This window comes from Oncorhynchus gorbuscha, linkage group LG07, assembly GCF_021184085.1.
Source record: "Oncorhynchus gorbuscha isolate QuinsamMale2020 ecotype Even-year linkage group LG07, OgorEven_v1.0, whole genome shotgun sequence".
Taxonomy (NCBI): Eukaryota; Metazoa; Chordata; class Actinopteri; order Salmoniformes; family Salmonidae; genus Oncorhynchus; species Oncorhynchus gorbuscha.
In genome coordinates, this window is record NC_060179.1 from 62,201,584 (window position 1) to 62,252,696 (window position 51,113).

General features: G+C 43.2%; 4 protein-coding genes and 1 long non-coding RNA gene across 6 annotated transcripts; 3 read left to right on the top strand and 2 right to left on the bottom strand.

Moving 5' to 3' along the window:
• The first annotated feature begins 893 nt into the window (after window positions 1-893).
• Window positions 894-8,009, top strand: LOC124040173 (palmitoyltransferase ZDHHC4-like). The gene is made up of 7 exons (XM_046357097.1): window positions 894-1,186; window positions 1,524-1,657; window positions 1,782-1,855; window positions 5,843-6,021; window positions 6,244-6,369; window positions 6,587-6,831; window positions 7,562-8,009. Exons 2-7 carry the CDS (start codon window positions 1,535-1,537, stop codon window positions 7,856-7,858), a joined length of 1,044 nt encoding a protein of 347 aa, XP_046213053.1. The 5' UTR covers window positions 894-1,186; window positions 1,524-1,534; the 3' UTR covers window positions 7,859-8,009.
• A 358-nt stretch (window positions 8,010-8,367) lies between these two features.
• LOC124040177 lies at window positions 8,368-10,191 on the bottom strand. Its single transcript, XR_006839694.1, has 4 exons — window positions 9,453-10,191; window positions 8,801-9,251; window positions 8,607-8,685; window positions 8,368-8,510 (listed from the first exon to the last, which is right to left on the bottom strand). It is a non-coding gene; the product is annotated as an uncharacterized LOC124040177 (long non-coding RNA).
• Window positions 9,984-12,793, top strand: LOC124040175 (phosphoglycolate phosphatase). Its single transcript, XM_046357100.1, has 2 exons — window positions 9,984-11,008; window positions 11,320-12,793. Exons 1-2 carry the CDS (start codon window positions 10,414-10,416, stop codon window positions 11,643-11,645), a joined length of 921 nt encoding a protein of 306 aa, XP_046213056.1. The 5' UTR covers window positions 9,984-10,413; the 3' UTR covers window positions 11,646-12,793.
• A 194-nt stretch (window positions 12,794-12,987) lies between these two features.
• On the top strand, window positions 12,988-17,786 carry bricd5 (BRICHOS domain containing 5). Of its 2 annotated transcripts, XM_046357102.1 has the most exons (6): window positions 12,988-13,287; window positions 13,909-14,040; window positions 14,251-14,391; window positions 14,569-14,676; window positions 16,338-16,482; window positions 17,260-17,786. In XM_046357102.1, exons 1-6 carry the CDS (start codon window positions 13,231-13,233, stop codon window positions 17,352-17,354), a joined length of 678 nt encoding a protein of 225 aa, XP_046213058.1. In that variant the 5' UTR covers window positions 12,988-13,230; the 3' UTR covers window positions 17,355-17,786. The 2 variants fall into 2 exon arrangements, with proteins under 2 accessions (XP_046213058.1, XP_046213057.1); XM_046357101.1 differs by having other exon boundaries at window positions 16,338-17,786.
• Window positions 17,787-17,912: 126 nt separating this feature from the next.
• Window positions 17,913-25,908, bottom strand: mlst8 (MTOR associated protein, LST8 homolog (S. cerevisiae)). Its single transcript, XM_046357099.1, has 9 exons — window positions 25,774-25,908; window positions 25,133-25,289; window positions 24,796-24,847; window positions 24,545-24,707; window positions 24,331-24,406; window positions 21,460-21,612; window positions 19,170-19,294; window positions 18,891-19,054; window positions 17,913-18,465 (listed from the first exon to the last, which is right to left on the bottom strand). The coding sequence occupies exons 2-9, from the start codon at window positions 25,265-25,267 to the stop codon at window positions 18,347-18,349; spliced, it is 987 nt and encodes a 328-aa protein (XP_046213055.1). The 5' UTR covers window positions 25,268-25,289; window positions 25,774-25,908; the 3' UTR covers window positions 17,913-18,346.
• Between the last annotated feature and the right edge of the window lie 25,205 nt (window positions 25,909-51,113).

Genomic DNA, 51,113 nt, shown 5'->3' on the forward strand with positions numbered 1-51,113 from the left:
TCAGTTTCTTCCGTACAGACAGAGCAGGCGCTCTGTACCACACACACGCCTAGGGACAAGAACTGTGACTTGCTTTGATCTCTCGAGCAGGGCACTGTTGAAAGGAGTGATAACTGGGGTGGTGTTAAGGATTGAAGAGGATCAACTAAAATGGAAGACTCCGGGTGTCTGTGACTGCCCGCAGTTTGGTGTGACGCAGACCCGGTAGAGTGCGTGGTGAAACAGAGAAGACACTGTCTGTCCTGTTAAGTTTTGATGCTGAGTCTTTACCCGACAAAGTCCAGTTAGGATGTGTCAGTTATCCATTGAGAGCTTTTGTCCTGAACCCAATATGGTGTTTTAGGTGCCAAGCTTATGGTCATGTTGCAGCAGTGTGTATGAGGGAGATTCCTAGATGTGAGAAGTGTGCAGGAGGGCCTGAGACAAAAGAATGTGTAGTATCGGTGGGAAAATGTGTGTGTGTTAACTGTAGGGGACCCATAGTGTTGGAGATTAGAAGTGTCTGGTGAGAGAAAGACAGGTTGAGGTTGCCAGGATCAGCTCAGTGTCATATGCTGAGGCAGTAAAGAGAGTAGTAGAGGAAGATGGGTCCAGGGCGAGGGATCCTAAGAGGCTCCCTTGTGAGTAGGCAGAGGCTAATAGAGAGTGAGAGGAATAACATGTGCTTCAGAAAGGTTGGTTTATTAAGGTTGGTGTCCTCCCAGGCAGCTGGGCTGGTGTAGGATCAGATAGGGCCAATTAGTGGAATAGTGGTGAGGTTTTAATAGGTGTAGGGTTAGTTGACAGGGCAATTATTCTTCCCTTTTCACCGGCCTAACACTACAGTACAATAGGTGGCGGTATATGTAACTCTCGGTTGCGATCTGCCAATTCAAATTTAAAGTAGTAGAAGAACAGCTGCGCTATAAAAACAAATGTTAGAAACGTTAGCAACATGCTACGGAAGTTTTCCATTTTCTATCGGAAAGTATAATGGATTTATAGTCCAGTTGGGAGCGCTAATGCGACATATTGGATGCCAACCGCTGTTAAACTACACCGATCTGACCGATGAAGAAGAAGAATGCTACGGAAGTGAAGACACACACACCGTGCAAGAGAATGGTCCAAGGAAGTTAATGAAGTTTACTGCAACGCTAGTTAAAGGCACACATTTAAATGATGAATTGTACATCCCACAAAGAGGGTAAGTAACAAGGTGACTCGATTAAGTCACGATTAGATAAGTAGCTAACTCTCCGCTACTGTTCAACTAGGCTAGCTATGGCACTGAAATGTGGAAGGAAGCAAGCTAGCTAGTTAACCTGTCTTTGCTAACCAACCTGAGCACCTGCGTCTTTTAACATTAGCAAAGGTTTAGTGTTATTCGTTATCATCGAATAACACTAATAATTACATCTACTTACACTACGATGATACGTTAACTAGCTAACGTTAGTTATTTCTAGTCAGTGCTTGACAGCCAGTTATCTAACAGTAGGCAGTTTCCTACAATGTTCCTGACGTGTTTCCTACTCTGACAGGTTAATAACAAATGGATTTCCTCACACTATTTGCTATCTATGTGGGGGTTGTGCTGACCTGCATTGCCTTGGTTTGTAAATATTCTGGTCAGCAACAAACTCCTTTTGGTTTACTTTTCGACTCGGTGACAAAGGTAAGATGGACTGTATCGGCACTTCTCGAAACATACACAAAGTGGTGCTATAGCGCCATTGTAATTATAGCCATAACCATAGAGATGTTCATTTATGAAAGTATGCTCTTATTTTGTTTGACAGGTAATCACACCTTGGACACCACTATGGCTTCAAAGCTTTACACAGAGGACGTTGCACATGCTATTTCATCAACGGTAAGTGAACAACCTGGAAATCACAACTTTAATTTAAAAATATATTTTTTAGGGCTGTCCCGAATAAAAACAGTATTCTGACCTTTCAACCAATCGACTGGTTTTAAACGTGTAGTTTCCCATATATAGACACACCCTATGTGTTTTAATAAAATCAACAAGGCTAAATGAAGTCTACTGAGCTTGTCTGACGCTTTAAACACACTATGATTCAATAATTAAGACACACAAATGACTCAAGGGAGCCAGAGAGAGCCTAACCAGAAGAAAAAAACATGTTCCCGAACTACCACCTCCCACTACTGCTGGACTTGGCAGATTTTGCCATTACCCTCCCAAAATCGTCGGAAATGGACTACACCAGGGGTCAGCAACCTTCTACATTTGGAGTGCCAATTTATTTTACCATTTCTACTGATCTCCGTGCCAGTTATGATTTTCACATTTTCATTTGTTTTATAATAATGTATTCGTATCGCAAAATCATTGTCATGTGTGATTAATAAAAATGCTATTTAATTGAAAATGAGGCTATACAAATCTAGAAGTAACTTTTGACATTGCCAACTATGTAAAAAATAGCCTACAAATTAAAACATTGTAGCTTTCAGGTAGAACTTGTCCCGACTGATCTTTTTTATAAATCACAGACCTGGGCGGCGGTATCCTGGAAGGATATTGATCTCATCTCGTCAGAGGATGCCTGGTTATTTAAAAAAATGCCTTCCTCACCATCTTAAATGAGTATGCCCCATTCAAGAAATGTAGAACCAGGAACAGATATATCCCTTGGTTCTCTCCAGACCTGACTGCCCTTAACCAACACAAAAACATCCCATGGTGTTCTGCATTAGCATCGAACAGCCCTCGTGATATGCAACTTTTCAGGGAAGCTAGAAACCAATATATACAGGCAGTTAGAAAAGCCAAGGCTAGCTTTTTCAAGCAGAAATTTGCTTCCTGCAACACAAACTCTCAAAAGTTCTGGGACACTGTAAAGTCCATGGAGAATAAGAGCACCTCCCAGCGGCCCACTGCACTGAAGTTGGGAAACACTCACCACCGATAAATCCACTATAATTGAGAATTTCAATAAGCATTTTTCTACGGCTGGCCATGCTTTCCACCTGGCTACCCCTACCCCGGTCAACAGCACTGCACCCCCCACAGCAACTCACCCAAGCTTTCCCCATTTCTCCTTCTCCCAAATCCAGTCAGCTGATGTTCTGAAAGAGCTTCAAAATCTGGACCCCTACAAATCAGCCGGGCTAGACAATCTGGACCTTTTATAAAAATATCTGCCAAAATTGTTGCCACCACTATTACTAGCCTGTTCAACCTCTCATTCGTGTCATCTGAGATTCCCAAAGATTGGAAAGCAGCTGCGGTCATCCCCCTCTTCAAAGGGGGGGACACTCTGGACCCAAACTGCTACAGACTTATCTCTATCCTACCCTGCCTTTTCTAAGGTCTTCGTAAACCAAGTCAACAAACAGATTACCGACCATTTCAAATCCCACCATACCTTCTCCGCTATGCAATCTGGTTTCAGTGCTGGTCATGGGTGCACCTCAGCCACGCTCAAGGTCCTAAACGATATCTTAACCACCATCGATAAGAAACAATACTGTGCAGCCATATTCATTGACCTGGCCAAGGCTTTTGACTCTGTCAATCACCACATCCTCATCTGCAGACTCGACAGCCTTGGTTTCTCAAATGATTGCCTCGCCTGGTTGACCAACTACTTCTCTGATAGAGTTCAGTGTGTCAAATCGGAGGGTCTGTTGTCCGGGCCTCCGGCAGTCTCTATGGGGGTGCCACAGGGTTCAATTCTTGGACCGACTCTCTTCTCTGTATACATCAATGATGTCGCTCTTGCTGCTGGTGAGTCTCTGATCCACCTCTATGCAGACGACACCATTCTGTATACTTCTGGCCCTTCTTTGGACACTGTGTTAACAACCCTCCAGGCGAGCTTCAATGCCATACAACTGTCCTTCTGTGGCCTCCAATTGCTCTTAAATACAAGTAAAACTAAATGCATGCTCTTCAACCGATCGCCACCTGCCCGCCTGTCCAACATCACTACTCTGGACGGCTCGGACTTAGAATATGTGGACAACTACAAATACCTAGGTGTCTGGTTAGACTGTAAACTCTCCTTCCAGACTCTCATCAAACATCTCCAATCCAAAGTTAAATCAAGAATTTGCTTCCTATTTCGCAACAAAGCATCCTTCACTCATGATGCCAAACATACCCTTATAAAACTGACCATCCTACCAATCCTCGACTTCAGCGATGTCATTTACAAAATAGCCTCCCAATACCCTACTCAACAAATTGGATGCAGTCTATCACAGTGCCATCCGTTTTGTCACCAAAGCCCCATATACTACCCACCACTGCAACCTGTATGCTCTCGTTGGCTGGCCCTCGCTTCATACTTGTCGCCAAACCCACTGGCTCCAGGTCATCTACAAGACCCTGCTAGGTAAAGTCCCCCCTTATCTCAGCTCACTGGTCACCATAGCAGCACCCACCTGTAGCACGCGCTCCAGCAGGTATCTCTCTGGTCACCCCCAAAACCAATTCTTCCTTTGGCCTCCTCTCCTTCCAGTTCTCTGCTGCCAATGACTGGAACGAACTACAAAGATCTCTGAAACTGGAAACACTTATCTCCCTCACTAGCTTTAAGCACCAGCTGTCAGAGCAGCTCACAGATTACTGTACCTGTACATAGCCCATCTATAATTTAGCCCAAACAACTACCTCTTTCCCTACTGTATTTATTTATTTAGCTCTTTTGCAACCCATTATTTCTATCTCTACTTTGCACATTCTTCCACTGCAAATCTACCATTCCAGTGTTTTACTTGCTATATTGTATTTACTTTGCCACCATGGCCTTTAACTCCCTTATCTCTCCTCACTTGCTCACATTGTAGATAGACTTATTTTTCTACTGTATTATTGACTGTATGTTTGTTTTACTCCATGTGTAACTCTGTGTCGTTGTATGTGTCGAACTGCTTTGCTTTATCTTGGCCAGGTCGCAATTGTAAATGAGAACTTGTTCTCAACTTGCCTACCTGGTAAAATAAACATTGGTTATGCATGGCCTTTCTGCAAGGAACTTAAAACATTGTATCAACTTGGTCCATTAAGCCCTGCTAACAAACTTGCAACATTGTATAAAATGTTGGACCCTCAGTTTCCCACACCAGTGAGCTCTGGACAGACACAGCTGTAGGCTATTTGTACAAGGGATAATCATTTCAGGTAGGTCTATTATGACTTTTCCACCTGATAAGAGAATTACATTTTCTTTCTCTTTTACACCAAGTGGTTATCGCAAGGGAGAGAGAGAGCTGGAAAGATTGAGGAACTATTGTCATCCTCAATGGATGTAAAAAAAAATATTTAAGAAACTTTTAAAAAACTTGCTGTTTTGAGTTGAAAATATATATTTTTAGAAGCTCTACAGCTCATTAGTGGTGGTGAGTTAAGACAATCAGAAATACTATCAGATCCCCAATGGGCACATTTATAAGCCTACATTTGATAACTCGTAAATGAAATGAAACAAACCTACACTTGTTTCTCACAAGTGTAGCCTAGGTTGTGTGCTCTGCAAACAAAGTTGTCATTTGACAATAAGAATTGTCAAATAATAATATATTGACATTAACAGAAAATTACAGTAACTGAACAAACATTTGTAGATGAGAAATTATGGGAATTAAAGGGAAATGTACTACTGGTGTGCCATCCCCTCAATCTCTGCAATGGTTTAGTCCACAGGTGTCAATCGAGACATGGCAGAATTGAGTTGTTTTCTTTGCAACTTCCCGACAAAAAAAATGATCGGTTGAACAACAGCCTGTCGACTAAATGGGGTCAACCCTAGTTTTGAAAATTGTTATATTGAATAGATTTAAAAACACTCCCTCTAATTAACTGTTTGTCATTGTTTCCTCATAGGAACAGAATGTTTATCTATCTCCATATCTTACTGGAGGGGGCCGTGTACACAGAGTTCACCTATGAGGTGTTTGGATACTGCAGGGACATGGACACCACTCTCTCCAGCCTATCAGTCCCTTATGTTCTACTGGTGGTCAAATCCTGCTTCTTCTACCTCTGCATTAGAAGGGAACCTGGTAAGTCAACTATAACACAGAGTAGGGCCTATTTGGTAGACAGAAAATCACAACATAATACATTATCTGAAGTGAACGTTCTGTAAAGTTTCCTCCTGAGGAATATCATGACACCTACTGAACAGGCTCCTGCTAGTACTTTTATAAACTCTTATGGATGCACATTGTATTGTGCAATACAATCCCACCATGAATATAATTAAGTATGCTCTTTCTCTGTAGGTACAGTTACAAAGAAGCGACATGCTGGTCAGCTCCAGGTATACCCATATGACAAGAGGATGTTCCACCCAGGAGTCTGCTGTCCAACGTGTCAGCTGGTCAAACCTGCTCGCTCAAAACACTGTAGTAAGTAGTACAGATTGGCCTTTGGCTTTTAGTCGCAGGCATTAGCTCTAATACTGTATCTCAATGTCTACTATATAGGCATAGTACAGTCTATAAACTATACTTCTCAGAACAGCGTATAACATCCTAAGATGCATTGTTACATAATGTATAACTGCTACTATTATTGTCTCTAAACTGTATTTAATAGCCAATGTGTTCCCCTTGTTTTGTGCAGGAGTCTGCAATAGGTGTGTGCAGCGCTTTGACCACCACTGTGTCTGGGTCAACAACTGCATTGGCGCTCAGAACACCCGGTACTTCCTTCTCTACCTGCTGAGTGTGTGTGCCATGGCAGCAGACATGGCATTACTGACGGTGGACATGTTACTGCACGCTGTGGTGCGGTCAGGCATCCTACAAGCCCGTTACATAGATGATGATGGGCAGCAACAGCAGGCAGGGATGCTCTTTGTCATACAGGTGAAAGACTGGACATACAGACACACACACAATGATATCGGTGCCTGATGTTTACATGGAGTTAGTATTTCCTTCTGCCTGTTTAAACCCTGCAAGTCTGATTTAATTAATTTAAATGGGATTTAATTAATGACATTCATATATAGTTCCATTAATGTGCCACATAAATCACCACACACTTTGTCTCAGTTTACATATGTACTATTTTATTTATTTATTATATTTGAATGTAAATTCACTTCCCACATATAGACTGAGTGTACAAAACATTAAGAACTCTTCCCTCAAGCCCATTTTCCCCTCAGAATAACCTCAATTCGGCAGGGCTTGGACTCTTCGACACCTTGTAGTAAGCTCCAATGCTTCCCACAGGTTGGCTGGATGTCCTTTGGGTGGTGGACCATTCTTGATTCACATGGGAAACTGTTGTGTGGAAAAACACAGCAGCATTGCTGTTCTTGACACAAATCGGTGCGCCTAGCACCTACTTACATACCCCATTCAAAGGCACTTAAATATTTTGTTTAGCTGATTCACCCTCTGAATTGCACACATACACAATCCATGTCTCAAGGCTTAAAAATCCTTCTTTAAGCTGTCTCATACCCTTCATCTACACTGATTTGAAGTGGATCATAGCTTTTACCTGGATTCACCTGGTCAGTCTCATGGAAAGAGCAGTTGTTAATGTTTTGTACACTCAGTGTATATTTCCTCTGCCTCTCCCCAGCACCTGTTCCTGACCTTCCCCAGGATTGTGTTTATGCTGGGCTTCCTGGTCTTCGTCTTCCTGCTCCTGGCAGGCTACACCATGTTCCACTCCTACCTAGCTCTGGTCAACCAGACCTCCAACGAGTGGTACAAGGGACGAGGGAATGTCTGCCAGCACTGCCACCCCTCACCTGACCACTTCTGTGGTCTGCCAGCCTCTGATCAGTCCAAAAGGTGGTTCTATAGTAGAGGGGTGCTTAGAAACCTGGGGGAGATATTTTTCCCCCTCCGCCCCGTGCAGAAAAAAGATAATTGAGTTCAACAGAGGCAGTTTATAGGCCCACTAGCTACAGTACTGAATGTTTGTCATTTGTATTTATTTTTTAAATATATTGTTGTTGGTATGTGGATTTTGGGGGATCTTAAATATTTTTCTAACTGGCAATAAAGCTTCTGTATACACCTTTTCCCTGTTGTCTGTTCCTTGAGATGAATTTGCAGATGGTCTATGCCTATCAAGTTTAATTGTGTATTAGAGGAAGCAAGGATGCATATCATGCCTACAGGTAATTCATTTTCATTCCATGCTTGCTGTGTATACACATGCATTTGGGCTTTGCTCGCTGCTTGCACAACATAACCAGCCATCACCAAACATGTCTTGTGACATCTTGAGATGTTAAGACTAAAATGAAGACTTCTAAGACTGTCTTTAGACACGTCTTGGAAATATGTCTTGATGTTTTATTAGTTCTCAATACTAATCACTCACTCCAGAACTCATGCACATCCATAGCACAAATTGACCTGCACACCAAATCAAAGTAATATAGATTTATTGACAAATAAGAGGCAGAAGCAACAAAATAACTTGGTAAATGTGTTATAGGGCTCCAAACTATCTTCAAGTCTTTACAGCCAGATTGTCATCTCTTGTTTTGGGGATCTCAGAGCTTCTATTGCTTAATCTGCTGGAAAATATGTAGTTATGTATCATAAATACATCAATAACAATACTGCCTCTACCCTGCTATTTTCTTGTAACTTAATTCTGAATAGCTCACCTGAAGCAGAAAGCCCTACCATCCATGAGGGCTTAATGTTTGACACCAGATAGGACCCTAGTTGTATTCTATGTCCAGTCTGAAAATAGAGTGAGTCAGTTAAGCACTGTTCTCATGGGAAGAAATTAACATGACATGTCTTGTTCATTTTTGGATGCACTGCTCTCACTTGTATTTGCTGGGTGACCGCTTACCTTGTTGGAGTTGTTGACATGTATTCCGTCCTTATATCCTGACAAAGGAGAAATAGGCCAAGTTCATTACACAACTATTAAAGCACATGTAAAAACAAAAAGCAGATACAAGCATCCATTCATAATTTACCTCATCAGCATATCCATGCATAGAGGTTAGCACTCAGATAAATCCAGTCTACTCTGCAGCACGTGAGGTTGATCAACAAAACAAAAAAATCTAATCCACCAGTTATTTGGGCCTTTTTTCATGTAACATTTAGATGTATTCTCTATTAAATAAAACTGCACAGAAAATACAATAGCTGCTGTTAGAGTAGATCAGCTTTGACTCAACATGTCTTGAAAAATCTGGATATAATCAGATGGTGATGGCTGAGCTATCACCGAGGTTGAGACATTTGGCATGACCCCTTCTCCTTTTTCTGATCCCGCATACCTTAACGGGCAACTGAAAAAAAAGTAACAACATGCCTTTCAGAGATATAACTAGCTAGCTACATCATTTTTTTTTTTTTTTTACTATAATTGTTATGCTAGCTAATGACAGTTGTTAGCTACTAGATAGCTAACCAGAGACTGCATAATATAAAACAAGATGTCATTAACATATTTCTTCATATGGACTAAATATTGTTTGGGCTAAACATACATTACATATTAAAATACTTTTGTAACAGTTTGTAAATCCTCCAGGTCGTTTGTGAGTCTTGCATCATCTGTCAGTTGACTGAAGAATGATCCGCGAATTTGAAATGTTCAACATTCCAAAATAAAATGTCTCAAGACATAACACTATTTTGCGTCCCAGAGCTGACGGGGGAGTATGAAGTGGAACCTAGGTGGTGTGTTCGTAAATTCAGAGCCACATTGGACGCTCTGACGGAGGAGTTGGTTTGATCCGAGCGTTCTGACCTCAAGGGCAGTCAAGCACCCAGCTAACTGGCTGATGGTGGCTAGTTGGCTAGCTGCTCCCAGACACAAATGAGAGAACACCTCACTCTGACCATTTTACTCGCCCTAGCAGAGCTGGTTAGGCTGTTTTCATGTTATCCATATCGTTTGGTGACTATAACTGTGCTGCTGGTAACAATTTAATTACGTTTTTTTGCCGACGTTTACTGACAATGGTCATATTTAACGTGTTGCACGTTTGTAAATGCATCCGTTATTCAGCGCTCTTGCACACAGACGAGAGTGCTCTGAAATCGTACATAGTTAAAGTTAATTTACGAACGCACCCTTAACCTGTATATATTGAACCTAGCAAGGAACCCGGAAGAGGGCACATGGATGCTCCTGTCACTTTAAACCGGTGCGGAAGTGTGTTACAGTATGGATTTGATGCAATGATATAAGGTCAGGAAACTTCGCAATAAATCGTTATTGAAGACACCAAATGATTCAACTGCAAGATCAAACGAAATAGTACTCGTGCTTAAATTGAATGTCATATTTCTTCGGGGAGATTGTTCTCGTACATTTTTCGCTAAACGTCGTGGCTAGTCTGCAAGAAAGTGGTAGCATACAGTAGCTAGCCAGTTATTTTTGGACACTTGACTGATCGAGGAACAAGAGATACCGGTAGCTGACAGTACGCACACGTTTTCCCGATGGCTGTGTCAAAATGCACCCGGCTGAACGGTCCCTTAATAAAGCAAATGTTAGATTCTGTGGACAGTGTCCTCTTCGACTGTGATGGTGTCATTTGGCGAGGGGATCAGGCAATCCCTGGCGCCCCTGACGTTATCAACCTGCTCAAGAAGAATGGAAAGAAAGTGTTTTTCGTCACCAACAACAGCACTAAAACTAGAAAGATGTATGCAGACAAAATGGCATTAATGGGATTCAACGCAACTGAAGATGAAGTGTTTGGAACGGCGTACTGCTCTGCAATGTACCTAAAACATGTCTCCAGACTACAGGGCAAAGTGTATCTCATAGGAAGCAATGCAATGAGGCAGGAACTAGAAAAGGTTGGGATCCAGCAGACAGGTGTGGGGCCTGATCCGATATCAGGTGTCCAGATCGATTGGGCAAACGTGCCCCTGGACCCTGAGGTGAAGGCCGTGGTTGTTGGGTTTGATGAGCACTTCAGTTACATGAAACTGAACAGAGCCCTGCAGTACCTCAACAACCCTGACTGTCTACTGGTGGGAACCAACACTGACACCAGACTGCCCCTGGAAGGAGGCAAAGCTGTCCCAGGTAAGTAGGATGTTGGCTGTGCAGAGACAACAGCTGGAGTATTAACCAACACGACTGTGGTTACCGTACACATGGAGTGCACACCATCTGTGCCACAAGGGCCAGACCTCTGTGGCATAGTCCGTAGTGCTCACATACAGGGAGGCTACATGAGTGCTGTGTTAATGATCTTTAGTAGCTTACAGCGAGCCAGTGTGATGTGATAACATGAGGGGTTTTCCACTGCCCCAAGTCAGATCTTTCATCTCTTACTGTATGTTTTAAGCATGTGTCAACAACACTGAATGTCTTTCACTCTCTGTCTCCACCAGGGACGGGCTGCATCCTGAAGGCTGTGGAGACCGCAGCCCAGCGCCAGGCCCAGACAGTGGGAAAGCCCAACCACTTCATGTACGACTGTGTTGCCAGCCAGTTCGGCCTGGACCGCACCCGCTGCCTCATGGTGGGGGACCGGTTGGACACGGACATCCTGCTGGGGTCCAACTGTGGCCTGAAGACCCTGCTGACCCTGACCGGGGTGTCCACTGTGGCTGACGCTGAGGCCCATCAGGAGAGTGGCTGTCCAAAACGCCTTGGGATGGTGCCTGACTACTACGTAGAGAGTATTGCAGAGCTCCTGCCTGCTCTACAAGGATAACCAGTCAGGGTGTGGAAAAGAAAAATAGGTTTTTATCTCAATGAGACTTTAGCCTTGATAGATGATAATTAGATTAATATTGACTAATTATAAAGGACCGTTAAGGACTGTGTGCGTCTGAAAACCCAGGCTTGTTTCCGGATTACAGATGTGAAAATTCAGGAAGGTACAGAGTTAATCAACTGCTTCGATTATACTAAGACTGCAACAAATCAAACCTATATTAAAGTTATTTTAACTACAGTATGCTATGGCTGAATATGTATATTCAAGATATACAGCCGGTGTAACCGACTCCTCATGGAGAGCTACTGGGTGTGCAAGCCTTTGTTCCAGCCCTGCTGTAATGCACCACATAGATTCAGCAGCAAAAAAGGAAAGAAATAGTAGGGCTGGAACAAAAGCCTGCCCAGCACACCCAGTAGCTCTCCAGGACGAGGGTTAGCCACTCCTGATTTCCAGTGTTGATAAATGGATTTCACATTATTTTTTCAAAAGAGTTGTTCAGGAAATGGTAGTGAAGTATGTGCTGTGTGTTTGGGTGAAAAGGAAGAAGGGCTATGCAAGGCCTGTGTTCTTTGCTCAATATCCCTCTGTAGCAATGATCTCAAACACAGTCGGAGGAAATGTGTACACACTCCTTTTGGGTATTTCCCTCATCTGTGTGCATACATCTAAAATCACGTCACTCAATATTTATCTAAAGCAGAGAGCTATGCAGAAATACAGTAAACTGGAGTGCACTGACAATTCATCAGGAATTATATATCTTATGTTGTCCACTCTCATTCACTGTACAAATGCTGTGTCTATTGCCATTTACATTACCCATTCACGTGAAGAAGTATACATAAACTGGGTTATACTCTTATTGTATCCTGATGTATTCTACATGTAAAAATATAACTACCTTTTGTTCCCATTCATTTAGAAGGTTAGGGGTTTGCGCAATAATCAATGATCTTGTTAAGTGTGTTTTAATGTAACATAATGTCAGTCTTCTTGGTAACTGTCTATAATACGTTAGATTGTCTGTACTGCCAATACAATAATCAAACTACTGTATCATCCTCTGTCCATGACAACAGTATTCACCTTGACTCAAGTCAATCAAACACTGATAAAAAATAAACATACCTTTTCCAAAATTAAAGGCTTCCCTGTGGATTGTGTCAACTTCAACACAGCGGGCTGTGCTGGACCCTGGTGTTATTAACACAGAAGCTCTTAAAGTCACCTTGGCCTTTCATCAACTGGACGGTCCTTCAGTCCATTCCTCATATCACCCTGCCATGGCCGATGACCGAGCCTGTCCACAGAGGTGAGTTTGTCTCACCCCTTTGTCCATTGTCTAAGGTGAGGGTAGCCGGCCAAAGGTTTGGACTGTCACGTGTGTGTCTGTGTGAGGGGGAGGTAGGCGAGGAGAGGGGGAGACAGGTCTACAGAGAGCGAGCGAGAGAGAGAAGTTGGCCAGGTGTATCGAAGAGCGTCTCACTCGGTGCTGGTCATGACCGCAGCTCGATGCAGATAGGTGAGAGAAGAAGGGTGAAGTCGGAGTGAGAGAAGAGAAGTCACCGGACACAGGATGGTGAGGTGTTGGAAACGTTCAGAAACCACCGGGTTGGAGGATTCACAACGCATGGTAGGAGTGGGACTCATCTGTACCTTGCTCAGTGGTGGCTTAAATGATCTGTGGCAAAAGTCAGATTTTTTTTTATTAGCCTCAATGATTTTGTTGCTATTGGAAAAGTTATTTTCATACAGATAGAAAGACTAAGTTGTGGTTATGTTATTTGTGCAACACTCACAGAGCAGGGTCCCCAACTGGCGGCTTTATTTGGCACCCCAAGTTTTCTGAGCAAAAAATACCAGGAAATCAGCTCCAAGTGATTGAAATTTTGGAAATCTTTTCCCAAGTATTCCCAAGCATTATATAGAGAGAGACATGATTGTATACAAATGTAAGCAAGGTTTGAAATTATTATGTTTTAGTTTAATATATCTGTTCGGGCTTGCGGTCAATTTGAAGTCTACAAATTATTTGTCATTATGTTCCGCCCCCCTGACTATTTGCTCAAGAAAAAAATCCTCCCCCGGCTGAATCCCGTTGATCACTGTCATAGGGTATAGTGTTCCATTCTATTTCAGTTTTAACAAACTTGTTGAAGTCAACAATGTTGTTGAATCCAGAAACAGTCAGACACTCACCCAGACAAGTGGCTATGTAGATTGTGATAAGCTGTTGTTGTGTATGTCTCCTCAGGACGAGGGTCCAACAGTGTCCTGCCAGTTCCCACACAAGGCATTCTGGGTGACCCTCAGTGCCACTCTCCTCCTGGTCATCATCGCCCTCGGTGTCAGGGGGCATCTATGGGTCAGACAGCCCGACGCACAGGTGGGAGACACAACTCTCACCTGATTCACCTGTCGGGAACACGTTGCTTTGTATTTGGCATTAAAACTGTGAGGTGTTGTAGCCCAATCTAACATAGATGCACACATGACTGTGGTTGATGTACAAAATATTCGCTCACACTTGTACAATCACAATGTTGATGATTAGTTTACATTGAGTAAACCTATCCCTCTACTGTGGTCCTTACAGGTTGTCAGAATCACAGTTCCGGATCTGACTGGAACCCTGATCAAACAATCAGCATTGGTGGACAAGCACAACGACCTGGTGACCTATACTGTGACCTCACCGGCCAACCACACATCCACCGTGCTCTTTGACATCAAACATGTAAGAAGCAGACCTGTTCAAAGTGTATTGAACTGAGGCAAGCTGCAGTGCACCTTTCTGTTTCCTTGTTCCACATTGTTGCATTGTAAAAGGCTGGTTGTCTAGAAACCGATTCCCATGCTAGAACTGAGCTTCAATGGGTGCTGAACTGACATTGTGTTATGTTTGTTTGTGCAGGGTTTGATATGTTACAAACCTATGAACCAGGAGAATTGCTACCTGAGTAAGATGGAGAAATCTGACTATGAAAACATGCAGTCCCTTCTCCAGCAGTCAATGCAAACGGTAAAGATGTTTTACCTTTCCAACATATAACAGTGTATGAAATATACTATTTTGGATTTCACTTTATATGAGCCTGTTACCATGCAAAGGAAATATGTCACATAGGGACTTATTGGCATGGCAACAACTAAAGAGTACGCAGAAACACCCTACTGTGTCAGCCGGCTCTCAGTTGAGGGTGCCCTGTTACCTTACACTGTTGCTAATGTGTGAGTTGGCAGTGGGGGTGGATAATTGTAAGTGACTCACAGCTTAGTGCCATCTCTGTCTCACTCCATGGCCAGCCAGACCCTATTGGAGTTAGAAGTGTTGATTTTAGTACCCCTCTCCTCTCCCTGTCCAGAGAACGAGTGGGAGGTAATAGGCCGAACAAGGCCTTAAATGTTTATAGTGTAGTGTCTCTCCAGGACTGAATTCCTCAGGGCATCTGATCCTCCTAGACCTCTCTCTTCCCTGGATCCCCTTACAGGTTGGGACAGCAGTGAGGCTCAGATCTGCACAATGGCCACTCTGTCTGGGGACTACTGGGTTTGTTAAGGCTTCACTGGGCTGGAGAAAGTGGCGAGACTATGGTTGGTTAGCGAGGGAAGGGCCAGTCCTACAGTGGACATCTTTAATGAGGTGTGATTTTTTTGCTATGTTTGGTCAATGTCAATGGTCATTGCAGAATGGATGGATTGCTTTGCTGCTGTGGTACTGTGTATCTATAGGGCCATGTCGATATCTACCAGTGTCCTTGCTGGGTATTTGTTAGTTATTTTATTTTGAGGCCCATTAGCGTTTTACTTTATGAGTCGATTACTTGCTCATATCAGATTGAATCATGGTTATCAGGGCCTAGGATAATTCATTTATTCACAAGAGCTGGTGTATGATTACTCATGTCATTAGTTCATTACCGGTTCATTACCCCACAGTTATGGGCCATTGTGCAGCTGGACTCATTCAATCATTAAGTGGTTGTACAGACTTAAGTTGCATATAAACTCAAAAGAGAAATATGCCACGTATGCCAAAATTCCAAGTGTTTTATCCTTTTCTCATGCTATCTGATAGAAACATAGTCGTTTGTATTTGAGTTCTGACTCTCACGGTATTAAGTATCTCGTAGAACTATACTTCAGCACGAGAACCACCCACTGATTGTGGTCATTAAGTGTCTGATTTAATGGATAGACTTCATCCACATAGAAAAGGCTGGGCCTTTCTGAGAGCAAAATATCTGTTCTGCAGCATAATGCTCTTTAGAGTGGAGGGAATCGGACTGTTAGAAGGCTCGCTCAGGCATAACGGCACTTTAAGTGGTCCCTATCGGACTCATCACCAGTGTAAATGGTGCAATTACTAAATGGCCATTGTGCCAAATGAGAGAGACCAGAGTTCAGCTGAGAATGATGCAGGGTTGAGTGCATAACCTGGCATAGGCCACTGAAGTGATCGAATAGAGACACTGCTCTATAATGGCAGCTTGAGTTTCAGGTCTGCCAAAGCACACTGTTCTATCCTTATATATAATCTTAATTGACACAACTTGTATTTGTTGTTAGAAAAACCACTGAGGTGACCTCACAAGCAGTGCAATCATAATTCCTCTTTTGCTGTCCCTTTAGCTTTCTCTCATCATTCATAATCCCGAGACAAATGTGTTCCTCTTCTGCCAGGAGGTGTTGTTGGGGAATGAGACCCAGAGACAGACAGAGTTCCTGGGGGTGATGGGGGGCAGTCAGGTTGATGTGTCCACCCTGGAGGAGCCTCTACAGGCCCTGTGTCGACAGGGCTCCATCCACTGGACCAGGAGACAAGACGGTGAGAGTGTCCGTCACATTTATAGCTACATGCTAAATACACATTCACACAATGATGTACATTTATGTAACTGTGGACTGTTTTATTTTAAAGTGGGTCCAATTTTACATTAAATTCTGGGATAAATCAATAGTCATATTTCATACAAAGGAAAGACCAGGGGCTCTTTTGTAAAACAACTGAGGGAGAGCTTGCTCCCTGTGTCTTTGTGTGTTGGCAGCTCTTTCCAGAATAGGGCAGAGTGAGAAACATAATCCTAAACTACTGTGCTGTGTGACCTTTGCAGTGTCGCAGCAGTAAACTTAGACTGTTACTCAAGTAGTATTTTACTGGGTGACTTTTACTTGACATTTTCTAGTAAGTAATCTTTACTTTTACTCAAGTATGACAATTGAGAACTTTTTTTCATCACTGCAAAACCCCAAAGTATGCAAGCCAACTACCATTGTTAATGGAACCGTATTTCCAGTTTTACTCACCTGGGGATTCAGAGTAGCCATCAGTGCTCTCTGCTATTTACATTTACATTTAAGTCATTTAGCAGACGCTCTTATCTATAGTACGTGTTAGATATTACACTGGTGATCTTCCTGCTACAGTTAGTTAGCATAATGCTAAATAGAAGTGCTGTGTGACCTTTGCAGTGTGCCAGAAGTAAATAAGAAGCACAACCTTTAGGCTGAACTCACTGCTATTTTTACTTTACGCCACTTGGGTTTTTATTGGTCTTCGCTACCAAACTGCCTGTTTAGTAACAAACCCTCTCTCTCTCTGAAGGTCCAGGTAAACAGCGTCTGGTCTACTTCTGTATTGACATCTGCTTCCCTAGTAACATCTGTGTGTCTGTCTGCTTCTACTACCTGCCGGAGTGACCTGCCATCACCCCACTCTCAGGCAGCACATACCAACGCTGATCAGGGAAACAAAGTGATCCTTCTCATCCCTGCTAAGTCGCCGGCTGCAAAAAAAAACCTATTTGAATACAACCGGGGAACAGCAGCCAGCTTTGACTCAATACTGCAGCTACCTTAGTCCCTTCTAAGCTTTCGCCCCAGTCCTTTCCATTCCGAGGGACGGAAACAAGCTGTCAAGTTTATCTGCAGACTCCCCTCGTCACCCTCCCTTCATGTTTAATAACTTCCCTTGTGGCAGTTTTGGAGAGTATAAGAGTCCATTTTTTTGTGCTTGTTATTTCCTGTACTACAACCCACAGCAGATGAGTCATTGTGTGTGTAACCATTCCTGTTTATTGGATTGTGTTAAAATGACTTGATCCCTCCAATAAAGAACAGTTGTGTAAAATACAGATTGTCTTTTACTATAGAGAAGGGAAATAGAATCTTTCCAACACTTCAGACTAAAAAACAAAGCCTTTGTGGTAGTTCCAGTCATGATGTATTAAACAGAGAATCAAGACAAAAGCACCAGAGTAAATGTTACATACCAGTTAGTCTTTACTGGAATTCATCATATCCTGTACAGTCACACATTGGGACTCAGTCCACATTACAGATATCCATCAGTTTTTCAAAGACCTCACATTTGAGACTTTTCACCTTTGATTAAGCTATTGAACCCAAATACATGAATCTAGCTATGGCCCAGAGTTTTTCATGGTAAGTGAACTCCTCGCCCAAGCTATAAGACACAAACAAGTCCATAGACCTCCTTGTATCTCCAATCTGTCAATGTGGTCCTTATGAGAAATATAAAAACAGCCTCTCCCCTCTCTTATCCTGATAAATCAAAAGCTTTTGTGGAAGCAGACAGACGGGTGTGTGGATATAGATATATATATACAGTCACAGAGCTTCGCTGTAGTGTAGCTCCTTCTCATCCACTGGAGTCCACTGCTGCTGTCTCCTCAGCCCAGCACGCTGTCGTTAAAGGCCAGACACACCACAGCTTTCTGATGGCCGCTGTACTCCCTCTTGATCTCACCAGTCTCCACACACCACAGCCGTGCCAGGTTGTCAGAGGAGGCTGGAAGGAAATTCATCACATTTACTGATTGATCCGTTGGAGCACAAGTCAGAACTGCCCAAAAGTGAGTTAACTAATGAGTGAGGCTCCATGCAGTCGCGGCTCAGGATTAATCATCACAATCTAGCCACTCTAGAAAGGACGGAAGTCAGTCACTTTCCAACAGCAAAAACTATCCCTTACCCTAGATCAGGGCTCTCCAACCCTGTTCCTGGAGAGCTACCCTGCTGTAAGTTGATGCTCAAACCCCAGTTGTAACTAAACCGATCAGCTTATCAACCAGCTAATTGTTAGAATTGGGTGCGCTAGATTAGGGTTGGAGTGGAAACCTACAGGAACAGAGCTAGATAAAGTGTAAATACACATTCATCATTTAGTTGTTATCGTGCATAATAAAACACACTGGGAAGAAATATAACACTGACCTGTTACAATGTACTGTGAGTCTCCAGAGAAGGCACAGTCCCACATCCAACCTCGGGACGTCTCTCCAGGGTTATTACTCTTGATGCTCAGCTCCGTCATCAGAGAGAAGTTAGATGTTCTCCAGATCTTACACGTCTGGTCCGCCGAGCAGGTCGCCAGCAGACTGTGGAGAAAAGACACAGTAACTATACAAGACATGCAATCAAAGCCTCCTACTTCTAAATAGTTAATGTTGGATTATGCACACATTCCTTTAAAAATGTGTGTGATGTACTCACGTGGAATCAGGACTAAATTTGCAGCGGAGGGAGTAGCGCTTATGAGCGGGGATCTTGGTTTTGGGGATGAGCTGTGTCACCTCGTCACCCATCCCTCCTGCCAGGTTCCACACGTAACAGTTTCCCTGTGAGAGATGGACAGTGATCACAATTTAAACTCAAATTAGCACTTTTTTATTCTGAACAAAAATATAATATATTAATAATAATAATATAATATAAAATTATTCTGAACAAAAATATAAAACGTAACATGTAAAGTGCTGGTCCCATGTTTCATGCGCTGAAATAAAAAAACATTCCAGAAATGTTCCATGTTCCATGCGCACAAAAACCTTTTCTCTCAAATTTTGTGCACAAATTTGTTTACATCCCTGTTAGTGAGCATTTCTCGTTTGCCAAGATAATCCATCCACCTGACAGGTGTGGCATATCAAGAAGCTGATTAAAACCTCTACAGGATCTGTGTCCCCCCCGGGATGGTTGAGCTAATGTGCGCTAATGTGATTAGCATGAGGTTGTAAGTAACAAGAACATAGACCCATCTGATATGGGCAGAAAGCTAAAATTCATTTTAATCTAACTGCACTGTCCAATTTACAGTATATATTACAGTGAAAGAATACCAAGCTATTGTTTGAGTGTGCATAGTTATGAACTTGAACATGTATTAATAAACCAATTAGGCACATTTGGGCAGTCTTGATACAACATTTTGAACAGAAATACAATTGTTCATTGGATCAGTCTACAACTTTGCACATACACCGCTGCCATCTAGTGGCCAAAATCTAATTTGCACCTAGATTACTAAGTCATATATTGGCCTCTTGCATTTCAAAGATGGAAGAAAAATATGAGCTAACAGATTTAATGTGTCATATTCTCCTACATTAATTTCACATTTCTACAAACTTCAAAGTGTTCCCTTTCAAATGGTATCAAAAATATGCATATTCTTGACTTAGGTCCTGAGCTACAGGCAGTTAGATTTGGGTCCGATCCTTATTAAACAGCATGATCATTACACAGATGCACATTGTGCTGAGGACAATAAAAGGCCACTCTAAAATGTGCAGTTATGTTACACAATGCCACAAATTGGCATGCTGACTGCAGGAATATCCACCGGAGCCATTGCCAGAGAATTTAATATTAACTTCTCTACCATAAGCCGCCTACAAAGTCATTTTAGAAAATGTGGCAGTATGGCCTCACAACCTCAGACTATGTGTAACCACCTGCAGGATTGTCTGAGACCAGCCACCCAGACAAGTGATGAAACTGAGGAGTATTTGTCTGTAATAAAGCCCATATTAGGAAAAACGTATTCCGATTGGGTGGGCCTATGCCTTCCCAGGCCCATTCATGTCTGTGCCCCTGCCCAGTCAAATGAAATCCATAGATTAGGGCCCAATTTATTTATTTTAATTGACTGATTTCCTTCTATGAACTGTAACTCAGTAAAATCTTTGATAATGGTTGCATTTATATTTTTGTTCAGTATAGTTTAGCAGCCAGCTATCTAAACTTATCATGGTTGAAATGTGTAGAATTGTACAAAATTAGCTCTAAAACAGCTAATTTTCCTCTCTGGCCAATTGCACAATTAGTAGAATTGAATGAAATTAGTTAGAAAATGGCTAAATCTTCTCACAGCCCCATGGCAAAATGTGTAGAATTGCAGCAAACGTGCTTTAAAACATTTGCTCTACACCCCATGGAAAAATGTGTCGTATTAGACTAAATGAACTCTAAAACAGGGATGGGCAACCGGCCATTCTTGAAGGCCCTCAGTAGGGGTTTCAACTTACTGTTTCGAGTTAGAGTAGAGACTACAGAAAGTGACATTCCAAAAATGTGCCTCTTGTTATGTCAGTCAGGTAACTTTTTTAGATTGCCAAGCTCGCTGGGCGCTAAACTATCTAAACTTGTTATCAATGTCGAATTACCGGCTGGGGGCCCCACGTTGATTTGGTTATGGAGTCTCACTCAGATATAATATACTTTGATTTGTTTAAAAAACAATTGGTTACTACATGATTCCATGTGTTATTTCATAGTTCTGATGTCTTCACTATTATTCTACAATGTAGTAAAGATAAAGAAAAACAATTGAATGAGTAGGTGTGTCCAAACTTTTGACTGGCACTATAGTTGCACAGACCCGTGAGAAACTGTGGCACCTCATGACGAGTTCAGATGTTTTCTGGCCCCAACCCCATCAAAGTTGCCCATCCCTGTACTAGAGTGTCCAGTATAACAAAATTATATTTTTCAGCATACTGACCGAGCTATTGACTGCTGCCATGTAGCTGGCGTCTGGGTCAATGTGGACTGAGTTGATGGACACTTCTGGTTCAGGAATAAGCTGCTCGTTGTGATCGGTCTTCAGATCCCAGATATGGATCACACCGCTCTGGTCCCCCACGATCAATTCAGCCTGGAAAATACACAAGCCTGATTGAGAATCAATTAGATACAATAAGCAGAATTTTTAAAAAGGGTCAATATGCAGTTGCTACATACATTTTTGGACTTATAAATGAATTATATGTACCCATGAGCTAAGTTCAACTTCCATACCCCATCAAAACCCAAAATAAGATCGTTTTACTATGTCTGTAAACACAGTAAATGTAAAGAAACACTGTAGACCATCAGAACATGGCTAAAAATATAATTGTGTTATCATGGATAGTCAGTCTTTGCATTCATAGCTCTGTCCATGAATTTGAGAGTGGTTACATTTCTCCAGCCCAATCCCTCCGCTATTTACCAAAACAGTGGCAGGGACCAGCTGGCTGGATTATTTACGGACATATTCAATCTCTCCCTATCCCAGTCTGCTGTTCCCATTTGCTTCAAGATGTCCACCATTGTTCCTGTATTCAGGAAAGCAAAGGAAACTGAACTAAATGACTATTGCCTCATAGCACTCACTACTGTCATCATGAAGTGCTTTGAGAGGCTAGTTAAGGATCATATCACCTCTATCTTACATCCTAGACCCACTTCAATTTGCTTACCGCCCCCATAGATCCACAGACGATGCAATCGCCATCGCACTGCCCTATCCCATCTGGATAAAAGGAATACATATATAAGAATCCTGTTCATTGACTATAGCTCAGTCTTCAACACCATAGTACCCTCCAAGCTCATCAATAAGCTCGAGGCCCTAAGTCTGAACTGTGCAACTGGATCCTGGACTTCCTGATGGGCCGCCCCCAGGTGGTGAAGGTAGTAAACAACACCTGCACTTCGCAGATCCTCAACACAGGGACCCCACAAGGGTGCATGCTCAGCCCCCTCCTGTACTCCCTGTTCACCCATGACCGCGTGACCATGCACTCCAACATCAAGTTCAGATGACACAACAGTAGTAGACCTGATTACAGACAATGACAAGACAGCCTACAGGGAGGAGGTGATGGCCCTGGCGGAGTGGTACCAGGAAAAAAATATCAACATCAACAAAACGAAGGAGCTGATTGTGGACTTCAGGATACAGTAATAATAATAATAATAATAATAATAATAATATATGCCATTTAGCAGAAGGAGCACACTCATCTACATCGATGGGACCGCAGAGGAGAAGGTGAAAAGCTTCAAGTCCCTCAGCGTACACATCACTGACAAACTGAAATGGTCCACACAGACAGTGTGGGGTACAAGGCATAATAGCGCCTCTTCAAACTAAGGAGACTGAAGAAATTTTGATTGGCCCCTAAGACCCTCAAACCTCCCAACGCAACATCGGGGGCACTGTCTGCCCTCCAGGACACCTACAGCACCCAATGTCACAGGAAGGCCAAAAAGAACATCAAGTACATCAACCACCCGAGGCACAGCCTGTTCACCCCGCTATCATCCAGAAGGTGAGGTTATTGCAGGTACATCAAAGCTGGCACCGAGAGACTGAAAAACAGCTTCTATTTCAAGGCCATGAGACTGTTAAATAGCCATCACTAGCCAGCTACCACCCCGTTACTCAACCCTGCACCTTAGCGGCTGCTGTCCTATATACATAGACTTGGAATCACTGGCCACACTTTAATAATGGAACAATAGTCACTTTAATAGTGTTTACATACTGCTTTATTCTACTGTATTATAGTCTATGCCACTCAGTCATTGCTCGTCCTAATATTTATGTATGTTTTTGAATTGTACCCCCTTTTTCGTGGTATCCATTTGTTAGTAGTTACTATCTTGTCTCATCGCTACATCTCCCGCATGGGCTCGGGAGAGACGAAGGACGAGAGCCATCCGTCCTCCGAAAACCCAACCAAGCCACACTGCTTCTTAACATAGCGCGCATCCAACCCGGAAGCCAGCTGCACCAATGTGTCAGAGGAAACACTGTGCATCTAGCGACCTGGTCAGCGTGCATTGCGCCCGGCCCACCACCTTAGACCACTGCATCACCCGGGAGGCCTAATATTTATGTTTCTTAATTCCATTATTTTAGATGTGTGTATTGTTATATACTACAGCACTGTTAGAGCTAAGAACACAAGCATTTCGCTACACCCGCAATAATATCACCATGTGACCAATAACGTTTGATTTGAGTACGCTTTGTTTGTTTCAACTGCTGATTGCCGCTTTAAAGAAGGCAAGGATTAACCTAGGTGTTTATCAACAGTTACAGTACAACCACAGAATTTCTGAACTCAGAGGCGCAACATTGCAAGACTTCCGGGAACACTTGCGAAACGAACCAGGCTGGGGTTTGAGAAGTCAATGTTGTTCATCTTCTCAAAATCTAAAGGGGCAACCTAGATTTTAGCCAATGTCTTAAGTAATTGAACAGGTTACTACGCCAACCTCATGAAAGTGACAAACAGATTTTCATTTTCATCAAAATAACTTTTATATCGAAGGAGTGCCTTTGATTTGACGGCCTTCACATGCGCAGTTCGGCGCGAGACGACAGTTAGACCCAATGACGTGTTTCTACGCATGAGCCTAGCTAACCAACGTCGCTATGACTTCGCCTACAGGTGTGATCATGGATTTATTTTGGAGAAGCAGTTTTAGCCTACCTTCATACTGTATCGTCTTTGGTACAACTCAGACAGTTCTGTATCAGTCACAGTGCTCCCTCTAGTGGTGGCATATTTCATTCATCGCTTTTGAGACACTGACTTACCTGGTTGGGATGAAGGCATACACAATTGATGGGAGCATTGACCTGAAAGATCCTCTGACATTGCAGGTTCCTTGACCTAGGACCAGAGCGATATATGTAGCTTGGTGAGAATTCCATAGCAGGCAAGCAGAAACACAGCAGGAAGCGACAGTAAGTCGCTTTGGATAAAAGCGTCTGCTAAATGGCATATATTTATTTATATTATCAAGAGTACCTCAGGTCCCAGATGCGAGCCATGCAGTCCTCTCCTCCTGTGTACATCCAGCGGCCGTCCTCATGGAAACCCACTGACGTAATGTTCTTACTGACACCATCATAGTTTATGACCGGGTTTGGGTTGTTGGAATTTAGATCATACATACGAATGTGTTGATAACCTTTGGAATAGAAGAAAAGATACACAGTCAAGTACCATGTTAATGATTATGATGAGTATGGGTGTAAATATCTTATTTCTGCACAAACCTGCAGCAGCAATCATACTTCTGTCGGGAGTAACTTCGAGGGAGTTCACTTGCTGAAAGTATTGGTTAAGAAAATAATTCAAGGCAGCCAAGCTATAATGATTGTGCAATAACAGCCTTAGGATCAAAATACTATTTTTGTTTGAAAATATGTTATCAACATATTGTGCTCACTAGGGGATGTTGTTTATTTAAAAAAGATCTCTAATCAAGGAGTTGGAGGCCTTTCTAAGTTGTTACAATCAACAATGACATGGGATCTTGAAACGAAATAAAGGCAAAACCAGCAAGCAATGTCTCTCTTGAAAGATGTGTGAAGCAGGCGAAGGTAAGGATACAGAGTCCTGGTGCTGGACTGTCCTGGTGCATATGCCGCTATGGGCCTGCCAGAACCGCACTGTGTGGTCATATCCAGCGGTGGCCAGAATCACCGGGTCACTCCCCACTGTCCCCTGACCCTGGTTCACGTTCATGTTCGAGTGCTGTATGTTGTCACTGCAAAACGAGCCGTAAAACAGTGTCAAATATTAGAGGCATTGAAGAGCAATAATGCCAGTGAACAATAACTTTGTCACTGTTACTTAGCTATCAAGTTTTTCTGACAGCACGCCAACAACTTGCCAGACGTAAGCCGAGCTATCCTTTAGTAGCTCTGGTCTATGCGCATGATATGGTGTCAACCAGAGCTACATTTAGTGTTTCTCAAGCACAGTAGTAACATTTTTACTTTGGTGAGTTTCTATAATATATTAAAGTCAGTCATTTAAAAAAATATTCAAAACTCTATGAAATAATCCATTTAAGGTGCCAGAGAGCAAGGGCAACTCGTATTGTCATCGCGCGATGGACGAGTGCAAAGTTATCTAGCTATGCTAGCTAGTCGCCTTGTCTATTTAGTTTGTTAAACCATTTGGTGACATGGTTGACATCTAAACAAATCGTGTGCAAATGGCACTAGCTATGAAAAATATTATCTTACCTCCAAGATATGTAATATTTTAATGACAAAAGTGATGTAAAAGCTGTAAATAGCCTTGCTTATGTTTTTTTCCCGGAAATACTGTAGGGCGTCTGACTAATAGTTCCCTCACTACAATAAGTACTTTACGCTAGGTTCCGGGATCAAATTATATTGGTTCCGGTTAGCTTCTTCCTTACTGGCTTATTACCACCGCCTACTGGCTTCATATACGAAAATGTGTCTGATAGCTAGGTAGCTCGATATCTTTGTTTATTTAAAATTTTAAGCAACAATATAATATAGACAAAGGGTGCGTTCGTAAATTCAATCTGGAGTGCCAGAGTCCACGTTTGTAAATTCAGAGCCACATTGGACGCTCTGATGGAGGAGTTGGGTTGTTCCGAGCGTTCTGACCTCACAAGGGCAGTCAAGCACCCAGCTAACTGGCTGATGGTGGCTAGTTGGCTATCTGCTCCCAGACACAAATGAGAGAACACCGCACAGTTGGTGGCTGACTAAATACTTTCTCCCCTACCCCACTGTATATACATACATACATTGATTCTTGAAGATTCACACTCCATAAGAACCCAAAATATAAGCTTGTTTTTCTCTGTAAATGTAAACAAACACGGTGTAGCCTCATAACATGGTTAAAACAATCATGTTGATATGATGGATGTACTTGCATCCTTGTCAATTAATCTGAGAGTGGTTACATTTCTCCAGGCCCATCCCTCAGCTTTGTACCAAAACAGAGGTGGGGCAACTGTTTTGTTATTGTTTCATCTGTGGATTTGCCCTTTGAACAGCTGAATATTATCAAGATATTTAAGTGTCACTGACAAACAGTTAAACAATAGTCCTATAGCAAATGCAGCATATGGCATTCATTTTTCACATGTAAATATCACCTTTTTTTAAAATATAAGGTTAAATATATGAAATGCAGTATATATTAAATGCAGTAGTGCTCAAAGCATGCCATTCCATAAACAACAGAGTAGGACTGGCTAATAAATCCATAGTTTTGGGGTTATGCTCAGGTAAAACAATTTGGCTAATCTATACTTCCATATAAGTCTTATTCTTGAAAATCAAGGGCTATAACATTTATTGGAATTTCTGGAATTCTGATAGACTTTGGTTTTCATGGTAAATATATAATTTAATCGTATTATTATATGTAGAAGAAAGTGATGGGTTAGAAGCCTACATAACCAACCCATAAAGTAAAATGTAACATCCATATGGCCTGCTGTATAAACTTTAACATTGATTTATCCTGCAATAGATGTGGTTCAATTGGTAACATACATTTTTGTCTTATTCTAATGCCTCTTAAGGGGAAAGTAATCTAAAAGTAACTGAATTAATCAGATTACATTACTTAGTTTGGTTAATCCAAAAGTTGTGTTACTGATTACAATTTTGAACAGGTAACTAGTAACTGTAACAGATTACATTTAGAAAGTAACCTACCCAACCGTGCCTAAATGTACATACCTCAACTACCTTGTACCCCTGAACATTGACTTAGTACTGACTCCTGTATATAGCCTCATTATTATTATTTTAATGTGTTACTATTTCCGATACATTTTTGATCTTATTTCCTTGGTTTTTTTACTCTGCATTGTTGCGAAAGGACTCCTAAGTTAGCATTTCACAGTGAATTCTACACCTGTTGTATTCGGCGCATGTAACAAAATGTGATCATAAAATCATGATTGCAAAGTCTCAAATGTAGGATAATACTAATACAGTCATAGTTGTTACATAAATATTCAGAGACCTCGTTGGCATAGCTGAACAGAAGGCTGGCTTCCTTCGTATCTTATGTATCTCAAACATAATCACATTAATTACAGTATTAGGTACTGTATTAAATGAATAATGTGAACATTAAAATATGCTCTTAAAAAAACAATTATCTGCTGTTTCTCAATGCAGAAAAGGCACGTGTTGTAAACAGATGTGATCAGTCCAGATGAAGTGATATCCTTACCCGGGTTGACAGTGATTATGGCTTTAGAATTGACTGTAGCTGTCATGCAGTTCCGGAAGCTGTCAAAACCAATCCTGGTATCCGAGATAAAGAACACTTGGAAGTACAGAGAAAAGTCTAATTCAGTCCAAAACCTTTTAAACAAACACAAAACTCACACATTTCCATTGAACAAGTAACAGAGAATAAGTGCCCACTGTATACCAACCTGTTTCTCTTGGTATCAGTCTAAACTAGCTGAATCGCCTCTCTGTCCCAGCCGCGTGATACAGAGGTTGTTATGGTTACTCAGGGGAGAGGATGGGGATATTGAAGAAGGGGTACAGTGGTACATCTTAGTTCCTATCATACTAAGGGAAAGGATGTGACAGAATCATCAAAAAGCTTCCCTTCCAGCCTCTGCCCTTCGTGTCCATCGGCTGTGGTGAAATACTTTGGCTCTGCAATCTAGTGGGCAGAAATAGTGGTTTGGAAAATATTTATAACACTTCTCTTTTTCTTGCTGAATGCTTTTAGTGTTTCTATTACATATGGTACTTATACTGCTGGACGTGTGATGACAGGGCCTAGTTTATGGCTCTTACACAACCCTACCAGATAAGATAGTACCCTACTCAAGACCTACTTCACTCGATGCACTCTCAGATCTTACCGACTGAACGGCAGCAAGTATGTCAATGACATTCCCGTCCAGGCTCTGTCCGTTGGCCACGAATGTCTCCCAGAGAGTCGAAGTCCCTGGAGTTCTTCACAGGCAGGTGGAGCAGAGGCAGTGTTCTGTTTGTCATTTCTATGTCAGAGCATATTGATAGCTGGGAGTGAGCTTCACTTACCAGCAACCTGTAGAAGCAGAGACAGAGAAACTGGTTTTAATATATAATAAATAATATATAATAATATAATAATATAAATAATAATAATATAATAATATATACCATTTAGCAGACGCTTTTATCCAAAGCGACTTACAGTCATGTGTGCATACATTCTACGTATGGGTGGTCCCGGGGATCGAACCCACTACCTTGGCGTTACAAGCGCCATGCTCTACCAACTGAGCTACAGAAGGACTTTTGTTTTGTTACTTATATTACTTCGACTATAGTAATGTTTACTACAGAACCTGGGAGTTGAGGGGCAGAATCTGTCCTCTTTCTCAGGATCTTTGGTAGCAACTAAAGGATTTTCTATAATAACTTAAGGGGGATCAAATACAGATAAATTATTGTAATTATAAATGTCTTAGAAATATCATAAAGACTGACACATTGTATTTGTACAAGAGCTATAATCTATCTTCATAGCGATATAATTGAATTTAATGTATAATCTCACCACAGTCTCCTACGCTGAAAGTGTTAGACAGTCCATTGATGTATTCATCATTGCCCCACAAGGAGACATTAATGAAATAGTCTGGCGAGTCCTTGATTGTGAAGACAAAAGTGAATCTGTCAAAACCAGTGGCGATATTAGCATGTAGGTCTTGGTGGGGGAAAGTGGGATGCATGCCAGCAAAGCCACTACATAACACTAAACAATACATTCATTCTGCCCTAACAAGCAAAAAGGCAGTAACTGCTCATTTGGTCAAAAATTCATTTTGGGCATTTTTTGCTACAATAAATACATGCTTAATCAAGTGGACAAGTATCCTGCCTCTGCATAAAGCTACTGTGAAACCAAGGTAAATAAAATATTTTTTTCTCAGTTCCACTCTATGAGCAGTTACTGCCTTTTTGTTTGGTAGGACAGAATTGCACTTGAACGGTGACAAACGGTGCCCACAAAATGTTAGGGCCTATATAAAGCTGTCCCAACAGCAGTCCCAAAATCTTACCACTGCTACACTTGGCTATCAGCAGAGTCTTATAATGTAGCGAAATAGTTCATTCAGCTTCATTTACTGCCTTTAAAAAAACATAGCTGATATGGCTGACTTGCTTAAAGAAATGTGGTTTCTAATGAGAATTGAGATGTTCAAACTATGGCATAAGGGGACAACAAGTGGATAAGAGCTAGGACAGACGTAGTCAATATAACTATTTGTTTAGATCTTTTGAAATGTATAGCGTGTAACACCCTGATCTGTTTCCTCTGTGCTTGCCTCCACCCCCTCCAGGTGTCAACCATCTTCCCCATGAACCCCTGGGTATTTAAACCTGTCTTTTATGTCTGTTTGTGCCAGTTTGTCTTGAATGTTCCAAGTCAACCAGTGTGTTTTTCCCCGTGCGCCCGCCTGTTCTATTCTCTTTTGCTAGTCATCCCTGGTTTCGACCCTTGCATGTTTTCTGGACTCTGTACCCGCCTGCCTGACCATTCTGCCTGCCCTGACCTCGAGCCTGCCTGCCACACTGTACCTCCTGGACTCTGAACCAGTTTTGACCTTTTGCCTGTCCACAACCATTCTCTTGCCTACTCCTTTTGGATTATTAATAATTATCAAAGACTCAAACCGTCTGTCTCCTGTATCTGCATCTTGGTCTCGCATTGTGCCCTTATAAGCGACAGAATTCAGAACTGTGAGTCGTTCTTAGTGTTTTCCCTGCACACCAAGTCCAAACCATAGGATAAATAAAGGGGGCATATACACAATGAGACAATGAGACAATGAAAGCTCTTACGATATTATATGATTACATTTCACTAAAACAGGCCATAGGCTACATGTGCACCACCAAGACAGAACAGTAGTTAAAATTAAGATGGTAAATATACCAAATTATTAGGGTGAGGCACATGCACTACTAACATCTTACTACACAACATACACTTAGTATTACTTTCTTAGCTATAGTATACATATCTCCCTGGCATATTGCATCATTTATGCAGCAGCATACAATACATTTTTGGACTCACCTTGTTGTGCTGTGCTCACTTGAACAGGAAGGTGGCGCAGCGGTCCTGACAGGCCAAATTATGTCATCAAAGTCTGACACTCTCTGGATTTATGGTGCTTTCAAAACAACTGGGAACTCGGAAAGAAAACAAGGTTGAATCATGATTATGTCATTGATCTTCAGGTTGTTAGCTCTAGAAAGAGGCCGGATTTACATTCTGAGTTGGATGACCGTTCAAAGCGTATTTTCCCAGTCGTAGCTTGTTTATTCCCGACTTCCCAGTTGTCTTGAACTCACTGAAGTAAAGTTTAGAGTTTACAGTTATGAGCGCGGCACAAATCATGCTTAATTGACAGCATGACCCATGTTGAATGTTTATAATTTTAAACTTGAAAAAGAGCCCCTTAATCTCATTTGGGACCACACAGCCACTGTCACTGATTCCTTTTTCCTTCCAAACCACTCACTTGTTGTGTAATGTTTATGTTGAATGGCCGATGAGCACCGATACGTTTTATCTTTAATTTCTCTTAATTATTTATCTTCATATGACAAGGATTAAAAAGGATTTGCCAGTAGATTGTCGACTTGATTCATGATGATGAATGCTAGCTAAGATTTTGAAAGTATGACTTTGACATGATCAGTCTAATCAAAGCTACTGTACATATAATGTGATTTGATGTCATTTTATCTGTGGCCAATGATCTTGATCCTTCTTGGATGGGCACTTCTAATGTAACTCTATGACAGCACCAAAGGGCTAGAATTTTGTAGGTCTACCCTTAGACTTGGTGGTGACGTAGTGTCCCCATGAGTGACAGAACACAAAGCCAATCATGGCGCAACGCTTCGTATTTTCTGCTGGCTTGCCCCAACACCACAGAAAGCACTGAGCTAGGCTGAAACACCTGCATTTTGGAGCTGCCTTACTCAAGAAAACAAAAAAGAGACCATGTTTGTATGCGGATTTATTAACTCAATTTTAAATATTTTTTGTACGTTGTTTACAAATTGATATGTGACATGTATTAATGGCAAAATAACGTGAAAAACAGGAAAGCCCTGCCAAAAATAATGATCTATTTAAAAATTTGCTAAAAATGTTGGGCTTTGCCTCACCTGCCATGAATGATGGGTCACCACTGGTCAGAATCAAAACCTGAAATGATGAGGAAGGAGAGTTCAGTTTAGAAACCTGCCAGAAGAGGATACCAGTGAGCAAGTAATAAACTTGAGCACAGTAGACTACAGTGCAGGCATGCCTTGGAGAAAGTCTATGCTTGGGGAGGACAGACAGAGTCAAGAGGCCTCACTGTATTTGATACCAATCATGAATACTTGAAAATGTATATAGACTATTAGATCCCAGTATTCCCCAGTATTAAATAATGGGGTAAATATAATGAAATTGAATCCTCAACTTTTCCGGTCTGGATGGCTTTTGACATCAGTTTTTCCAATGATCATTCCAACCATGCTCTGAAAAACACAATAGATATTTCAACATTTTGTAGGCTTTAAAATATTTAGCCAAATCAATACAACAGTCACGATCCAAATTATTGATGTAGTCTTGACAGTTTATTTCACTTCAAGGTATTGATTTTTTTATGACTGTCACGCCCTGGTCGAAGTATTTTGTGTTTATCTTCATTTATTTGGTCAGGCCAGGGTGTGACATGGGTTTTTGTATGTGATGTGTATGTAGTGGGATTGTAGCTTAGTGGGGTGTTCTAGGCAAGTCTATGGCTGTCTGAAGTGGTTCTCAATCAGAGGCAGGTGTTTATCGTTGTCTCTGATTGGGAACCATATTTAGTCAGCCATATTCTTTGGTTGTGTTGTGGGTGATTGTCCTGAGTGTCCTGATGTCCTTTCTGTGTTAGTTTGCACCAGTTTAGGCTGTTTCGGTTTTCATTACGTTTGTGTTTTGATTCGTGTTACGTTTGTTTTATTAAACATGGATCGCAATCTACACGCTGCAGTTTGGTCCGACTCTCCTTCACCATTAGAAAACCGTTACAATGACAATGAGTCCACACAACTTAGGCTACTGTATCAATTGTATCATATCACATTAATTTAACTAGGCAAGTCAGTTAAGAACAAATTCTTATTTACCATGACAGCCTAGGAACAGTGGGTTAACTGCCTTGTTCAGGGGCAGAATGACAGATTTTTACCTTGGGGATTTTTTTCAGCTTGGGGATTCAATCTAGCAACCTTTCGGTTACTGGCCCAATGCTCTAACCACCAGGTGCCACCTGAAACTATGAAACCTGAAACTATGAAACACCTGAAACTATGAAACCTGCCACCTGAAACTATGAAACCTGCCACCTGAAACTATGTCTTGCGTTTTGATGTAAGTCAGAAATGGCAACAAGGTACTGAGCTTGCCCGTTGTATGCCATTTAAAAAATGTGTATCCTGTTCTAAGGTGGAGAAGCTGCTGAAATAAGATGAATGGAAAACACACCTACATTTACATTTACATTTAAGTCATTTAGCAGACGCTCTTATCCAGAGCGACTTACAAATTGGTGCATTCACCTTATGACATCCAGTGGGACAGTCACTTAACAATAGTGCATCTAAAACTTAGGGGGGGTGGGGTGAGAGGGATTACTTATCCTATCCTAGGTATTCCTTAAAGAGGTGGGGTTTCAGGTGTCTCCGGAAGGTGGTGATTGACTCCGCTGTCCTGGCGTCGTGAGGGAGTTTGTTCCACCATTGGGGGGCCAGGGCAGCGAACAGTTTTGACTGGGCTGAGCGGGAGCTGTACTTCCTCAGTGGTAGGGAGGCGAGCAGGCCAGAGGTGGATGAACACAGTGCCCTTGTTTGGGTGTAGGGCCTGATCAGAGCCTGGAGGTACTGAGGTGCCGTTCCCCTCACAGCTCCGTAGGCAAGCACCATGGTCTTGTAGCGGATGCGAGCTTCAACTGGAAGCCAGTGGAGAGAACGGAGGAGCGGGGTGACGTGAGAGAACTTGGGAAGGTTGAACACCAGACGGGCTGCGGCATTCTGGATGAGTTGAAGGGGTTTAATGGCACAGGCTGGGAGCCCAGCCAACAGCGAGTTGCAGTAATCCAGACGGGAGATGACAAGTGCCTGGATTAGGACCTGCGCCGCTTCCTGTGTGAGGCAGAGTCGTACTCTGCGGATATTGTAGAGCATGAACCTACAGGAACGGGCCACCGCCTTGATGTTGGTTGAGAACGACAGGGTGTTGTCCAGGATCACGCCAAGGTTCTTGGCGCTCTGGGAGGAGGACACAATGGAGTTGTCAACCGTGATGGCGAGATCATGGAACGGGCAGTCCTTCCCCGGGAGGAAGAGCAGCTCCGTCTTGCCGAGGTTCAGCTTGAGGTGGTGATCCGTCATCCACACTGATATGTCTGCCAGACATGCAGAGATGCGATTCGCCACCTGGTCATCAGAAGGGGAAAGGAGAAGATTAATTGTGTGTCGTCTGCATAGCAATGATAAGAGAGACCATGTGAGGTTATGACAGAGCCAAGTGACTTGGTGTATAGCGAGAATAGGAGAGGGCCAAGAACAGAGCCCTGGGGGACACCAGTGGTGAGAGCGCGTGGTGAGGAGACAGATTCTCGCCACGCCACCTGGTAGGAGCGACCTGTCAGGTAGGACGCAATCCAAGCGTGGGCCGCGCCGGAGATGCCCAACTCGGAGAGGGTGGAGAGGAGGATCTGATGGTTCACAGTATCGAAGGCAGCCGATAGATCTAGAAGGATGAGAGCAGAGGAGAGAGAGTTAGCTTTAGCAGTGCGGAGCGCCTCCGTGATACAGAGGAGAGCAGTCTCAGTTGAATGACTAGTCTTGAAACCTGACTGATTTGAATCAAGAAGGTCATTCAGAGAGATATAGCGGGAGAGCTGGCCAAGGACGGCACGTTCAAGAGTTTTGGAGAGAAAAGAGAGAAGGGATACTGGTCTGTAATTGTTGACATCGGAGGGATCGAGTGTAGGTTTTTTCAAAGGGGTGCAACTCTCGCTCTCTTGAAGACGGAAGGGACGTAGCCAGCGGTCAGGGATGAGTTGATGAGCGAGGTGAGGTAAGGGAGAAGGTCTCCGGAAATGGTCTGGAGAAGAGAGGAGGGGATAGGGTCAAGCGGGCAGGTTGTTGGGCGGCCGGCCGTCACAAGACGCGAGATTTCATCTGGAGAGAGAGGGGAGAAAGAGGTCAGAGCACAGGGTAGGGCAGTGTGAGCAGAACCAGCGGTGTCGTTTGACTTAGCAAACGAGGATCTGTCTGATATCCAACATGTATGAGTTAGTAAATAATTACTGGCAAATGTGACATTATTGGCCAGACAGAGTCAAGCTAGCTAACTGCTCTGGCAACTGCTTCCTGCCAGATTACCTACCACGACTCACCTTTGCAGGCTAAAAGCCAGGTAAGGCAAACATTTTCTTGAAGATCAATGAACAAACTATGTCAAATAAAACGCAACAAAAAAATAAATGTCCTCTCACTGTCAACTGCGTTTATTTTCAGAAAACTTAACATGTGTAAATATTGGTATGAACGTAACAAGATTCAACAACTGAGACATAAACTGAACAAGTTCCACAGACATGTGACTAACATAAATGGAATAATGTGTCCCTGAACAAAAGGGGGGTCAAAATCAAAAGTAACAGTCTGGTGTGGCCACCAGCTGCATTAAGTACTGCAGTGCATCTCCTCCTCATGGACTGCACCAGATTTGCCAGTTCTTGCTGTGATGTTACCCCACTCTTCCACCAAGGCACCTGCAAATTCCCAGACATTTCTGGGGGGAATGGCCCTAGCCCTCACCCTCCGATCTAACAGGTCCCAGACGTGCTCAATGGGATTGAGATCCAGGCTCTTCGCCAGGCTCAGGAAATCACACACAGAATGAGCAGTATGGCTGGTGGCATTGTCCTGCTGGAGGGTCATGTCAGGATGAGCCTGCAGGAAGGGTGCCACATGAGGGAGGAGGATGTCTTCCCTGTAACGCACAGCATTGAGATTGCCTCCAATGACAACAAGCTCAGTCCGATGATGCTGTGACACACCGCCCCAGACGATGACGGACCCTCCACCTCCAAATCAATCCTGCTCCAGAGTACAGGCCTCGGTGTAATGCTCATTACTTCGACGATAAAAGCGAATCCGACCATCACCCCTGGTGAGACAAAACCGCGACTCGTCAGTGAAGAGCACTTTTTTCCAGTCCTGTCTGGTCCAGCGATGGTGGGTTTGTGCCCATAGGTGACGTTGTTGCCGGTGATGTCTGGTGAGGACTTGCCTTACAACAGGCCTACACGCCTTCAGTCCAGCCTCTCTCAGCCTATTGCGGACACTCTGAGCACTGATGGAGGTATTGTGCTTTCCTGGTGTAACTTGGGCAGTTGTTGTTGCCATCCTGTACCTGTCCCGCAGGTGTGATGTCCGGATGTACTGATCCAGTGCAGATGTTGCTACACGTGGTCTGCCACTGCGAGAACGATCAGCTGTCCGCCCTGTCTCACAGTACGGACATTGCAATTTATTGCCTTGGCCACATCTGCAGTCCTCATGCCTCCTTGCAGCATGCCTAAGGCACGTTCACGCAGATGAGCAGGGACCTTGGGCATCTTTCTTTTGGTGTTTTTCAGTCAGTGGAAAGGCTTCTTTACTGTCCTAAGTTTTCTTAATTGTGACCTTAATTGCCTACAGTCTGTAAGCTGTTAGTGTCTTAACGACCGTTCCACAGGTGCATGTTCATTAATTGTTTATGGTTCATTCAACAAGCATGGGAAACAGTGTTTAAACCCTTCACAATGAAGATCTGTGAAGTTATTTAGATTTTTACGAATTATCTTTGAAAGACAGGATCCTGAAAAAGGAGCGGTTCTTTTTGTTGCTGAGTTTACAATATAAAAAAATCAAGAACCCTTAGTATTTGTTAGAAAAGCCATTGAGATGACCTGGTATGCCTCAGGAGTTAAGTACATTTTTCCTGCAAGAAAATCCCGCCCGCTCGAGCCATGTTGTTAACCCACCCACTGCACCCTTGTGGATGGTTGATAGACTAACACATGGTGCTCTATGGCTGATGCTATTGTCTCATCTGCATTGAGAGAGCGCTTCCTTTTATTTTTTTTGGGTTGTGAAACTGGATTTATTCTGATTCTTTCAACCAAGGTATTCTTTTAGGCCTTTACATCATGTGCTTGTTCTTTGATTGTACGGCTTATATCAGGGACGGGAAACTTTGATGGAAATGAGGCCCACAACAAAACTGAGCTCCTCATGCCACAGTGGCTAGTTTGTCTGTGTACCCATATCCAGTGGTGTAAAGTATTTTACTTTAAAGTACAACTTAAGTCATTTTTTGGGGGTATCTGTTCTTTACTTTACTATTTATATTTTTGACTACTTTTACATTTACTTCACTACATTCTTAAAGAAAATATTGTACTCTTTACTCCATACATTTTCCCTGACACCCAAAAGTGACATTTTGAATGCTTAGCAGCATGGGAAAATAGTCCAGTTCACACACTTATCAACAGATCATTCCTGGTCATCCCTACTGCCTCTGATCTGGCGGACTCATTTAACACCCATGCTTCGTTTGTAAAGGATGTCTAAATGTTGGAGTATGCCCCTGGCTATCCGTACATTTTTAAAACAAGAAAATGGTGCCGTCTGGTTTGCTTAATATAAGGAATTTGAAATGATTTATACTTTTACTTTTTACTTTTGATACTTAAGTACATTTTAGTGATTACAGTTACTTTTGATACTAAAGTTTATTGAAAACCAATTACTTTTAAACTTTTACTCAAGTAGTATTTTACTGGGCGACTTTCACTTTTACTTGAGTCATTTTCAATTAAGGTATCTTTACTTTTACTCAAGTATGACAATTGGATACTTTTTCCACCACTGGCTACATCCATAACCACACATGCAGTCAATAGCTGGCCTTAGTCTTTTGAGCGAACACAATTTTGTTTAGTTGGGCCCCGCACCATGCGAGCAAAACAATTTAGCGGCACCTCTCTTGACAGCGGAGATTATAATATTTTTTTCCCCCTGGAATTCTACACATTTTGCCATGGTCGTAGAGAAAATGTTGCAGTTGTAAAGCAAGTTTGCTGCAATTCTACACATTTTATCATGGGGCACTTTAGAAGATTTCGCCATTTTATAACACATTTCATGCAATTCTACTCATTTTGCCATATGATGGAGAGAAACACTTGCAGTTGTACAGCTAATTTCCTGCAATTCTACACAGTTTTGCATTGAGTGGGGAGAAATGTTAGTATTTTTAAATATGATATCTGAGTGTTAGTGACTAACAAAATCCATGGGAGCCCCCACACGGTATTTCAACAATGATTACTACAATTTTAGATAGCTGGCTATAATTTACTAATCAAAATGTTTTTGCTGACATGGGTGAGTGACTGTCAATGACTGACATAGCAATACAAACTACTGATGGACAACCACATGTTGACATTTTGCCCAACTCTGACTTATTTGATAAAACTGTTCCTTGGACACAACTTCCTCTCTGTAATGCTCTTCTCCACCGCCCACTTTTCTTGGCATTCATTTAAAAAACAGATAAACATTTATCAGCCGCATCCAAGGATTTCTCACTCCTTATTGAAAGGATTTATGACTTGTGGTTGAGGATGAATACATTCCCTTGGCTACAGACCTAGTCCTTGACATGGAGAATGGGTCTACTGCAGTAGGCTGCTACGTCAATCCAGACCATTTTGAGACATGACCTTACTGAACTGTTGTGATGTAAACCAGCCGGTTTCCACATGTAGACTTTAGGCTACCTCAGTAGTAAGTACAGTGTACTTTGTAATAGCCAGACATTACATTACATTACACTATCATAGAGGAGGCCCTAGAGCAGTTTATAGCCAGAGAGCAGTTTATAGCCAGAGAGCAGTTTATAGCCAGAGAGCAGTTTATAGCCAGAGAGCAGTTTATAGCCAGAGCATTAAAAGAAATGGGCTCTATCTTTTTTTACGAGGTAAATACATCTCAATCACTGTCCTGTGTTTTGCAAGCAGCCCAATCCTTATAGACTATGGGCAAACCAAATATGTGAAGGCTATGCCTCTCCACCTTTGACTCACTCAGTTTGAGATTTTATTCTAAATGTTATACTGTAGATCTAGCCCCAGTAAGATTCTGGCTAGAATTAAGCTTTTATGTCATGCAGGTGAAAGAGGACCCAAACGCGACTTAACAGAAACAGAGTTTATTAATGTTCAAAACGGAATAACTGAAATCCTCTAGATTTGTAGAGGGGAAAACAACTGGAGAAGCGGCCACAGACTGCAGGTCGCTTCGGGTTGGCGCAGGCCGTAGTCGACTGAGACACCTGCTCACACGCAGCGTCTGATGAAGGCACAAAACACGACAGGACAGGGTGATACACAATCACGGCAAAAAACACGACAGGACAGGGCGAAACGCAATCACAGCATGGTGAATACAATACAAGGAACCGACGGCACAGGAACGGAACACAAAGGAATAAATAGGGACTCTAATCAGGGGAAAGGATCGGGAACAGGTGTGGGAAGACTAAATGATGATTAGGGGAATAGGAACAGCTGGGAGCAGGAACGGAACGATAGAGAGAAGAGAGAGCGAGAGAGTGAGAGAGGGAGGGGGAGAGAGAGGGCTAGAAGGAGGGAAAGAACCAAATAAGACCAGCAGAGGGAAACGAATAGAATGGGAAGCACAGGGACAAGACAAGATAATAAATGACAAACATGACAGTACCCCCACTCACCGAGCGCCTCCTGGCGCTCTCGAGGAGGAACACTGGCGGCAACGGAGGAAATCATAGATCAAACGGTCCAGCACGTCCCGAGAAAGAACCCAACTCCTCTCCTCAGGACCGTAACGAAAAACGATAAAAAAGGGAAACTAGGGTACTACTCTAAAAAAAAAATGAGAACTAGGGACAGACTGAGACACAGCAAGGGCAGGGACAAGAACAGGAGAGATGCGATGGCAGGGAACAGACTGAGACCCAGCAAGACCAGGAGCAGAAGCAGAAAAAATTACCAGACTTCTTCTGCGCGCAGTCTGAACACGCAGCCACGAAACGGCGCGTGTCACGCTCCTGAGTCGGCCACCAAAAGCGCTGGCGAATAGACGCAAGAGTGCCTCGAACACCGGGATGACCAGCTAACTTGGCAGAGTGAGCCCACTGAAGAACAGCCAGACGAGTGGAAACAGGAACGAAAAGGAGGTTACTAGGACAAGCGCGGCGACGCAGTGTGCGTGAGTGCTTGCTTAACCTGTCTTTCAATTCCCAGACTGTCAACCTGACAACACGCCCATAAGGAAGAATCCCCTCGGGATCAGTAGAAGCCACAGAAGAACTAAACAGACGGGATAAGGCATCAGGCTTGGTGTTCTTGCTACCCGGACGGTAAGAAATCACAAACTCGAAACGAGCGAAAAACAACGCCCAACGAGCTTGACGGGCATTAAGTCGTTTGGCAGAACGGATGTACTCAAGGTTCTTATGGTCTGTCCAAACGACAAAAGGAACGGTCGCCCCCTCCAACCACTGTCGCCATTCGCCTAGGGCTAAGCGGATGGCGAGCAGTTCACGGTTACCCACATCATAGTTGCGCTCAGATGGCGACAGGCGATGAGAAAAATAAGCGCACGGATGAACCTTATCGTCAGACTGGAAGCGCTGGGATAGAATGGCTCCCACGCCTACCTCTGAAGCGTCAACCTCGACAATGAATTGTCTAGTGACGTCAGGAGTAACGAGGATAGGAGCGGACGTAAAACGTTCTTTTAGAAGATCAAAAGCTCCCTGGGCGGAACCGGACCACTTAAAACACGTCTTGACAGAAGTAAGAGCTGTGAGAGGGGCAGCAACTTGACCGAAATTACGAATGAAACGCCGATAGAAATTAGCGAAACCTAAAAGCGCTGCAACTCGACACGTGACCTTGGAACGGGCCAATCACTGACAGCTTGACCTTAGCGGAATCCATCTGAATGCCTTCAGCGGAAATAACGGAACCGAGAAAAGTAACGGAGGAGACATGAAAAGAGCACTTCTCAGCCTTTACGTAGAGACAATTCTCTAAAAGGCGCTGTAGAACACGTCGAACGTGCTGAACATGAATCTCGAGTGACGGAGAAAAATCAGGATATCGTCAAGATAGACAAAAACAAAAATGTTCAGCATGTCTCTCAGAACATCATTAACTAATGCCTGAAAAACAGCTGGCGCATTGGCGAGACCGAACGGCAGAACCCGGTACTCAAAATGCCCTAACGGAGTGTTAAACGCCGTTTTCCACTCGTCCCCCTCTCTGATGCGCACGAGATGGTAAGCGTTACGAAGGTCCAACTTAGTAAAGCACCTGGCTCCCTGCAGAATCTCGAAGGCTGATGACATAAGGGGAAGCGGATAACGATTCTTAACCGTTATGTCATTCAGCCCTCGATATCCACGCAGGGGCGCAGAGTACCGTCCTTCTTCTTAACAAAAAGAACCCCGCCCGGCCGGAGAAGAAGAAGGCACTATGGTACCGGCGTCAAGAGACACAGACAAATAATCCTCGAGAGCCTTACGTTCGGGAGCCGACAGAGAGTATAGTCTACCTCGAGGAGGCGTGGTCCCTGGAAGGAGATCAATACTACAATCATACGACCGGTGAGGAGGAAGGGAGTTGGCTCGGGACCGACTGAAGACCGTGCGCAGATCATGATATTCCTCCGGCACTCCTGTCAAATCGCCAGGTTCCTCCTGAGAAGTAGGGAGAGAAGAAACGGGAGGGATGGCAGACATTAAACACTTCACATGACAAGAAACGTTCCAGGATAGGATAGAATTACTAGACCAATTAATAGAAGGATTATGACATACTAGCCAGGGATGACCCAAAACAACAGGTGTAAACGGTGAACGGAAAATCAAAAAAGAAATAGTCTCACTGTGGTTACCAGATACTGTGAGAGTTAAAGGTAGTGTCTCAAATTTGATACTGGGAAGATGACTACCATCTAAGGCAAACATGGGCGTAGGCTTGTCTAACGGTCTGAAAGGAATGTTATGTTTCCGAACCCATGCTTCGTCCATGAAACAACCCTCAGCCCCAGAGTCAATCAAGGCACTGCATGTAGCACCAACCGGTCCAGCGTAGATGGACCGACATAGTAGTACAAGATCTAGATGAAGGGACCTGAGTAGTAGCGCTCACCAGTAGCCCTCCGCTTACTGATGGGCTCTGGCCTCTTACTGGACATGAATTAACAAAATGTCCAGCAACTCCGCAATAGAGGCACAGGCGGTTGGTGATCCTCCGTTCCCTCTCCTTAGTCGAGATGCGAATCCCTCCCAGCTGCATGGGCTCAGTCTCAAAGCCAGAGGAGGGAGATGGTTGCGATGCGGAGCAGGGAAACACCGTTGATGCGAGCTCTCTTCCACGAGCCCGGTGACGAAGATCTACCCGTCGTTCTATGCGGATGGCGAGAGCAATCAAAGAGTCCACATCTGAAGGAACCTCCCGGGAGAGAATCTCATCCTTAACCACTGCGTGAGTCCCTCCAGAAAACGAGCGAGCAGCGCCGGCTCGTTCCCACTCACTAGAGGCAGCAAGAGTGCGAAACTCAATGGAATAATCCGTTATGGACCGTTCACCTTGGCATAAGGAAGCCAGGGCCCTAGAAGCCTCCCCCACCAAAAACTGAACGGTCAAAAACCCGAATCATCTCCTCTTTAAAGTTCTGGAATTTGTTAGAGCAATCAGCCCTTGCCTCCCAGATAGCTGTGCCCCATTCTCGAGCCCGGCCAGTAAGGAGTGAAATGACGTAGCAACTCGAGCTCTCTCTCTAGAGTATGTGTTGGGTTGGAGAGAGAACACAATCTCACACTGCGTGAGAAAGGAGCGGCACTCAGTGGGCTGCCCGGAGTAGCAAGGTGGGTTATTAACCCTAGGTTCTGGAGGCTCGGCAGGCCAGGAAGTAACAGGTGGCACGAGACGTAGACTCTGGAACTGTCCAGAGAGGTCGGAAACCTGAGCGGCCAGGTTCTCCACGGCATGGCGAGCAGCAGACAATTCCTGCTCGTGTCTGCCGAGCATGGCTCCTTGGATCTTGACGGCAGTGTAAACAGCGTCTGAAGTCGCTGGGTCCATTCCTTGGTCGGTTCCTTCTGTCATGCAGGTGAAAGAGGACCCAAACGCGACTTAACAGAAACAGAGTTTATTAATGTTCAAAACGGAATAACTGAAATCCTCTAGATTTGTAGAGGGGAAAACAACTGGAGAAGCGGCCACAGACTGCAGGTCGCCGGGTTGGCGCAGGCCGTAGTCGACTGAGACACCTGCTCACACGCAGCGTCTGATGAAGGCACAAAACACGACAGGACAGGGTGATACACAATCACGGCAAAAAACACGACAGGACAGGGCGAAACGCAATCACAGCATGGTGAATACAATACAAGGAACCGACGGCACAGGAACGGAACACAAAGGAATAAATAGGGACTCTAATCAGGGGAAAGGATCGGGAACAGGTGTGGGAAGACTAAATGATGATTAGGGGAATAGGAACAGCTGGGAGCAGGAACGGAACGATAGAGAGAAGAGAGAGCGAGAGAGTGAGAGAGGGAGGGGGAGAGAGAGGGCTAGAAGGAGGGAAAGAACCAAATAAGACCAGCAGAGGGAAACGAATAGAATGGGAAGCACAGGGACAAGACAAGATAATAAATGACAAACATGACATTTTAACTTTTAAGATGCAACCCTGTTTAATAAACCTTCCAAAGAACGGCCATGCAGAGCAGGCAGCTGTACAAACAAAACCTACATGAACAATGACGAAACTGGCGATGATGCACAGGTGCGATCTACAAGTAGAATAGTCTGGCACGGCCTGGCTGTTCTGTTCCGTAGCATTGCCATTTGAGATGTTGTCAAGAGGGGATAACAGCAGTGCCACAGCCTACGGTATTGTCCCTGTTTTGAGACCTAAGATGATCGTACTTGCCTCTCAGTCATTGGTGTCTGTATTTGATGAGACAGCTGTGACAGCTCCTCCCTTCACCAAATGGTGGGAGCTGCTTTGATACACTAAGCTGGAGCTGGAACACAATACAGTGTGTTTCACAGCTGAATGGATAACAAAAGGTGTAATTGGAAACCACATTGTTTGTCGTCAGTCAAATTCCTTACTGTAATCCTTTTCGCTGTGTGTTGTGTTTTTTGGATCAGATACTGACTGGTTGTGATTTTCATATGCCGAAATATGTTTTCTGTTTTTAGTTCACGTCGTATTTGAAATCAGGATGTCATGCAAGATACGGTGCATTCGGAAAGTATTCAGACCCCTTAACTTTTTTCACATTTTGTAGTGTTCCATTCTTATCATTAAATGGATTAAATTTAAAAAATGCCTCATCAATCTACACCCAATACCCCATAATGACGAAGACAAAACAGGTTTTTGAAAATGTATAAAAAAGAAACAGAAATACCTTATTTACATAAGTATTCACACCCTTTGCTATGAGATTTGAAATTGAGCTCAGGTGCATCCTGTTTCCATCGATCATCCTTGAGATGTTTATACATCTTAATTAGAGTACACCTGTGGTACATTCAATTGATTGGACATCATTTGGAAAGGCAAACACCTGTCTATATAAGGTCCTACAGTTGACAGTGCATGTCAGAGCAAAAACCAAACCATGAGGTCGAAGGAATTGTCCATAGAGCTCTGAGACAGGATTGTGTCGAGGCACAGATCTGGCGAAGGGTACCAATGTCTGCTGTATTGAAGGTCCCCAAGAACATAGTGGCCTCCATCATTCTTAAATGGAAGAAGTTTGGAACCACCAAGACTCTTCTTAGGGCTGGCCATCCGGCCAAACTAAGCAATTGGGGGAGAAGGGCCTTGGTCAGGAAGGTGACCAAGAACCCGATGGTCACTCTGACAGAGCTCCAGACTTTCAATGTGGAGACGGGAAACACTTCCAGAAGGACAACCATCTCTGCAGCACTCCACCAGTCAGGCCTTTATGGTAGAGTGGCCAGACCGAAGCCACTCCTCAGTAAAAGGCACATGACAGCCCGCTATAGGCACCTAAAGGATACTCAGACCATGAGAAACAAGATTCTCTGGTCTGATGAAACCCAAATTGAACTCTTTGGCCTGAATGCCAAGCGTCACATCTGGAGGAAACATGGCACAATCCCATAGTGGTGTGGTGGCAGCATCATGCTATGGGGATGTTTTTCAGCGGCAGGGACTGGGATACTAGTCAGGATCGAGGGAAAGATGAATGGAGCAAAGTACAGAGAGATCCTTGATGAAAACCTGCTCCAGAGCGCTCAAGACCTCAGATTGGGGTGAAGGTTCACCTTCCAACAGGGACAAGCACACAGCCAATGTAACCGGTGTGAAATGGCTAGCTAGTTAGCGGGATGCGCGCTAATAGTGTTTCAATCGGTGATGTCACTCGCTATGAGACCTTGAAGTAGTTGTTTCCCTTGCTCTGCAAGGGCCGCAGCTTTTTTGGAGCGATAGGTAACGATGCTTCGAGGGTGTCAGTTGTTGATGTGTACAGAGGGTCCCTGGTTCGAGCCCAGGTAGGGGCGAGGAGAGAGACAGAAGCAAAACTGTTACACCAAGACAATGCAGGAGTGGCTTCGGGACAAGTCTCTGTATGTCCTTGAGTGGCCCAGCCAGAGCCCGGACTTGAACCCGATCGAACATCTCTGGAGAGAAAATAACTGTGCAGCGACTCTCCCCCATCCAACCTGACAGAGCTTGAGAGGATCTGCTGAGAAGAATGGGTGAAACTCCCCAAATACAGGTGTGCCAAGATTTTAGCACCATACCAAAGAAGACTCGAGCCTGACCCCTCCTGTCTCAGCCTCCAGTATTTATGCTGCAGTAGTTTATGTGTCGGGGGGCTAGGGTCAGTTTGTTATATCTGGAGTACTTCTCCTGTCCTATTCGGTGTCCTGTGTGAATCTAAGTGTGCGTTCTCTAATTCTCTCCTTCTCTCTTTCTTTCTCTCTCTCGGAGGACCTGAGCCCCAGGACCATGCCCCAGGACTACCTGACATGATGACTCCTTGCTGTCCCCAGTCCACCTGACCGTGCTGCTACTCCAGTTTCAACTGTTCTGCCTTATTATTATACGACCATGCTGGTCATTTATGAACATTTGAACATCTTGGCCATGTTCTGTTATAATCTCCACCCGGCACAGCCAGAAGAGGACTGGCCACCCCACATAGCCTGGTTCCTCTCTAGGTTTCTTCCTAGGTTTTGGCCTTTCTAGGGAGTTTTTCCTAGCCACCGTGCTTCTACACCTGCATTGCTTGCTGTTTGGGGTTTTAGGCTGGGTTTCTGTACAGCACTTTGAGATATCAGCTGATGTACGAAGGGCTATATAAATAAATTTGATTTGATTTGATTTTGTAATCGCTGCCAACGGAGCTTCAAGAAAGTACTGAGTAAAAAATGCAATAATTTCAAAAAACCTGTTTTTGCTTTGTCATTATGGAGTGGTGATTGATGATTGAAAAAAACAAAGATTTAATCCATTTTAGAATAAGGCTGTAATGTAACAATATGTGGAAAAAGTCTAGGGGTATGAATACTTTCCAAATGCACTGTATACACAGGCTACTTAAGAGCCTTATGTTATAAATGGCTACTATGTATGCTAAAACACCTGTATGTTGTTATATGACAATATGCTATACTATATATCAAATATAGTTTATTTGACAGCTTTGAAGTAATGTTGATAGTGGCAGTGATCAACATTATAATTCCATGCAAAGGCATGCAGGCCGAGAGTCATTTAGGTATTCAATTATCATATTACAAATAAAAACTTCATTAGGCATTTCCTAACAGGGTTTGTGATTCAATTGACTGCACCGAATACTAAATTACAAAAAAAATATGTATGTTAAATCTACATGTATACTAACGTACTATTATTTTGTATTCAACATAATGGATAATCAACGTTTACTACTATACACTTTCATTCACAATTTGTATGAATTTAGAAATCACATTTATCACCTATTGGATGCTTTGGAATGCCACTTGTGACATTGCTTACATGTTTCATGAGTCAAGCAGGAAATACACAGGCTTTCAAACAGAGGCACTGATGGAATGCTCTGTGATTGGCTGGCCCCTCGTCTGAGGGTCGTCTGACTCGGTTCCCATGAGTCCACACCAAGGAGGACTGGAGTGGTCTGCTGGCCCCTGACTATTGACCGTTCACCCTCCTGAACTATTAATCAAACCAGTTAACCTATTTCAGTGACCTAGAGGGCAGCCATGTAACACCTGACCTGTGACTCTGACCAGCCCAGAGCCAGGTCCATGTTATCCACTGGGACTACAGCAGTCTCTATGGTAAGGCAGAGTCAGTGTTGTCCTCACTCAACCCTCCAGTGAAAGCATTTTATAGTAGGCATAATCTGGTGACTTTTGAACACTTTTCCAATGTACTTTTTTATCTTGGTTATATGAGTAATGCCGTTATCTGTTATCTGTCACTCCATATACCCAAACAGGGGGAGAGAAGCAAAGTTATGGTACAGTCATGTGCCATTTGGAAACTGGAGGGAGAGCTAACTACTTAACATTTCCAGGGGTTAGGTTACAGGTGGAGCAAAGAGTTAGAATCCACAGACTAACAATGGAACTATTGTCAAGAGTCAAATCAGTGATGCAAAATGGTAATACACTGACCACTACATTGATGCTGTAGAGTTCAAATCAAAGCAGAAAATCTAGCATTTTACAAGCACTGGCCAAGGAACAGGGTGGTGGTTGAATGGGTGTGTGTCTCTAAAGTGGAAAAAGTCTAAAGTACAATAGAGGTACTCTATGTATACTTCTCTCCAATATTCCTAACACCTGTGCAACTGCTTTTCTTTAAGCCTACAGTAGCCATTTGGGCCTACAGTATAGTATGTAGCCATTTGGGCCTACAGTATAGTATGTAGCCATTTGGGCCTACAGTATAGTATGTAGCCATTTGGGCCTACAGTATAGTATGTAGCCATTTGGGCCTACAGTATAGTATGTAGCCATTTGGGCCTACAGTATAGTATGTAGCCATTTGGGCCTACAGTATAGTATGTAGCCATTTGGGCCTACAGTATAGTATGTAGCCATTTGGGCCTACAGTATATTATGTAGCCATTTGGGCCTACAGTATAGTATGTAGCCATTTGGGCCTACAGTATATTATGTAGCCATTTGGGCCTACAGTATAGTATGTAGCCATTTGGGCCTACAGTATAGTATGTAGCCATTTGGGCCTACAGTATAGTATGTAGCCATTTGGGCCTACAGTATAGTATGTAGCCATTTGGGCCTACAGTATAGTATGTAGCCATTTGGGCCTAATCCAGCTGAGCGCTTTAGTAGAAGAGTGCTCTCTGTCTGTCGTCTATCAGGTTCAATAGACCTGGTATTATTTTGTCAGAGGCCTTATTAATCATCTTAATAAGGTGCTGAAGAAAACCAGTGCGGAGGTAGAGAGCAGTGTCATTACGCTGCATGATGACAGCAATCAGCACATCAATGCTGAGACATTAGATGCTTTTAGTGAGTGTGCTTGTGCATTTTGCATTATGCATGAGTTTAAACCAGTTTGAACTGCTTTCACCTCACTCAATACTCACTTTTTATCCACTCAAAATAAAACTCCATCTTGAAATGCAGTGACTGACTCTCAGTATGACGTTAGCTAGAGAGATGTCTCTCCTGTTTTCGTCTTTACTCTGGAAAGACCCAGTGCAGTATTTCACCAGCATCAAAGGTTCACCCGGTCTCTATCTGAGATGCATTCAGAGTCAGACCAGATCATGTTTAGGTTTGTTCTCCTCAGAATCGGCCTTGACAGACAGAACTATCTCGCTCCGAGTTTGACCCCAGAGTTCTTCATTTTCTCAATAAAACAAGCCTTTGAAGTGCCAAATCAGAAGGAACACACATTTGTTCAATTATATTTGTGAGAACATTTTAAACAGAAGCTTTCATTTTTCTCTGCTGCATGTGCTCCGCTGAACAATGAGTCCATTTAGTTCTCCAACACAAAAAGGGGGGTATGAAGTGGGACATGGCGAGTTCAGTTTCATGGTGAGTTAGGCTCTTACAATAATTGCACCGTTTATGAGCTGATTCGATATGCTAGCTTCAGTATGTAACATGTTTGAAAATAAGATTTTTTACGTGAATCATATTTGTGTTATTGTGCATTAAGTTGCATAAGCAAAATCATGTGTAAGACACTCTAAACTGAGGCAAGATGCACCCAGACATTGTGTTGACGCCCACAAAGGGTTAAATACATAATGATAATGGTCCCTTAACCTATTGATATTCAGTATTTCTAGCATAATCTGTCAATCACCCGAGCAACGGTATGGAGGTTTTTTCTCTGCATTTACTATAGATCTCTGCTGCCTGTCAACCTCAGGGGAAGATGTGCTCCTCAGGGGTTGGTTATAGGGGAGTCATTCAGTTTCACTGTTGATGTATCACACCAGCCCAAAACACCATGAATCTCCCAAGGATATCACATCTTTAGTCCAGGTTATCCATCCAGGTCTCAAGTGGCTTATTGAAGGTGGACGGTATCGGATTCTGTGGTACACTGGAATGAATCCCGAGAGAGCATCTGTGAATCTGTTACTGGTAAGGTTGTGAAAAGGATGGTAAAATGTGGAATCCTGTAGTAGCATCGATATGTCCCTCCTCCAAGAACTAAATGTCTCACTAATTCGCCCTTTTCAATGACACATTGGCTTCTTTCAAATCCAACTCTGCTATTAGACCGAAAGGGTCGGTCTCACCCGTCTCTTTCAGTTAATCTCCTGCTGGATGGTATGCTGGTACTGGTCGTTATGTCACATATGGTAGCAATCACATTCTGTTATAGGCAACCCTTCATGAAGCATTAATAACAGTGTGGCTTGGGTTTTAATAAAAAAGCGTGGAACGAATTATGGACTTATCCCATTGAAGTAGAGCACAAGTGTGGCCAAAAGCCATTCCAGGGATTGGAGAGATGACAGAGTGCAGGAATTTGACTGGTGGAAGAGCAAGGCTTCCCAGTAATTACTGAGCAGGCCCTTGGGATTCGTACAGTGGTTGGGGGGAGAACACACAGCAAGTCTATCGACATCACAGACACAGAACTGACAGCGAGTCTACAGACGTCACAAACCCTACTACTGCAGCAACACACAGCATATCTACAGACGTCAGAAACACGGAACACACAGCGAGTCTACAGACACCACAGACCCTAGACAGGCTCCTCAGAATATAACAGCTCCTCAGAATATAACAGTCCCTCAGAATATAACAGGTTCCTCAGAATATAACAGGCTCCTCAGAATATAACAGCTCCTCAGAATATAACAGCCCCTCAGAATATAACAGGTTCCTCAGAATATAACAGGCTCCTCAGAATATAACAGGCTCCTTAGAATATAACAGGCCCCTCAGAATATAACAGCTTCTCAGAATATAACAGCCCCTCAGAATATAACAGCCCCTCAGAATATAACAGGTTCCTCAGAATATAACAGGCTCCTTAGAATATAACAGGTTCCTCAGAATATAACAGCTCCTCAGAATATAACAGGCTCCTTAGAATATAACAGGCCCCTCAGAATATAACAGCTTCTCAGAATATAACAGCCCCTCAGAATATGTCAGCTCCTCAGAATATAACAGCCCCTCAGAATATAACAGGTTCCTCAGAATATAACAGCCCCTCAGAATATAACAGCTCCTCAGAATATAACAGGCTCCTTAGAATATAACAGGCCCCTCAGAATATAACAGCTTCTCAGAATATAACAGCCCCTCAGAATATGTCAGCTCCTCAGAATATAACAGCCCCTCAGAATATAACAGGTTCCTCAGAATATAACAGCCCCTCAGAATATAACAGGCTCCTCAGAATATAACAGCCCCTCAGAATATAACAGGTTCCTCAGAATATAACAAGGTCCTCAGAATATAACAGGCTCCTCAGAATATAACAGGCTCCTCAGAATATAACAGCCTCTCAGAATATTACAGCCCCTCAGAATATAACAGCCCCTCAGAATATAACAGGCTCCTCAGAATATAACAGCCCCTCAGAATATAACAGGCTCCTCAGAATATGTATAGATAGTGTCGAATCAAAATGTATACTATTGGTTGCATACACAGATTAAGCAGATGTTATTGCAGATGCATCTCCAACAGTGCAGTTATATCAAGCAATACAATAACCAAAAAGCCCCCCCCCCTCACAAACACACACACACACACACACAAAAACAAAGCAATTAAGAAATATCAGTGTTAGCGCTAAACGGTGACAAGTGAAACCAAATTTGTGGGTGGGAAGAGAAGACCTGACCCCTGTCCCTAGAGCGAGTGACATGTCTGTCCTTCAAT

Bases quoted from the DNA above. Each gene is read 5' to 3' on its own strand.
- LOC124040173 (XM_046357097.1), top strand. From the start codon at position 1,535: ATGGATTTCCTCACACTATTTGCTATCTATGTGGGGGTTGTGCTGACC. The intron at 1,658-1,781 runs GTAAGATGGACT...TTTGTTTGACAG, and splicing joins TTTTCGACTCGGTGACAAAG to GTAATCACACCTTGGACACC. The intron at 6,022-6,243 runs GTAAGTCAACTA...CTTTCTCTGTAG, and splicing joins CTGCATTAGAAGGGAACCTG to GTACAGTTACAAAGAAGCGA.
- LOC124040175 (XM_046357100.1), top strand. From the start codon at position 10,414: ATGGCTGTGTCAAAATGCACCCGGCTGAACGGTCCCTTAATAAAGCAA. The intron at 11,009-11,319 runs GTAAGTAGGATG...TGTCTCCACCAG, and splicing joins AGGAGGCAAAGCTGTCCCAG to GGACGGGCTGCATCCTGAAG.
- bricd5 (XM_046357101.1), top strand. From the start codon at position 13,231: ATGGTGAGGTGTTGGAAACGTTCAGAAACCACCGGGTTGGAGGATTCA. The intron at 14,041-14,250 runs GTGGGAGACACA...TGGTCCTTACAG, and splicing joins TCAGACAGCCCGACGCACAG to GTTGTCAGAATCACAGTTCC. The intron at 14,392-14,568 runs GTAAGAAGCAGA...TTGTTTGTGCAG, and splicing joins TGCTCTTTGACATCAAACAT to GGTTTGATATGTTACAAACC.
- mlst8 (XM_046357099.1), bottom strand. From the start codon at position 25,267: ATGAACGTGAACCAGGGTCAGGGGACAGTGGGGAGTGACCCGGTGATT. The intron at 24,848-25,132 runs GTATCCTTACCT...CAATACTTTCAG, and splicing joins CAGTCCAGCACCAGGACTCT to CAAGTGAACTCCCTCGAAGT. The intron at 19,295-21,459 runs GTCAGTATGCTG...CATCTCTCACAG, and splicing joins TGGCAGCAGTCAATAGCTCG to GGAAACTGTTACGTGTGGAA.